This window comes from Ambystoma mexicanum, chromosome 1q (genome assembly GCF_040938575.1).
Source record: "Ambystoma mexicanum isolate Mex_15411 chromosome 1q, UKY_AmexF1_1, whole genome shotgun sequence".
NCBI lineage: Eukaryota > Metazoa > Chordata > Amphibia > Caudata > Ambystomatidae > Ambystoma > Ambystoma mexicanum.
Genome location: NC_090922.1, coordinates 761,934,797 through 762,006,885, shown reverse-complemented (window position 1 = coordinate 762,006,885; position 72,089 = coordinate 761,934,797).

Here is a 72,089-nt window from a genome sequence, read left to right as displayed (position 1 = left end):
TTCTTTCTAAAAAATGCACATGTGATTTAATGTTGTACAATGGATCAATGTCTAAGAAGATACAACAAATCCATTTTTTTTAATAACTATCCATATTTGTTCTCTCCATTCCCACCCTGATTTACCATCTCCACCCTCATTCTCCTCATGATACTCTGAAATAAATCTTACTTTTTGTGGAGTGATATAAAAGTCATAAAAATTTAAATAGTTACATATTCGTGAAAAGCCAATTCTATGCTTGATACAAGTCAATAAACCCATTCTGCATTTCCCCAAGGAGAAGAGTTTAAGAGGACGTTAAACAGGCGAAATTGTGTGATCATTCGAAGGCTTAGAGCATTCCAAAATAGTTCAGTGCTAAAGAGGTGGTGTAAGGAGAAGTGCAAAACGTATGTAGTAACACATTAGGACAAATAAATGCTGTGCCCTGCAGAAGGCACATCAAAAAAGGTATGTGCAATCAAGTAAAGGGAACAGATGTGGGCAGATGCCATGATGAGAAAACAGTGTCAACATGTTACAAGACCAAACATTAAAAAAGACATGTGATCAACAGTTCAAGTAGCAGTGATAATTCAAAAGTGCTCTTGAGAATATGAGTCTTAAGCCATTTCCTTAAATGTCAGTGCTTCCCGTTCAAAACTGAGGATGAACAGCACACCATTCTCTAGCAGAACCTCTGCAGCGTCCATAGGTTTGGCATCAAAGATCTCCTTTACCAATGATCAGTCATTTAGCACTTAAGAAATGAAGGCATGTAGTAATTGATAGGCATGGTAGGACTTTCAGGGCTGGAGTGATATGATTTCCCTGGGAGACATCCTAAACTCCACCATGCCGATTTAATTGTGGATTAGTTGGATTTGGTGGATAAGGCATTTAGGCAGGCCTAGATAGAGAAACCTACAATAGCCCATCCTCCAAGGACCGTAGGTCTGGCCAATTATGATTTGTGTAATATTGAGGATGGGGGATACACGCTTGAACATATATAAGTAGAAGTGCACATTTCATGTAAGATCTTGAATTTAATTGGGGAACGTAAACTACTAAGCCCAACAGTAACCCCACATTTTTTGTTCAGGGGTGGGGTGGGTGTGGTCCCCATTTTAGGAGGCCAGCAGAATGGAAGAGCATTGGTTAATGAAGAATCCATGTAGTTTATTTCCATCTTAGAATCATTCAGACAAAGGGCCTCATTACGACCCTGGCGGAGTGGGTTTACGCCAGCGTTATTCGCGGCGGACCCGTCCGCCCTACTACGAGTTTCCGTAGCGCCATGGAGCGTTTTCCGCCTGGTTTTTCCGGGTGGAGAAATCCATGGCGCTACGGGACCTTGTCGTTAATTACGCCACCGTATTTTGAGGTGGCGTAATTAACGCCTTCCCCACTCCCATTATACCCTATGGGGCAAAAATGGGAATGGGGAAGGGTAAAATGGGGAATGGGGATTTACCGCCCCGCCAAGGTCGGAATGGGGCGCAAAATCCGCCAACCCCCATGGCGCTATCGGCAGCTTTCCGCCGTGCTCCATGGTGCATTTTGCACCGCGATTTCCGCCAGGGTCGTAATGAGGGCCAAAGACTGTTATCTATTATCCAGTATTGGGAGGGGGTGAACATGATGCCAGCACGTGATTTTTGGTATTAAAATGCTATGGAAAGAGGACATGATCTTGTCGGACACCACAGTTCTGAACACAGGTCTTGGAGAGGAATGGACATAACATCACTTGTCACAAAAGTGAGGTTTCCATGAATGCCAACGGACTAAATGATAAGAAAGAACGAAATACGATTTTACACTACATGTAACAAACAAAATTGCAGATTATTTTGTACAGGCAACAATTGGTGGGAAGCTGCCATTGTGTCCTGGTAAGATGTAGTTTGGTGGAGGTTGCTAAAATATCATCTGCTTCTATTGTACAGAGAGATGTGGTAATGTTGATGAGCTAGACATCAGAATGTCAAGGTACTCATGATTGCAGTTACTAAAAATAGGGAGGAGAGCACTGATGCTGTTGAAGAATGGAAATCAACTACAGCAAATAACTATGGCTATATCCGTGATGATCTTGATCCTTTCAATGAATTGACTGCTGATTTTCCTTGCACCATATTTGATGGATGGAGATTTAAATCTGGTGATGGACAGTCATAAGGGTAGTTCAAGTATTAAAATATGGGGCAAACTGAGATCAGAATTGACTTTAAAATACAAGCAGAAAACTTTACAGCTAAATGAAATGTGGCGACTGCAACATCCAGAGCTGTAACAGTAAACATATAGGTCAAAACAACATGTCTCTGCCTCCAAAGATTTCTGTTTTTATCATTAGAATTTACATATGGAAAGATGGAAATAGAAGCTCACATCATCTCTGATCATATGACCATCACACTTCTTATCTTGAATTTAGTAGGAAAGGACCAAATAGTTTTAGTTGGAAGAGAAGTGTGCCAGCAATACATGTTATTTGATAGATGCTTGAGTAGTAGCAAAATTAAAGAAGGTTGGCAATAGTTTTGATTGACGAAGAAAATACATTAACTTTAGTAATTATTTCATTAGGGAAGACATTGGTAAAAATAATGTTCTTACAAGCTATTTAGAGTTGCTTAAAAAGAAGCATGAAGGTGCAAACACAATATTAACCTGGTAGAAAACCTGGCCACCCTCAAAGCCACATTGTATATAGAAACATCTTCCCAGCACCCATCCTCAAGACCTTCCCTGAAGAAGCTCTCCTTCCCTACCTGGAGATCATCAACAGCTCCTTAAGTCAAGGCACCTTCCCATCAACCCAGAAGACAGGACACATCCTCCCTACCTACTAAAGAAACCCACTGTGGATCACAACAACCTAGGTAACTATCGCCCCATCACCAATCTTTGCATCCTAGGTAAGATCTCCTCCAAACCTACCAATCTGGGTCCAGACCCAGAAGCAGCATGAAGACGGCAACCATACAGTTGGTCGACAATGCCCTCAACTTTCTTAACAATGGCCTCCCATGCCTCCTGGTTGTACTTGATATCTCGGAATCTTTCAACACAGTAGAGCACCAGGTGCACACAGACACCCTACATCTGCACAGTGTCCTTGTCCTATGATGGTTCAAGTTCTACCTCGCCAACCACCAGCAGTTTGTTCAGATGGACTCCTCTTGATCGCCAATGCTACCCGTCACCTTTGGCTTCCCACAGGGTTCCATTCTTTCCCCACTGATCTTTAATCTTTACCTGGAGCCACTCGGAGTCCTCCTAGCCACACACAACACCCACATCCACCAATATACCAGTGACACACAGCTATACCTCAAGATCGCCTCCATCAAGAACATACATGGGCTCAAAACCTGCCTCTCACTGGTCCAGTCTTGGATGTCCAATGCATACTTGAAGCTCAACCCCTCCAACACCGTATTCCTACTCCTCAACAACAACATCGAACACCCAGACATACACACCTGGCTATTAACTGTGCAGTAGCATTTTTTGGGTGTATATATTCGCAGGAAGGGATTACCATAATAAACAGTCTTGGACCCAAATGAATGGAAAGACTCAAAGAATATGGCAAAGTACTACTTTATTATCAGTTAAATAAAGTAGGGCACTCTGGCAAAATAAAGTTTGTAGTCCACACACTCACAATACAGATTGGTTATACAAAGGGTTAATACCACAAAGTATGTCAGCTATGACGTCATCCTATGTGGCAAACATTTAAACCTATGTGGTTTAGGGATTGGTTAGGGGAACACATCTACTTATAGAGTCTATAAGTGTTAGTTACTTTATTGGCTGCTCCTCTCTGGTAGGTAAGCCTTGAACTTCCTTCCAGCTACATATAATACAGATTATAACAGTATAACAGTACCGGATTGGCTCATGCGACATTGTGTACTCATCGTTGCATAGGCCCTCATGATAGTTTGGCATCCTCTCCCAAACTTGGACACTTGTCTCACTAGCAGCACATAAGCAAAACGAAACACATGTGCAGAGAACAACGTCAGACTACTACCCACTTGCCAAATTAGTCCACCATCTCTCATCAGCCAAGCTTTCAGCCACTGCCTCTTCATTTTAGTTGACCTTGCTGACTGTTCTCTTCTCTGGAACATTTAAGGGAGAGTAGGTACACCAATATCTTCATCTGGAGCTTAATGAAGAGGCCTTGTTTTCGAGTTCTGAATAATGTGTGACGAGACCATGATGTTGTCCATTTTGACCTTTTATTTAGTGTTAATTAAGTTGGGTGTCATTACTGCTCTTGGCCTCTGGAGACTTGGTTGCTCTACCTCACATTGGCTTTTCTGCATCTTTGATTGGCAATACTTGGCACTTGCAAATGTTTGCTCATTTACTTACTTTAAGAGAAATATCCTGCGTACATTGCTTATCCTGGTTACCTCCCCTGTACCCTTCAGAAGCTCCTCACTGTGGCATCCTTGATCTCTGGTCAGCAGCTATTCTTTGTTCATGCATGAATTTGTATTTCTTGCCTCCGTTAGCTATGCAGCTCCGGTCTCTCTCCTTCAAAGTCTTTGCTTACTATCACTGAAAGCTGGCACCCATCTTTTCAACATGGCCACATCACCTGTGTTATGTTTTCTACTGTAGAAAGCTTCTACAAGGCTCATCTACCATGTACTTCTGTATATATTCATTCACTACTCATCTCGTTACTTAGCTTCTTTGTATATATGGCCTCTTCTTATTTGTACGTATGTTTACTCTTGTGCCTTCAGTTACATCTTCATTCTTAAGTATTCCTATATTGTTTCAGTGCATCATTGTATCTTCTGCTTATGACATCACTTTGCACCTGTCAGATGTTCTTTACAACTCCTCGATATCCAGTGGTGCCTGAAAGTCTCCTGCTATCACCTCAGTACGAGGGTACATTCAATATTGTTGAATGTACCATCATACTTATGTCTCATAATGTCTCTCATACACTCGATGCAGTATTGGGATGTTACCTGGTGTCTTGCACACTGTCTTCCTGTTATTCATCCAGAGGTGAGGGGGTGGAGTCTATCAGTGACATACATTTGTGCTCCTCTACATAACCATGAACCCTGATGGCATCACACCCGAGCTCACCTCCTGCACCAAGTCCCTCAGGTTCAACATCGAAAAAATACCTCTCCTTCAAGACACACATAGTTAAGATAACTCAAACAGTTTGGTTTCAGCTCTCCCAAATGTGGAAAGTCAAGCCCTTTCTCTCTCTGCATAGCTTTAGATCCACTGTTCAAGCACTAGTCCTATCCCACCTGGATGGAGGCAATGCCCTCCTTGAAGACCTTTCATTGTCCTCCTGTATGCCCCTGAGTAGTGTCCTACACATGCCTGTATGCCTCATCAAGGTTCTGTGCAGAAACAACCACATCATCACGGCCCTCATGGACCTTCACTCGCTTCCACTGCATGCAGAAATCACCTTCAAGTCTTGCTGCATCATCTATAAAATAGTCACCCGCAAGTCAACCAGCTACTTCATGGAGAAACTCAGCATCTGAACATGTGCAGACTTGAAATCCATCACTGCAAAAAGGAAAGGACCAGAAAACAAGCCTTCTCTGCCTATGCCCCAAGACTATGCAACCTCTTCCCCATCTGCATCAGACTCGCCCAGACGCTCCTACAATCCAAAAATGAACTTAAGACCCACCATTTCGAGGAGTGTATCCTCCTCAACACCTAGGCCATCACGTCACCCCACACCACCTGACTTGCTAAATGCCACCTGCCCCTCTACTCCCCACCACCCTGTACAGCTGCACCCTCCTCTGTATCCTACCCCTGCTGTATATCTGTTCTGTTATTACCTTGAAATGCTCTCCGTTATGCATCTGTATTGTTGTATATCTCGGTAAATCACTCTGTTGTCCATGTGTTTTGTTGTATAACTCTGTAAAGTGCTCCGTTGCCCCTCGAAGCTAGGTTCATGCTCAATAAATACCATAATAATAATAATTTTAAAAAAGTAGAGAAAGTAGCAATTTGATTTGAAAAGGTACTAATCCAGGTACAGGAATGGATGGAGGGGCTCAGGCCAATGTAGGAAACGTTCAAGGAAAAGAAAAATACAACTAATATGTTTAAGAAGAATTATGAGGCTTCATAACTCATATTTTAAAGAGTTTAGTCAGTTGAAGGCTTTGATTTCTAGTTTTATGATGTTTCAGCTTTTTATTGACATGTATGAGTCTTTAGGTAGTCTCAGAGGTCCAGAGTAGCCATGGCTCGGGGAATGTGTTTGCTTGTGCAGATGGGTTTATCAACTGTCTTTAACAGGATCCTAATTTACATCTTAAGAGAAGTCCTATTCCACTGGCCCATTACGTTGGGAACTTTAAAAGAAGCACAAATCATATTTAAACAGTTTGGATGTTTGTCGTTGTTTCTATATTATTTTATTTGTGTATTATGAAGATTGCCAGGTTTTAACTAGATTGTAGTTGTGTTTCAGGAAGGTTTAACTTACACTCTCGTATTTTTGCTGTTATGAAATTAGCTATATACTATGTTTCACCGATTTATTACCTTGAAAATAGTTTATAACAAACTATTTAAAAAAGCATGCACATAATGTTGGCAAACGCAAGGCATTCATAGTCGGTAGATGGAGCAGCAGTGCATATTTTGAAACCCCAACAAGCACAAGATAAACTTACATAATAGGAATGACAAAACGTGGTCAACTAAACAATGACTTTAAAAAATGAAATGCATAGCAACATCAAGAGGAGAAACAAATGCAACATCTGTATAAAACACAAAAGAAATGAGGTGATATTGTCCAAAACCAGTGGATCTGGCTTAATTCAGTGCCACTAGCAGCATTATGCACCATTCTCAATCCATCAAAAGCCAGATGCTGCCTCATGTGGCCAAATGCTGCCATGAGCTAGAATGTTCATCCCTTAATGCCAATATATTACTATACCAGAACACAGTGACAAATGCCCACATACAAAGAGCATATGGTACAATCTAGGCGGATTTTCCTCATATGAATAACACATCCACATAAAGATGTAATTTCTATTTCTATTATGTTTTTAATTGGATAAGGGGAGGAGTGATTCAACAACAAACTCTCGACACGAGCACAAGCAGCTTATTGGGCCATCCTATGGATAGGTGCCTAGTGCTGGTAGATGAGAAGTAGGAACAGAGACAAGCAGTAATAGGGAGGCATTGAGACATTAAGAGAGTAGTGCACTGACAAACGATTGCAGACATATAAATTGCAGGATTAAAATAAAATTGTTTATGTTTACATATGTAACATGATTATCTAATGTGCAATATACAACTGTGTATATATAAAATGGAAGGGTGGGGATATTGGAAGGAGGGTGATACAATCAGGGAGCTCAGGTTCTTCTTCAAGGAAAGGACGTACCTTCACCCAGTAGGCTTACAGCCAGATAAGGTCAGGATGGTATTGATGTCAGGGGGTTGAGAGTTCCACTTGTGCTGTGGAGGGAGTAGGGTGAGGGTACAGACGTGAGAGGTAGCTCAAGGAAATGGATGTTGCAGAGTGTTTGAGATTTCAAAGTTTCCTCTGCAGACTCCCTCCTTTGGAATAGCCTGCCCTCCACCTGCGTGTGTAGCAGTATCTCCTCCAATTCCGGAAGCTCCTTAAGACTTCCTCTTTTCCTCCTCCTTCTGTCCATCTCTCCTCTGCTAATCTCACAGTTGCTGAATCGGTGTCCTTGACCCTTATGCATCTTCGGGGCCTTGACCTCCCAGACCAGTTCTTCCCAGCTCTTGTCTTTCCACAGCACTTTGTATCTGTATTCCCTCCACTCTATTGCTACTCTGTACTACTATTGCAACCGACTGTTAAACCATACCTATGTTAAGCTTAAGCCCGCTGTAACACCACCACGATGCCTCAGGGCAGTTCTGTGCACTTTATAAATGCAAATAAATACATAAATAAACTCTGGAGACTCGCACTTACTCCTCTCGTGGCCAAGGCCGTGTAGCACTCAACATACTATCGCTTCGTCCATGGCTCACCCACGGGCTCGGACTCCCCAGAACTTCCCTCCCCTTCCCTCTTACTTCTGCAATTGCACATTCTGAAAACTCACAAGGCATAGTAGGTTTGTCCCCCTCTCTCTCCCCCATCTGCTCTTAAATATTGTGTTGTAATTGTTGTAATGTACTTCCCACTCTCCCTCCCTCCCTGCCCTGTGGGTGCTTTGAAACAGTATAGAAATTATTATGTGCACCAGCTCAATAGCAGTACATCTGAAGAAGATCTGTGTAGATTGGCAGAATACAAAGCAGTATTGGCAGCTGTCAGTGGCACTTATTTTACAGAGATGGAGGCCGGGCCAAGAAGAAAAATAAAAATAATTGGTAGAAGCTGACGGTTAGACAGAACATCTTCAGATATGTGAGAACTGAGACGAGGAAGAGTAGGAGTGGGCTAATGAAGATTATGGGTAATGGATTAAGACATAATCAAAGTAGCACTGTGCAGCTGCATTTGTAGATACAGATCCAGGGAGCGTAGAGCCGGGGAAATGGCCCGGCATTGTGAATTAAGCATGAACACTTGAGGAGCCTTACTAGTTGTTTGAGATGAGGCATGCATTACTAGAATGTACTATACATATGTAAGGGAGTAAGGGTCATTTTGCCCCCCGTACATTCGGCACAAAAGAAACCTAATGCTTGTGCAATAGTGGTGAGACATCCTCCATTGCCCTTCCCTGACAACAGCAGAAGAGGGGCTATTGCAAGACACATTTGGACTCCATTTTGTGCACACACAGGATCAATTTTTGGACTTTGCAGTGCCGCACACAGTGAACACTGACAGACCCCACCTCCTCTCCTGTGTCTGTGCCGCCCAAGCTCTTTTCTCACAGATGCTCTGGTGTGAATTGTTACAAGTCAAAAGTGTATTCTTTTCCTTCCTCTGACATCATTTCCCTGTGTATGACTGGGGCGAATCTCGACTTGAGGCCCATCCGTCTCCACAAACCTGCTCCTGCTCCTCTCACCCCCACCTTTGGAAGTTATTCCTTGCACAACCTTTTGCCCCTCCTTTCGCCCTTTGATGTAGCAGAAGTGTAACCCTTCCCCACTGACTACCCTAGAGTTGCCTCCAATATAACTGGTCTCATGTCATCATATATTCCGACCAATACCAACTCCTATCAATCCATTCCCTCAAGCTCTGGGGCGTCATGACAAATAAATCCTAGATCAAGCCCCCTGATGAGTTCTAGTATACGGTTTATGTTTTGCATTATTTACTGCATGTCAGGAGATATTGTGTAGGTTAGTTTAGACAGGACTTTCGTGGACCCAGCCTGACCTTCACCTCGCAAGGATGAGCCCAGCTGGCCCACTTGACTCCTACTGGACCTCCAAGCTGCCAGCCAATTGTGTGAAGCCGGTTCCTATACTACTGTAATGTATCCATGTCTTTCACCAATCCCAATGTAACTGAATGTACCTACAGGGAAATGTCACTAGCGATGTTTCTAAAGCTTATAATGTACTCTTTTTGTGTTGTCTGGGAGCGCGCTCTCGAGGCAGCAGAGACCTCTGCATGCAGTATTTCCTATAAATCTTTGTTTTACTCACAACCTTTCTCCTGGTCTCATTCCCTACTGGGGTGTGTCCTTTTATTATGAGTTTATAATTGTCTTTTTTGGGAATGACTGCCTTTACATGTCACACAACAGTGACTGAAGGTCTCATTTATCAACCTGTTTTTGCAATATTTTCCTCTAAGGCAAACACTTTAAAAGATAACTGTCTTGTCATTTTTTTAAAGAAGGTGTGTTTCTGCTAGTTTGCATTATTTAACATGTTTTTCTGCTCGATTTAGCCCTTTTTCTCACCAGTTTGCTTTACACTCATAGCACTTTTTGACTCAAACATTCTTCAACGTGAAAGTTCTCAACATCACTCTTTTCCGTGGAGTGGCGGTGCATTGTCTTGTGGCGCCCTACAAATCAGCAAAATCAATAAAATAAAACAAAACTGAACAACATCAATATCACCCTAGAAATTGATTAAACACCCATTTCACTGGACTTACCCAAGAAAGCAAAAACTACTGCTGCTCCTTCATTATCCCCAGTATTAAGATGGCCTGAGCCTGTGCATGCCCTTTTTGTGATTTGATTCTTGCCCAATAAAATGGTTAGGTGGTTCACCCACAATTAGTTGGCCCTGTCGGATTGTATAGACTAGACATAAAATAAACATTTTCCCTTTTCACATAACATGTTTCTGACATCCAGTTTGATTCACAGAACTGTGAAAAAGGACATGTGTGTCCACGCTCAATTTTCAAAGCGTTGCCTTGCTTTTGTACTTACAGACAGTGTGCTTCAAGGACTGCACAATCAACATTTCACACACAACCATGGTGAAACATCGAGTAACCAAGAAAGTGAAAGGCTGTGGCAGGAGGAGAAGTGGGGAGTAGGCGGGGGTGGGAAATTGGCTGGGGATCGGAGGGGTGTGGGGCCAGGGGCACGGGTAGCAGGGCAGGAGTGGAGTGTCAGGAGTTCCAGGGGTGTTATTGTATTCCAAGCTAGGACACATCTCAGCAGCTGAACTGGTCTTAATTTTAATTCTAGGTACATTTGGAATGGGCTGCATCTCTCCCCCATCTTCAACTGCCCAACCATCCTAACATAAACATTCTAATACGATGTAATTCTGATGATGAAACAAGGGTTGAGTTCTGCCTGGAACTCATGTGATGTCACAGGCAAAGGATGACCCTGAACTTGGCGCAAGGTCAACTGTAAACAATATAACAGGTGTCCCCTATATAATCAACAACAGAACGGGAGTTCTAGGGGATGGGGGTGCCCTCTACACAGGTGGGCAGGGGCAGTAGGAGGTGGAACTGAGAGAGCGACAACCATGTAAGGACTCCATTATAGAAAGAACAACACATAATGGGAGCTTGATAATGCTCAGCGTCATAAAGAGCATATTCAATCTCCTCAGACACAACAAATGTGCATATGCATAATGAGTGTGTCTGGACGAGTGGGAAGCCCTCAAATGATGGTCTCAGCATGGCACAACCGGTTTCACAAAGCAGAAACAAAACAGAAAACAATTTCTCCGGTAGCACTTCTGCCTGTACGAAAATTGCTTGCAAATCTGCAGAAACACGTCTCAGCTCCAAAAAGACCTTCAAAACACTCTGCATGACACCTTTATGGACACAGAAGGATTGGTGGTGTTAGGGAAACAATGATGTGGTATATCTGTTCTGGTGCTATATTACCCTAACTGTGAAGATCCCACCTTCGTCTGCACCCTGTTGCAAAAATGTCAACGTTTTCCAGCATAGGAATGTAATCTTGGATGGGAATTTAATCTGTTCCTGGATCCCATTCTGCATGACTTTGAATCTGTGTGCTCCTGCCGCCCTGTATCTTGGGGTAGGCACCATGTATCTGCCCATTGCTGGTCTTTAGCATTTGTGTGCTGCTGCCCCGCTGCTACATGAGGTAAGCACCATGTATTTGCCCACTGATATTGACTTTGCATTTGTGTGCTGATGCCACCCTGCAACATCAGGTAAGCACCATGTATTTGCCCACTGATTTTGACTTTGCATTTGTGTGCTGCTGCCACCCTGCAACATGGGGTAAGCACCATGTATTTACCCATTAATTTTGACTTTGCATCTGTGCACTACTGCCGCCCTGCAACATGGGGTCCGGCTCATTGGATGTGATCATTATGTACTTCTCCTTTGCACTTGGAGGATGATGTATCACCTTCTGCAAGTTTTAGGATGTAAATCACCTCACACGTTTCCTCTTCTGTAACCTGAAGCACTTACTGTAACCGTATTCTTAAGTAAAAGTGCCTAGATACCTCTGGGTTTTGTGTGCTATATAAGTGTCAAAATAAAATAAATAAAATAAATTCTTGACATTAATGTGACAGGAAGTACATTTTTGAAGGCAAGCGATGCGTTCAAAACAATGATGTCAGACGTCAGTCTAGTGGAATTATGGAGGGGGGAACGCCAAAAGAAAGGGAATATTTAATCTACAATTCAACAGCAGACAACATGTCCTTTCTGGGTAAATTCTTCATCTCAATGCAAAGTTCCTTAGAACCGTAGTCTCATCTACAATAGACCCAATTGCTTTCTCTGATCGCACCACGGTTGAAAAAGATTGTATCCTGTGAGAGGTCATTAAGAGGAACACCCACTTTAAGCTGAACACTTTCTGGTGAAATAATGGATGACTTTAATAGAATGTTAGCAGAAAGTGTCAAACACTTCATAAGTTTGAATACAGGAAAAGTCTCAGACATTAGTATTGTGCGGCATTCACTAAAGGGTATGATGACATTGTTTGCCACACACCTTTTGAAAACTAGAGAAAACGCACTGAGGGAAGGACTTCAGAGCCACTAAAACAGGAGTATGCACAATATCCAACAAACGCAAAGCTGTGACTAGTACAGCAGCAGAAATGTAGAGTAAATAATCCCGACAATGCAAGAGAAGCGCATGCACTGTTTTAGCAGTCGCAAACTTATTGAGAATCAGAAATATAGGGAGCATAGACTCAGCTAACAGAATTGCAAGTTATATATTTCAAGCATAAGACACAGAGCCAGAAATCTGGTGACTGGAACAAGTCAGATTGCATCAGAATTCAAAGAAAATTAGGAGACAGTAAATCTTGACAAAAGGATAACTGACTTTCTTCTAGACAAATTGGTTATAACTACACTCGATGGATAAAAATTGGAAAGGATCAATGCAAAGATAACAGAAACAGAGATTGTTTTAGATATAGAAGGCCTTGGCAAAGGAAAATCCTCTTGCTTTTGTGATTATACGGTAGAGTAATACCACAAAATGAAGGGAAAACCATTACATAAACTTCCTGTGAAGAAATTGCTACTGCCCAGCAATGGAACAGGGGGTGCAATGCTTTCTGAACTTGATGCTCTAAACAGCACTACCACTCGTGCAGCACTAATACAATCATAAAGAAGAAATGAATTGGATGCCTCCTTCACCCGCCTCTTCAGGTAGATTGGGCCAAGGGCAGGCTATACTCTATGGCGATGTGTGAAACGGTACGGAGGCATCCAAACACTGAGAGCACTGTGATAACTAAATGAAACGAATGTCCGCACTGGGTTCTTATAAAATATAAATAATTTACTGAAAAACACAGACAAGTGGTCAAATACACAAAACAACAACATCCCTATAAATCAAATACACAGACCAAGGAACGCAAATATATATGTAGTGATGGCTCTCGGTATGAATCACAGGAGGGAGGAAGAACAAGAAATAATCCAGAAATTCTAAAGTATTAATATTCTTTGGGTACAGAATGATGCCCTAACTGTCTTTAGGACCCAAGGTATAAAGGCCAGGTGGGATAAAAATAGAAAATACATGTTAGGTAGAGGCCTCTAGTCCATTCAAACACTACCTTAATCTTTTGTAGTGGCTCAGCAGTGTTAGGTAAGGTAAGGTGGAGTATGGTGAAGTGGTCTTTTATAGCGCCATTCTGCTAATAATATTGGCTCCGCTCTGCATGGCTTTTGATGGCTGTGCAAGAGAAGAGGGCCAGGGGTGGTGTTAGTGGCTTAGTGAGAAAGTGTGGGCGGAAGGTTCTGGTGTTGATGAGAACAGGTCAGAAGCATCTGTCATCTGTGTGCTGATATGGCTTCTATTATGTTTAGAATGGGAGGTAACTTTGGGTGTTTAAGTTGTAAGGCCCAGGACGGTGCTCGGGGATGCATAGGAGCAGAGTGTGGGATGTATTGACCCACTTTGGCTCTGCTATGCTGCATCAGTCTATTAAGATGGGGCCAGAAACAGCAAAATGGCCGCAAAACCCTTGTGCATTCCAACACCCCTGAAAATCGCGCTTTTCAACACACAAAAAGATGGATCCCCAATCTGCCATGCATGCTGTCGGTGGTGGAACAGAGCTCTCACTACTGAAATGTGTCACTGGGCTCCACAACAATTGAAACTGGAGTGCAGAAGGAAGAAGCAGTGTTTTGCTAAATGAAACTCCAAGATTGCTTTAAATCTCTTTTTCTTTGTTGCTGAAACTTCAGAATGCCGGTACAAAACACCTTTAATAAAAAAATAAAAATTCTTACTGGGTGCTACAATTCACTTAGTTATGGAATCTTTGTGAACTTACAAGGTCCTGAAAGGCTGAAAGCATAGAGATATTTTCACAGCAAAAGTGGCCTGTCTGTGGATCTGTCCAAAATCTCTGTGCAGCAGAGGGCTGCTGTGATGACAGCTGTCAGGTGCCTGCCTGATTAAACTTTAACATGTATAAACTGAAAATCAAATGTTTGCAATCCAAGAGGCCTGTACTGATAGTAACCCATATTGTAATTGTTTTGATCCCATGGTTAAAATCTTGAATGAGAATTCTAGCTGTTATTTGATATAACAAGTGTGTTTTGTGCTAAGGAAAAGGCCACAGAATTTAACAATTAATATAAACCTGGCTGAAGCTGCAGAACTTGAATAACAGGTTTTTCTCACAGAAGGAAGGTCTTTCCCACCAGCAGGAAATTATGCAGAGGCGTTAATTACAGGGTAGGAAAGAACCTGGTCTACAGAGGCAAAAAGAACAATGACAAGTTACAGAGCAGGAATTTCAAAGTGTGAAGACAGTCGTAAATGGCCTCTGCAAGGAACGCACTTGAGGGATGGCTCCTGGGCTTCCAGGGAGAGACCAAGGCATGGAGCCAAACAACCATTTGTTGCTTAACAAGGAACACATTTAAAAAGACTGATAACTTTCTATTTAAAATTGTGAAAAATATAAAAATAATAGAGTTATTAATTTAATTTCTGGCTGCACGGGTGAAAAGGCGCCAGAACTGTGTGACATGGTCTGGACAGCAATGGCAAGAAATGTGATTTTACGCAAAATGTATTTCCGCAATAATTGTGAAATTTGATATGCTTATTCCCATGTTAAACATGCAAACTTGTAGAAATGTGCTTAATAATTGGACATTGTGTTTATAGTGAAAAGGGCAAAATTCTGTGAAAAGCGGAGACAAGCTCCCACAGCTACGGGGTTCTGAGGAATAGCTGCTAGGTAAAATATGTAATCTGTATATGTGATTTTTATAGAGGTTGCACATGTGGAAATATGTATTTTGCCAAAAGTAGATTTTGTGTTCCAGGGGCAAGGGGGGATTCTCAGCCTCATACAATCACAACATAAAGATGACACTCTGTTTTGTTCCACTTATCAAGGCAGAGAGTAGACTCTAACCCAATCACCGTTAAAAGGTGCAAGCTAAGGCTAAACTGGCCCACACACCCCCTTTACGATGTCATTTCATAGCATAAATAGAGACAGCTCAACACTCATAAGGACAGAAAGATTCACTTACTATCCTGATGCTGGCGGAGCACCCTGCTGCTGAACTCTACATCTTCCTTGCTCCAGACTCCAGAAACTTGGCAAAAGCAAAGGGCCTATTGCATAGCTGAACCATTCTCAGCTAGGCCTCAAATTCCAGAACAGAACCCCACAAGCCTAAGGGGAAGCTTCATAATACAGCTGGGCTCTGCTGTTACTGCTTGCCTGCTGAAGTGAAATATCCTTAGAACTAAGAAGGGCAGATCCGATCCAGTCCTGTGCCGTGCTGTGACCAGAGCATCTTGCTGACCCTGCCCAGTCCAATGTGCCAAGCTGTCTTTCCTAAACCAGATCCAATTCCCTGACCAGAACTGACGGTTCCATTTAAAAACATATCCAGTGAGTATAAATAGGAAGAATTGTGTCACTAGAATATGTACTTTGCATAGTCTTAGTCCTATCTTAGACCCATCCTATCTTGTATTCAGACCCTGTATTGTTAGGAGTATCTTTGCATTGTCTGAACCCTCTCTCCAAACCATCCTATCTTGTATTCAAAACCTGTATTGTTAGGAATATCTTTGCATTGTCAAATTTCAACCTCTGCTTGTAGCTAACATCCATAGCTTTCCATCTCACCCAAAAGCGCACTCCAGATCAACGCAATTCTCCCATTATCGCGAATATCGTGCAGTGAAAAGTTTGCTGCAAATTTTCGTTTTGGGAAATGTTTACATGTGTAAAACAGCTTTTAATTGCTTCCGACTTGAATTTTAAGATTTCAATGTTTTCTTGGGTTTAAATCATTGTTTGTGTTTGTGTGCAACTATCCAAAGCGGCTCCCATAGGAATTTATAACAATTTTAGGAATTTTGACCATATTTGGTGTTTTTGCCTAGTCCATTCTAAAGATAACTTTAAAAGCCATTTTGACAGCTTGACAGTCAATTTCGTTTTCTCTAGTGTTTGAAAGGGGGGAAGTGGGATCGATATTCTGTTTGAATTCTGCCATTCTGAAATACCTGCTCTCTCCTCCTATCTCTTTACATTACCTATTGGGGGTTGAGGGATGTGCAGGGGGAACCTATAACCACAGTGCTATCGGATCTGATTCCACACAAAAGTATTATTTTCTGTGCTGAATTGTTTTGCTCACTACTTACTCCTTGTGTATTAAAGAGATTATTCAGTGTTACTGCACCCCATTGGTGATTGTTGTGTGCCTCTTAAGACATATTGTGATTACATTTTAAATACATAAATATATATTCACCTTTGCAAACCAGCCTGATTCCTGGTTCAGTGTGACCGGGGGGGTTCCAGGAGAAGGGCGTGATATGAGTGGTATATCGTTCAGAATAATGAACTTTTAGAGAAAAATAAATAAGGATTTCAGTTGTGCACTACATGCTAGGCGTTGACTTGGGTGTGTGCCAGATTAAAATCACTTACAGTTTGGGGGCTCGTCACAAGATGAGATAAGTCAGAAGGAAATTAATATTTCCGGAATGGCGACCATAGTGGAAATTAATATTGCAAGGGAACACATACTGCACAAATTGTTTGTCAGGGGTGAATGGGTAGAGCAGGATGAGAAATTCTGGCTGCAGGAAATCAAACAACAAGTCACTGCCACAGAATTAAATACAAGGCAGTTCCAGGGTCCATTACACCAGGCACTTAGTGAATTGTATATGGCCCCAAAAGTAAAAGAAGAGCAATGTAAAATTGCCAAAATAGCAGCTTACCTGTACCTCCATATTAGAGTAATACAGGAAAAATATGCCGAAAGCCTAGATCTGGCAAAGAAGCAAGTACAATCCCTAGAGAAAACACAAAATGATCTGGACTCTGCAGAGCAAAGGCTACAAAAGAGCCAATAATCTGAGAGAGAAACCAGACAGTACCTGACAAAAGTAAAGGAAGATCTGGATCTCCTACAGCAAGAGAAGGCAGAGCAAGATACCAAATTACTGACACTGCAAAAAGAGTGTCAAGAAAGGTTGGATTCTCTACAACAGAGCCAACAAAAGCTGGAGCAGCAATTAAATTATAATAAAGTCTGAATTAATAGTGAAGGATCTCCACATTTAAACCATTTTGATCAGGAGCGGCAGAAATTATATGCCATTAGGAAACAAAGGGACGACCTGGCTGAGCAGAGAGAAACTCTATGTCAAGAGAGGGATGCCCTAGGCCAGGAAGTCAGCCAATTAAAAACCAAACTAGAAGAAAATAACCTGGTCCTTCAGGGACTGGTGAATTCAAAATGGACTATGAAAAGCTATTAGAGCATACCAGGAGGGTGGAAGATGCTCTGGCAAAGAATATTCAGGCCAGTAAGGACCAAACTCAGGAGGTGAGTCTCCTGCAGCAAAAATTGGCCTAATGCTCCCAATGCAGGCAGGAAGCACAGAGAGACAATGAGGCTCTCTGTGAAAAACATGACAGGCTCCATAGACAGATAGCCATGCAGGAACAACTCATAGAGACCAGTAAGGCCTTAATAGAGAAACAAAAGGGTCAGATTTTGGCAGGTTATCAGGGAGTAGGAGCTGAAAGAGATGAGGTCAGATGGGAGAGGGAAACCCCGGAGCATAACCTCAGGAACCCCGGCATCAGGGACTTTAATCCCTTTAATTCCATGGACTCTGCCACCCCCATGTCCACTGGCTCATATGAACTAATGGCCACGGGATGATAGACTTCAACACAATGGGAAATATGGGTCTAATAGGTCAACGCTTACCAGAAATGGATGGGTGGGCATCTATGTAGAGGTTCCCAAGTGCTAGGCCATCCTCTCTGATCAGGGAGACTGCAGTGAGGGGATAACCAGAGAACTGTATCCTCAGAAATACCACATACCTAGGGATCAGTTGGTCAAATTTGGTGGGGAATTCCATGAGGCTAGGCCCACTAAGAGCATCCTAAAAACCTCTTCCCAGCTAGGACAATGGCGGGGGTACTCAACCAATCCTGGGAGCAAGGGAGAGTCAGAAGACTCTTCCGAGCGCCACAGGTCCCAAGAGACTAGGCCCCCACATTCTGCCAGCCATTCCCAAGCTCGCAGAATCCAGGAGAGTCCAGAAGATCAGACAGCCACCTCTGGTAGCAGTGCCTCTGAGTCGGAGGGTGAGTGGACTAGGGTGACCAGAACTAAAAAAGTTAACAAAGTCAAGAGAGCTTTACTCAAGGATCCTCTAGAGCAAATAGAAGCTATTAGGAGCGTCATTACGCCCTACCACAAAAATGCCAAATATTCGGTTTGGGTGCACCTTGAATTATTTGAGCATATGATGGGGACTTTCCACCTGAAGGACAGCCAAAGCTGTATTCAGTATATAAAGTGGACATTTTCACCTGAGTACTCCAGCTTCTTTGCGGGCCTGGAGGATCAGAACCATTCCAGATGGTCCACCTATAGGGCGGCCATCCTGAAACATTTTTCTATTCATAGAAACCCTCAAGAGGCCCGCAAGGCAGCCTACATCCTACAATGTGGGGAAGACCAGGCCCTACAAGAATTTGTCCAGGAATTGAAATGTGCCTTTGCGCAGACCACTAGAAGGTTGCGCACTGACAGTAAGGAATTTGTGAACACCTTAATTCATGCTCTCCCTAAATACATTATGACCTAGCTAGTGAGGGACTTTCATGAGAAAAGATCACTAGACTGGGTCATTGAACAAGCAACCCGCATCTATGAGGTGCAGAAGCCACTAGAAAGTAAAAATATTAGCAAAAGCCCAAAACCAACCAACACCCCTGATGCTGCTAAGGTGGCAGAGGTGAAGGTTGCCCCCATTTTAGATCTGGAGATCGAGGGGCCTAAAAACCTTCCCGCGCAGAATCCAACCAACCCCAGACCCAGAAGGCCCTCCGGCCAATCCCAACCAGGGAGTCACCAATGGGACCTCTAACTCCCCTGACTACATCAGCCCAGGCTACAGGGGAAACAGACCAATCCTGGGCTATGTGTGGACTCCCCCAGCCCAAGGGGGGGGGATCCAACCAGACAGCTGGAAACCCAGGATACTTCCCTCCTCACTTTCCACTGGAGGGCGGTAATCCCCCAAATGCCGGACCAAATTTCTTTCCCTGGTACCCGCCAAACTTCAACCGCCAAAACAACCCTTCTTTCTTTCCCCACTTTCCTGTGCCCAGACAGCCCAATCCGGGAGAGGGGAGGCCAAAGGTGGAGGGGTACCCAACTATCCTAACCATGGGTATTATGCGAGAAGAGATAGTTAACCTTCCCTACCCTACCTTCCCCTACCAGCCAGAGCAGGTGTCTCAACTGGAGCGCCAGGTCCAGGTCATGGCACAGGATCTGGGTCGCATGCTGACGGCTCAACGGAACCCTCAGATGAGCATGGCAGCTAAGAACTCCTCAAATCCCGGTTCTGGTGCTCCAGAATAATGATGGGGGAAGAACTTTGACAACCCAGTGGTTCCTAGGGAGGAGGCACAGGGGTAAGAGGGTGTAAAGCCCTAGAGGAAGCTTCCTTCACCACTTGTGTAAAGCACCTGGAAAGCCAGGAACCGGAACCAAAATCTCCTGCCCCGAAAGTCTGCAACCCAAGGAACAGAGGGTGGGTAGGCGAAATAAAGAGCCTAAAAAGGCCCATTTTGTGGAGGAGGTGCAAATCTTCCAGTTTGAAAGAGAGGGGTCCTCAGAGGATTCTGGGAAAAAGATCTTCTCCTTCAGGGATGGGGGAACTCCTCCCAAAGAAAAATGAGTCCCAAAAGATCCAAATCCAGACTGTGTAGATGTGGGGACCGAGTTAAAACCACCCATCATCAAACCCCGGAATGACCAGCACGAAAATCCCTTTGTTCAAACCCATTCTGATGACTGCCTCCAAAAAAGGGGGGGGCAGCCCAGAATCAGAACCAGGGGAGTCCAAAACTTCCACCATATCTAGCTGTCACATCTTGCTCACAGTTTCCCAAGATCCCAAACAGAATCCTGCCCAAATCACCTCTCTGTCATTATCCAAAGCAATTAAATTAACCCACCAATTGGCCAAAAATGTGCATTATCTTTGCCCCCTTGAGGAAAAGGAGGGAAGATTTCATGCCCCGGTCCAAATACAGGGGCAATGTTCAATTTTGGCACTGGTGTACGCTGGATCCCAAGCCACCCTTCTGTCAAAAAAGGGCCTTTGATCAGCTGAATTCGGGAAGGGGGAGAAATACCAAATCCCTCTCACCTCTCTTCCTGGACAACTTCAGAACTTCGATGGGAAGGAAATTCCTGTCGAGGGGACTGCGGTTTTAGACATTAAAATTGGGCGACACAAGGTGAAGCACCCGGTCATAGTTGTGACTCCAGAGGGCGCACCATGTTTACTAGGGAATGACATCCTGCCAAGATTGTCTCCCCTCATAGATTGTGTAAACAAGGTCCAATGAAAATGAAAGAGAGTATCAACCATGTTAGTTTAAATGGCACATGCCACATGGTTGAACAAAAACCTGACCAAATTGTATTTCATTTCCAGAATAATCAAATCCCAGACGTGACAGTAATTGCTGTAGGAAAACAAACTGGTGATAGGGAGTCCTCTCTATTTCTGAAAATCAACCTTACTTCCAGTCTAAGGTGGCATTCCACACTGGAAGGAAACACTCTGAAATTCTATACAAATTCACAATCAGAAAATCCCATTCCTATAGTCCACAAAGATGATAAATCAGCTCAAAGCTTGGCTGGTATTCAGAAAATTGGAGAGCAGATGTTCATCCCTATTCAGTTAAATGAGGGGAAGGACTCTGTTCTCGCCCGAGTTTGTGTGTACAACGGTAAGAGCTTCACCAGCAAGGCCATGTTCCGCAAACTCCCAAAATGTCCAGCCATTCCCACATTTAAACTATTAGACAAATGGGAAATGGACCTGGAAACACCCAATTCCAAACATCTCCTGCCTAGCAGGTGTATGCTCAAAATTTCCATAGGAAACAAGAGCATAGTCCATAATTGTTGGGTTGCGCGAGATGTCCCTGCTGCATTTTATTTAGGCAGTGACATTTTCAATCGCTTTGCCATTAGTTTGGACCTAATAAACTTCAAAGCTTGGTCCCGATTAGCGTGTAATCCCATGGACTTTGATGACCCAGAGAAAGCATTTCGGTCACCTCAACTGCTGCCATATGCAGTTGAAATTCAGATTGGAGAGGAAGTCACCATCCCAGAACGGACCCAACAATTCTCACTGGAAGTAAAAATTAAAAAAGGACATAAACTGAAAAATCCTGACGCCTATGTCCATCTCAATGCTCATTTCCAACATCAAGGGTTGGGGGTAAACTCAACACCACTAGTCAACATAGAAAACAACACCATTCCAATAGAGGTGGATAACAGCGACCTAAAGAGTATCACTCTGGGTGCAGGCACCATTATTGGAATGGCGGTTGATGACCGCCATTTTTCCATAGATTTAGGTAACAAACTGTGAGGACCAATCCCCAAGGACTATTTTGACAGTGATAGCGATGATGACACAACACCAGACAGGATCTTCAACCGGCATGGGGGGAATGACCTGGTGTACTTCCTGCCCTTATGGTAAGGGAGATGTGACCTGTGACTTTAGGAGGGATGGGGTGATTTTTCAAGTCCACAAGGACTTCCCCACCTGAAGCCATTAGTCCAAATCAGCACTTTGACCAGGTACTTCCCCACCCAGCTGGCGTGGCAGATGGTTGAAGAGAGAGACAACCTAGCTGATGCCTGTGAGACTCTGGAGCAAAAGCAAAAATTGAAACAAGTTGTATTAGATTTTCAAGATCTCTTTGCGGTGGACTCATATGACTGTGGTCGCACCAACATCCACACAACAACAATTCCCACGGACCCTGGCATGACTCCAGTGTTTGTGAAGCAATATCACTTCAATGGAGTCCTTTACTGAAATAATTAAGAACCTTGAGTCCCGTGGGATAATTCGTCCAGTCCACAGCACCTTTAATAATCCAGAGCTGGGGATTTTGAAACCAAACTGCCAGTGGAGACTCTGTGCTGACCTAAGGGAGCTCAACAAACGGGTCCATACTTGCCGATGGCCTCTTCCCTACATTGACCAAGGGCTGGCCCAGATCCAGGGGTCGAAGATATTCACTGCCATTGACCTGACCAATAGGTACTGGACTGTGCCTGTCAGTAGGGAGGACCAATACAAGCTTTTGGCCTTTACCTTTGAGGGGCAGCAGTACACTTGGACCCAGACTCCCTTCGGATACATCAACTCCGGCAATGTATTTAACATTTTTCTACATAAGGCCATGCCCGACCTGAGTGAAAGGGGTAACCTGGCCTATGTAGATGATGTTCTAGTCAAAAGCTCAACTGTGGAGGAACACATAGCAGATATCCATTATGTCCTGACACAGTTGAGGGCTGCCGGAGCAAAACTCTATTTCCAAAAGGCACAGTGGTGCAGAACCCGTGTCAATTTCTTGTGGCATGAGATAACTCCTCAGGGTCTCTGTCCCCAGGAAAAGAAAGTAGAAGCCCTCCAGAAAATAAAAGACCCCACCACTCTGCGGGAACTAAGGAGCCTCCTTGAACTAACTAATTACAGCAGAAAGTTCATTGGGGATTACGCAGAGATCACAAGACCCATGATTCATCTTTTGAAGGGGGCGGTCAAGTAGGAGTGGGGTCCAGAACAAGCTGAGGCAGTAAGACAACTCAGAAGAAGCCTTGCCTAGCTTACCCTGTCAAAAACAAGGAGTTCTTCTTGGAGACAGGGTTCTCAAATACATGCTTGACTGCAGTATTATATCAAAAGCATGACAAGGTCAATAAAGTAATCTCCTATGCGAGTAAGACTTTATCCTCTGTGGAGGAAAAATTCAACGATTGTGAGAAGGCACCCCTGGCAACAGTGTGGGCATTGAAGAATTACCACCCATTTATCTAAGGGGAACAAATCATAGTGGAGACTCCACACCAGCCTCTGCAATATCTTCAAAGTGACATAATCCGGGCCGGAAATGTGAGTAATTCCTGAATTACTTCCTGGATTCTGTAAATGCAAGGCTTTCCTGTGGAGGTCAGATATGGCCAAAACAAGAAGAATCCCATCGCACAAGGTCTGGCTGAGTTGCATGATTGTGCCAGAGAAAACTGTCTCGAGGATGAAAGTCTTAAAATCAAAGACAACATGGAGGCCAACCTTAATTCCCCACGCAAAGTCTATGAAGAAGACAAGTGTGAGGGAATGCCCACTGTCTATGTGGATGGGTGCTCCTACTATGTTGACAATAACGGGGAAAAGGAACTTGTGGCCGGCGTAGGGAATGCATGGGTTAATGATGGCCAGAATCCTCCGCTGGGTACAAAATTGGTCCCCGAAGTAACCAAGTGGCAGAGCTGATGGCTCTGCATCAAGCCATCCTCACTGCTGTCCAACACCAACTCCACAAACTGGTCATAATCACAGACTCAGATTATGTACGGAACGGGTTCGTGGAGCACCTTGTTAACTGGAGAACCAGAGGCATGCTGTGTGCTACTAATAAACCTTTAAAACACGGAAAATGTATACAAAATATTGATGATCTGGTCACCTCGAATGGGATGACCAACTACTGGAAAAAGATCCTGGGTCATTCTAAAGTAGAGGGACCAGACAAAACTGGAAATGACCTAGCTGATCAGCTGGCCAAAACCTGAGCCATACAAGGGGATCTACTTGAGATTGAGTCCCTGTTGGGTGAAATCCAGGTCACTGCTATCACTAGGTCCCACACAAATGCTCACAATCAATTCTCAACTGCACAATAGAGTAAGGAGAACCCCCAGATGCTGATTTGATTACGGCTCAAAAAGTTTATCTACACATTGAGGACCCTGAGAACTTTCCCCTGACGGATACCGATTACATAGGGAAAGAGAACCTCGGAGTGTTGATGAAATATCTAAACATTTTCTGAATCCAAGACGGGTTGTTGGTGAGGAGATCCATAGCTGGCCATGACCAGTGGGTGGTCCCTACCTCATTCCGAAGCCTGATGCTAAGTCACACCCATGATGCGGCCATAGCCGGTCATCGGGGGTTTCATACGACATTAGAAATCTTGCAATAGGTTGCATACTGGCCACACATGGGGCAGGACCTCGACCAATACTTGAAGGGGTGTCTTGTGTGTGCACAATTTCAGCCAACCTCCCTCACACACCGTGCTCCCCTCCAAAAGAGGGGGATGACACTGCCTTGGTCATATTTACAAGTCAATTTTATCGGACCCATGATTCACTCCTCTAGGGGGAGCAAGTACATGTTAACCGTCATATGCTTGTTCACTAAATGGGTGGAATGTCTCCCGGACCCAAATTTCAAGGCAGAAACAGCAGCTGCCCTGATATTCAACCATATCTTCTCGCGTTTTGGACTATCCCAAAGGATTGAGTCAGACCGAGGTAGTCACTTCACTAGCGAAGTGATGACAAAGATGTGGGAGATACTTGGGGTAAAAAGGAAACTCTGCCATACAGCCAAATGCTCAGAGTCAAACACATTATCAGTGACCCAATGGACTACAACAATGAACTTCAAAAGATGGGTGAAAAATTCATAAAGTGAGGGTACAAACAGGAGGAGATTGCAGGAGCAATACAAAAAGTGGAACAAAAAATAGAGACAAACTGCTAACAGCTGCAAGAAAAACCAAAAACTGAACTGTTGCTAGTGTTCGTCACAAGATTCTCTACACAAAGCAGCCGCATAAAATCAATAATCAGAAAACACTGGCAAATACTGTCCTGTGACCAAAGGACCAAGGAACTTTTTAAGGAACAACCCACATTTGCCTATCAACGTAGTAAAACCTTAAGAGACAGTTTGGTACAGACACGTCAACCCAGGAAACAACTGACACTAAACGCATCGGAACTTTTCCATGTTTACAGTGCAGCAATTGCAGTTATGTGCATAAAGGAAACTCCATTAACCATCCGCACACTGGCAAAAAGATTATGTTGAAATCGTTCGCTACCTGTGATACACCAACATTATCTATGCGATTAAGTCTCCTTGTGGACAGTACTACCTCGGACAGTCACAATGAAGAGCGAAACTCCATTGGAACGAACACCGCTCCTGTATACGCAACAAAAACCTGAATTCAGCCATTGCGAAACATTGCCTCAATAAGAGACACAATTTTGCGCAAATCCATTTCTTGATACTGGAGGTAGTTCAGAAAAATTAGCCACATGAAAATATTCAAAACAAACTTGACAGAAGAGAATGCTTTTGGATCGAACATTTGGGAAGTTTGTCTCTGCGAGGATTGAATGAAGATATCAATTGGGCATGCTTCTTATAACACATCACACATCCACATAAATGGTTCCAGATATGGTTGTTTATTATGTACATGATTGAAGTAACCCGATTTATTACTTATCAAATGGTGTAGCACATGTCAGTAGATATCATATATATCTGCTTAGGTACCTTTGTTTGACAATAGTGAATTTGTGAGTTGTTATCCCATCGCACAGGGTGCAAGGTGTGAAAGGTATATGAATGCTAGAACAACCATTTTGGAACATTGCACACAAACATATACATATATACACATCTGTATACTTATATCAACAACCTGATGGATTCACCTGTTTACTGGTTTCCACAGATACTTACATATTTGCATACTCACATTAATAACCTAATGCATCCACTTACATACTTGTTCCAACACAAGCAGTTTTAGACAGGTTCTCACTCAAAGATGAAGTCGAGGTCTCTAATTCCTGTGCACATTGATGTAAAGTTCACACAATGCATGTAAGCACAATGTGCATACACCCACAGAGGCATTCATTACTCGAGAGATCTATTGCCACCACTATCACACATAAACAGTTTAGTATGAACCTTGTCTGTGCCCAGTGAGTTGCCTTTGAACTATATGTAGCACATAAAACTCCTATACTTGTGACACGAACACTGCTCGTTACCGGGCTTGTGTACTACATTTATATGTATGTGCTCTTTTTTGAAAATCACAAGGTGATTTTGTACCTTGAGCTTCTCCACATATAATTCCCTTCGAGAGAGCGATACCACTCCAAGAGTCTGCAAAATCTTAAGTTCCTGTTCAGAACTGTGCCCGTCCCATCTCCCAGTTACCATGGGGATGCGGGACGTGAGGCGTTGGAACGCTGGGCACACCCCATGCGACTCCGTTACGCCACGCAGGGTTGCCAAGTGAACGGTGAACAACAAAACTGCCTCCATTATCGCGGCTAACTAATCCTGACTATGCATACGGCTACGTTCATCAAAACGCATTGGTAAGCCCCAAACCGCTCTTGCACTATACTTTCTACAATGAGTACTTCTATGACGATACTAAGACTAGATTACATTGTTTTTACAGTATAGCAAGTGTGTTGAGGAATTCATACCGGTAAGCTTTAACCCTCAACCCTTAACCCTTGCACCAATGGCACTCGATTTATCTGACAAACATTGTGCACTCTGAGATCACACTAAGCCTGCATCACTCATTTCTTTACAGCACAGCTATTGGAGATACATATTCTCGCATGTAAGCAGTGCAAAAACTCCACGGAGAATTACCAAAGGTAATTGCATGAAACCAGAGTAAAGCTTCATATACTGCTTAGTACAAAGCCAATTTATTTGGCATTTCATGTATGTTATCAACCGATTTGTTTCAATCATTATTTCATTTCCTCTCTTTTTTTATTATCTTTTCCGGTATTCACAACTGAAAATTACGTTTACAATGGGTATGCACACACATGTTTACCTTCACTTTTACATTTACCTTTACTTTTACTCCATCATAAATGGCTTGATCTATTCATGCGTATCTGTGAACCTTTACGACTTATAGGCATTATGTGCCCATTTGATGCAAGACATTCCTGATACGTTCTTCTACGTGTGATTTATGTTACTCCTGGTACTTTCACCTTTGTATATACTTTGAATATGTAAGTGTGGTAAACGCCCTGATGAAGGTGTTTCACTCCGAAATGCATTGGCATTAAACTAACTACACACCTACCATACCAGTTTGCTTCTTGTTTCTGTGCCTAATAATCTGCCAACTGCAAACCCTTGATTCATCATATTTGAACCACAGCTAAATAATAGCTTAAAGTATTGCGAATTTCTTGAAGAATTATTCTGGAATTCAACAAACCTTAACAAAACCACCAAAGCTCAATGTAAGCCTCATTGAGAGTGCCAGACTTAGCTGGATAATCTTATCCAACTTTATTTTGTACATTGTGTGAACACAGGGTCCGGGGTTCAGAGGACCCTACACAGTCTGGCAGCTCCAGAAGTGCAACTACTTACAAATCAATTGAGTAATCCTATGTTTAACTTAAGGTCGTGCCCACCTCTCTCTCTCCTTCCTTATACAGTCAAAAGAAAACTACACATTGCCTACCGGCCATCCTCTAGTGGTGGGGTTCAGAGATATAACAAAACTATTGTGAGCATATTAAAAAAGTTTGTGGCAGATTCTGGGCCAAGTTGGGACATTCGATTACCCCTTATCCTGATGGCCACCAGATCTACCCCTTTTTCTGCCACAAAAATGTCTCCATTTGAGCTGATGAATGGACGAAGGATGGCGCTACCCCAGCATCTGCACTATAGAACCCAAGAGCAGACCTTGATAAATGCCTCCACAACTCATGAATGAGTATGTTGAGAATCTGAGAAAACACCTTCAACATGCTTTTGCCTATGCTCAGCGGAATCTAGAAAGATCTGCAGACAGTATGAAGACCCACTATGATCTTAAGACAACTAGAAAAGAATATCAAGTAGGAGACCGGGTCTACTTGTACAATTTCCAAAGGAACCAAGCCAAAGAGCGTAAATTCCTCCCAAGTTGGCGGGGTCCTTTTTAAATTGTGGACAGAATCTCACCAGTCACCTACAGAATCTGCATCCCCAAGGGCAGTTTGGCAGAAGGGGAAGACAAGTGGGTCCACATAAACCGGCTGAAGAGTTGCCATCCCAGGCATACTTTGCGGCAAATAGAGGAGCCAACCGGAAACCCAGAGGGGGAAATTCCGGCAACCTAGAAGAATCCACCTGTTAAAACCATTAGTAAATACAGGCGGGGAATATTGTAAATTGTATTCAATGTATGCATCTGCCCCACTCGGGGAGTAGTAGGGAAATTTCCATAACCATGCTCTGTTCTGTCTCCTAGCATTGGAACTAAGAAATTCTAATTACCAAGGAGGACCACTCAGGGACCGGGAGGAAAGATCCTAGGAGCCTGGAGTGCCGTTCCATACTCCCAACCAGAACCGGCAAGGAGAGCGTGTCCATCCAGCACTGACGGGAGAAGCAGACAACTTTCTCCACATGGACCAACAAAAAAAAAAACATCCCAATCTCCCGACTTACCCTTGACGGGTGGTCAAACTCAAGTCATGAGGGGGGACTCTGTGGGATGTATTGACCCACTTTTGCTCTGCTATGCTCCATCACTCTATTATGATGGGGCCAGAAACAGCAAAATGGCCAAACAACCCATGTACGTGCCAAAACTCCTGAAAATCGCGCTTTTCAACACACAAGAAGATGCCTCCCCAATCTGCCACGTATGCTGTTGGTAGTGGAACAGAGCTCTCACTACTGAATTGTGTCACTGGGCTCCACAACAATTGAAAGCGGAGTGCAGAAGGAAAAATCAGTGTTTTGCTAAATGAAACTCCAAGATTGCTTTAAATCTCTTTTTCTTTGTTGCTGAAACTTCAGAATGCCGGTACAAAACACCTTTCCAAAAAAATTCAAAATTCTTACTGGGTGCTACAATTCACTTAGTTATGAAATCATTGTGAACTTACAAGGTCTTTAAAGGCTGAAAGCATAGAGATATTTTCACAGCAAAAGTGGACTGTCTGTGGATCTGTCCAAAATCTCTATGCAGCAGAGGGCTGCTGTGATGACAGCTGTCAGGGGTTTGCCTGATTAAACTTTAACATGTATAAACTGAAAATCAAATGTTTGCAATCCAAGAGGCCTGTACTGATAGTAACCCATATTGTAATTGTTTTGATCCCATGGTTTAAAATCTTGAATGAGAATTCTAGCTGTTATTTGATATAACTAGTTTGTTTTGTGCTAAGGAAAAGGCCACAGAATTTAATAATTAATTTAAACCTGGCAGAAGCTGCAGAACTTGAATAACAGGTTTTTCTCAGAGAAGGAAGGTCTTTCCCCAGTAGGAAATCATGCAGAGGCGTTAATTACAGGGTAGGAAAGAACCTGGTCTACAGAGGCAAAAGGAACAATGACAAGCTACAGTGCAGGAATTTCAAAGTGTGAAGACAGTCGTAAATGGCCTCTGCAAGGAACGCACTTGAGGGATGGCTCCTGGGCTTCCAGGGAGAGACCAAGGGATGGAGCCAAACAACCATTTGTTGCTTAACAAGGACAAACAACACATTTAAAAAGACTGATAACTTTCTATTTAAAATTGTGAAAAATATAAAAATAACAGAGTTGTTAATTTAATTTGTGGTTGCACGGGTGAAGAGGTGCCAGAACTGTGTAACATGTTCTGGACAGCAATGGCAAGAAATGTGATTTTACGCAAAATGTATTTCCGCTAGAATTGTGAAATATTATATGCTTATTCCACGCACACTTGTAGAAATTTGCTTAAAAATTGGACACTGTGTTCATAGAGAAAAGGGCAAAATTCTGTGCAAAGCGGAGACAAGATCCCACAGATAAGGGGTTTTGAGGAATAGCTGCTAGCTAAAATATGTAATCTGTATATGTAATTTCTATAGAGGTTGCACATGTGGAAATATGTATTTTGCCAAAAGTAGATTTTGTGTTCCAGGGGCAAGGGGTGGATTCTCAGCCTCATAAAATCACACCATAAAGATGACACTCTGTTTCACTCCTCCTATCAAGGCAGAGAGTAGACTCTAACCCAATCACTGTTCAAAGCGGCAAGCTTAGTCTAAACCGGCCCACACACACCCTTTATGATGTCATTTCATAGCATAAATAGAGAGAGCTCACCACTCATAAGGACAGCCAGATTCACTTACTATCCTGATGCTGGCAGAGCACCCTGCTGCTGAATTCTAGATCTTCCTTGCTCCAGACTCCAGAAACTTGGCAAAAGCAAAGGGCCTATTGCATAGCTGAACCATTCTCAGCTAGGCCTCAAATTCCAGAACAGAACCCCACAAGCCTAAGGGGAAGCATCATAATACAGACAGGCTGTGCTGTTACTGCTTGCCTGCTGAAGTGAAATATCCTCAGAACCAAGAAGGGCAGATCCGATCCAGTCCTGTGCCATGCTGTGACCAGAGCGCCTTGCTGACCCTGCCCAGTAGAAATGTGCCAAGCTGTCTTTCCTAAACCAGATCCAATTCCCTGACCAGAACTGGCGGTCCCATTTAAAAACTTATCCAATGAGTACAAATAGGAAGAATTGTGTCACTAGCATATGTACTTTGCATAGTCTTAGTCCTATCTTAGACTAGTCCTATCTTGTATTCAGACCCTATATTGTTAGGAGAATCTTTGCATTGTCAAATTTCAACTTCTGCTTGTAGATAACATCCACAGCTTTCCATCTCACCCAAAACCGCACTCCAAATCAACGCGATTCTCCCGTTATCGCGAATATCACACAGTGAAAAGTTTGCTGCAAATTTTCGTTTTTGGGAAAGTTTTACACATGTAAAACAGCTTTAATTGCTTCTGACTTGAATTTTAAGATTTCAATGTTTCTTGGGATTAAATCATTGCTTGTGTTTGTGTGCAACTATCCAAAGTGGCTCCCATTAGAATTTGTAATAATTTTAGCAATTTTCACCATATTTGGTGTTTTTGCCTAGTCCATTCGAAAGATAACTTTAAAAGCCATTCTGACAGCTTGACAGTCAATTCCGTTTTCTCTTGTGTTTGAAAGGGGGAAAGTGAGATCGATATTCTGTTTGAATTCTGCCATTCCTGAATACCTGCTCTCTGCTCCTATCTCTTTACATTACCTATAGGGGGTTGAGAGGTCTCCAGGGGGAACCTATAACCCCAGTGCTATCTGATCTTAATCCACACAAAAGTATTATTTTCTGTGCTGAATTGTTTTGCTCACTACTTACTCCTTGTGTATTAAAGAGATTATTCAGTGTTACCACACCCCATTGGTGATTGTTGTGTACCTATTAAGACATATTGTGATTAAATTTTAAGTACATAAATAAATATTTACCTTTGCAAACCAGCCCAATTCCTGGTTCAGTGTGACCGGGGGGTTCCAGAAGAAGGGCGTGATACGAGTGGTATATCGTTCAGAAAAATGAACTGTTAGACAAAAATAAATAAGGATTTCAGTTGTGCACTACATGCTAGGCGTTTACTTGGGTGTGTGCTGGATTGAAATCACTTATAGGAGTGGGGTGTTGACGGGGAAATGGTAGGCTAGTAGTTTCCATTTAGTGTGTTAGACCTGGTGAGCCGTCTGATGGGATGTAATGTGAAAGGTGAAAGATTATAGCAGCAAGTAATTAGTGAGAGGGGAGTATATGAGATGGAGTAGAGTGGTTAGTGATCAGTGGTTTCATCAGGTGTATTTGTAACAAGCTTGCCTTTGTTTTAGGAGACAGTGGTCTGTTATAGACAGGGTGAAGGGGAGGCACTGGGAATCTGAGTTTCCTTAAACTGGTGGTACAGCATGCTAGTCTCCTTTGTCGGAAGGTAGCTTGTTTAGCCAACTATGAGCCTATATGACTCTTGATTCCAGGTAGGCTAGTGTATGTTCATTGCTGTAAATCGAGCTGGCTTAGAAGATGTGCGCTTCTAATGGATAGAATAGGTTGTACTGGAACCTGGGAGGACACACAAATGAGGATTAATAGGGAATGCTGCTTGCTTTTTGCTTTAAAACAATTAAAAGGACATGGCCTACATTTTTTGGGACTGCCAGGAGCTGCAGCACTCCTGGTATGAAGTTGGTTAGCGAATAACATGAGTGATTGATGCTCATATTTGGAATGGAAAGACACAGATACACTTCGGCCATTGAGTTATCCCAGCTAAAACCCAAGATTTAAACTTGCCTTAAAAATATGATAACCCTCTTGCCACTTTGGACACCATCATTCGGGGTGGCCAGTAGCCTGTATGGTTTGTCTAATATATGGTCAGATCTGTATGGGAACCAATCACATGCGGCGTGCCCCATGGATCGTGTTTGTCTTCCACCATGTATTACATTTTTACTAAGCCCCTGTTTGATAATTTAGACTATCTTGGCGTCCCCTACACTAACTATGCAGATGACACCCAGATTCTCATCCCACTTTCTGGGGATTACAAACTGGATTTGGCTTGGTGAATAAGATATACCTCATCATCCAGGCATGGATAGTACGTCATGGTCTATGCCTGAATGATGACAAAACGGAACTCATCATACTGGGGACTACACACAACATCAAGAAACTTAGTCAAGGCTACTCATCCTTTGTCATAGACGGCCACATCATTAAAGTGGCTAAGGAGGTAAAAACACTTGATTTTTACCTCGACTCTAGCCTAACCTTAGCAAAACAAGTGGACACTATGGCTTCTTCCACAGCCTACACTTGTAAGCTAATCCGATCAGCTAAACCTTACCTGTCCTCAAACAGTTGCACCACGCTGGCATGAGCACTCGTGTTATACAAACTGGATTATTGCAACGCTATCTATCTAGGTGCTAATAAATACATCACGCAGAAAATCCAAATCCTACAAAATAATGCCCTTAGAGCGGCACTAGGAATCTCAAAAAGAGAACATATCACAACTTTCAGCAAGCAATCCAACTGGCTACCCACAACTGACAAAATTAAACTTAAAACTGCTCCCCTTACATTTAAATGCCTTAATAATCTAGGACCTAGCTACCTCACTGAAAGGTGCAAATGAAGAACTACATTAAGACCCATGAGAACAGCCTACATGAACTGCCTTGCTGTCCCCCATTCAAAATAACTACAACTGGAGGGAACAGCTTCCCTATCAAAGCTGCACAATTGTGGAACTCCCTCCCACCCACCTTTAGGCTTGACCAAACCTATCCACACTTTAGGGTAAACTGCATCAAGTGGCTCATGTCCTGTCCTAACCTTTCTTGTCCGCAGGAGCTGTTGAACCCCACAGATCCCTCAAGACTGTTTGATCAAAAACTGTGTAAATTACCAGCTGAAGAACTAACACTCCCAAGGGAAAGGGGAAGTGGAGAAAATACAAAACAACAGACTTCAACTTCTGAATGGCTGCAAATCTGCAGAAGGGAAGGAAAAAGGTTAATCAGAAAACAACATAAACTTCAAAGTCTATTATCCAAAACTACTTCATAGGATTAGTACCTGTTAACCCTCCATTAACAATTTGGAGGATGTTATTTGTGCTCGAAGTAACTTTTAGTTATTCTGATGAGTTCTTAGGGTATCCTGCAATTAGACTTGGATTCTTTTAAAGGGAAGTTAAGTTCCAAATTGCAGAAAAACACCTTATCCTCTCAAAAGGTGACTACATGACATTCCAACTCCATCATGTTCCTGTCTTGCGTGTAAGTGAAAGCACTGTCAGCAAAACCCAGATCTCAATTTATGAATAAACAGATCAACACCTGGAATCAACACTGTTTATAGCATCTTTCACTTCCCTTTGAAAGTATTGCAGCAGAGTTCCAAATTGCAGAAAAACACCTTATCTTCTCAAAAGGTGACTACATGAAATTCCAACTCCATCATGTTCCTTTCTTGCGTGTAAGTGAAAGCACAGCCAGCAAAACCCACATCTCAACTCATGAATTAACAGATCAACACCTGGAATCAACTCTGGACATAGCGTCTTTCACTTCCCTTTGAAAGTATTGCAGCAGAGTTCTTAAAGTATCAATTAACCTGTTGCTCTTCTATTGTCTTTCTTTCTTTTAAAAAACATGCAGGTAAGAATGTCTTCTTTCATTCACAGTTTTTTAACCACACATTTCCACACTATTGTAAGCCAACATGACTTCTACTTTCAAGGATTCTTTGCATGCAGACCACATGTCAGGCTCAGTATTCATACAACATGTATTTTACAGAATGTCTTTCTTAGTAAGTAGAGTTGATTTCCAGCAAACTAACACTTGGCAATGTATTTAAGAACTAAACTCTCTGCAGCAACCTAAATACCTAACTCACTAGATACCTAATGAAGATAAGAAACTTGATGGTAAGGTAATCCTCTTTCCACTTGAAACAAATGCTGCACTCCCGCCAGATTAACAGCTTTGCCTGTCCCATGTAGTCCTTCATCAACTGGAAAGCAGATTTCAAGGGTCTCTCTACCGAATCTTCTCATAAAAACTTCAAATTGGGCCTAATACCAGGAACTTAACAAAAGCAGGTCCTTCCTTCTAGGGAATGAACAATGAAAGGCAGTTTAGAATGTTAGTGCTGCTCTGAGGCCCTTCACTCCACCAATCAGTGAGCAGCTTCACTTCCTCCATGATTACTTGGGGAACTCTCACTCTGTAAAAGGGAGGTTAAGTACAACAACCAATTATGAATTCCCTTCCCACAATTAAACAATGTTTTTACCTAACCCAGACATACTACCTATCTTACTTCTCACATACATTCAGACCTGACAGCTCAAAATGAATGAGCCATAGTATTCTATGTTCTGCTATACTATGCTTTGCTATGTAATGTATTACTTGCTGTATTGCCTTTGTTCTGTACCTCGGTGACTGTGTAACCTTGTAACTTGTAAGCCTAAAGCATTCTTGTCCTCGCGGCCTGATACCTTCGGGTCTGGCGCGCGCTACAAATAAAGAAACAAACAAACAAATGAAATTAAGGCTTAAGTATCCCCTGAAGTTTTGTCAAATTTCCTGAATAAAAAATCTTGGACAGGGATTGGACTGGCCAGTAATAATGCAAGCAGACTTTCTGCTAAAAGACCACCTGCCTATGGTAAACAAGTACAACAAAAAAGGGATTTAAGACATTGGCCCTCATTCCGCGGTTGGTGCTAGTCATGGCGCTATGAGCACCATGACTAGCACCAATACCGGTACCGCCACCGACTTGGTGGTATGGGGACTTATCGGTCTATTCCTGAAGGGGCCCCTGAGGGACCCTCGGATGTGGAAACAAGGCACAATCACCACACACGAATGGATACGCCAGACACGAGGTTGTATTCCCAAAATCTAGGGGTTATTGCAACAAAAATAGTCCCAGTTGGCCAAATGGTCCCACGCCCCGCGACGTGTGTCTAACAGACCTCGGGGGACGCAAGTGAGAGAAAAACGTACATCAGTTACATATATATAAAATGAGCATTTTACAATCAGTAATGACACATTTGATGCCACCCCTAATTCATTCCCTTTGATTTGGAGGGGATGCTTTTTTTTTTTAAACATATTTTTATTGAGAGAGTGGGACGGCAGCAAGACACAACATAGACATATCAAAACATAGCTTAATTATCTTACATCTTTCAAGTTAAGGGAGGAAGGGAAGAGGAAGATACCATAGTTTTCGGACATGAGAGCAACCAGTACAAGAGCAGAAGACATTGCAAATCAAGGCGAGGACCCGGGTGTTGCATCAAGGTCTGAGTCCAGGTCACACAGGTAAAAGCGTAACAATGACCAAATATCTTTGGGGCGACATGGTGACGGAACCGACAGTACAAATAGTTCCACATCTTCATTTACCATACAAAGGTCTTTTAAGAAAGTGGCTCTGGTTGGGGCGATGGAGGACTTCCAACATTTAAGAATGCAGCGTTTGGCAATAATGCATGAGATGTTAAATAATCGCCTTGTAGTTTCCTTTACCTTGCCTATATCGCCCAACAGGTATTTCAGGGGGGGGAGAGTCGCCGGAATGGCCGTGATGTCTTCAAGGAGCCTCGCGACTTCCCTCCAGAACTCCACAATTAGCAGACATGACCAGTACATATGATAAGGCCCCGCTTTGGGGGTGTCACATTTGGGGCAGGCACCTGTGCAATTTTCCACAAATGTAGCTAATCTGTCAGGCGAATAGTGTAATTGGTTTAAAACTTTGAACTGAATCAGCCGTAGTCCAGATTTAATTGGCACTGATCGAGTAAGTTGACAATACCGGGCCCAGCGGACCTCATCTATCTGAGTGCCAACGTCTCGCTCCCAGACTTCTCACATCATGTTGCGCGATGGGGAATGGGTCTGCACCAATGAATATAGCATAGAGACCCCCTTGCCGTGACCGTCCACAGACACTATTGACCGAATGCATGCATGGGACTGGGGTTCCTGCGGAAATGTCGGCCACTTTGCCGAAAAAGCAGCCCTCATCCTGTAATATTGAAGGCGTTTAAGCTGGCCCCTCCCCACCGCTTCAATAAAGCCCGTGAGATCACAGAACTCACCATCTGGGAACATGTTGTGTAGCGTGAAAAGCTTGTTAGGGTCCCAGGATTGCTGGAGGGCTTGATCAAATGTGGGGGAAATGCTGGAGAAATCCCATAGGGGGACTTCCAGGTCGTAGGGGGATTCCAGCCCTAGTCTCTTGTAAATTCTGGCCCAAGCATGAGTGGTCGTGTATACCGGATCGAACGGGCATATGTCCCCATAGCTTGGATTAAGAAGGACTGAGCGTATGTTGTTTGGGCGAACAGAGTGCTTTTCAATCAATATGTGGGGGGCAGTGTCCTCTGGGTCAATCCAATGCTTTGCAAATTGAGCTTGCGCACATAAGTAATAAAGCTTGAAGTCTGGTGCTGCGATGCCTCCCTGCACGAAAGGCTCAACCATCTTATCCCAACCCATCCTGGCAGTCTTCCCATTCCAGATAAACGAGGAGGCGAGTGATTTAAGTTTCGAGAAGAAGGGTTTACCAGGCCAAAGTGGGATGTTATTGAAGTAATATAGGAGCTTGGGGAGGACCACCATTTTGAGTAGCGCAACTCTGCCATACAGGGATAGTGGAAGGCTAGCCCACATCTGAAATTTGGTCGAAAGGGTTGACAACAGTTCCCCATGATTGGGCGTATATAGCAGGTTTTTATCTCTGGCAACCATTATCCCTAGGTAGCGCACCTTGGTGGGGGCAGGTCTAAATCCCTCTATTTCAGCTAGGTCTGCAGACACGGGAGTCGGATCAACAGTGGCCCGCGTAGCAAGCCGGCCAACTGCACACCACGCGGCCGTTGGCAAGGACCACCACGTTCACCGCGCCCAGTATGCGGCGGCCATATATACCGACGTGGCACCCTCACATTAGCCGGCAGCGATGGTCCGATCACCTCCAAGAGTTTGGTCAAAGTGCGGTCTCTCTGACTCGATCCGGCCCCTCCCCCCGCGGCTCCAGGGGAAGATCATCCGGAACTCGCGGGCGGCCAACGTCCCAGCCTCCATCCGCAGGATCTTCAGGACGGTGTATCTTCAACGCAGTCCGGCATAGCGGCCCAAATTTTTCCCAGTATGTGGCCACAGTCTTACGCCACAGATCGACACATTTCGTTTGTTCCGCGGGCAGCCCTGAGAGAGGATGCGTATCTTGAAGGATTTATAGAAGCAGGAGCTCTGGAACTAGGCGGCCATCTTAGATGTGCGCAACAGCGCCCCCCCGCTTTTGGAGGGGATGATTGACCATCGTGACGAATATGACACCTTGGACCACCATATTTAGTAACAGTTTGCAATCTCGAATTTACAGACACCATTCTTTATTTGCGAGAACACATCGCTTCTGTTTTCATGGGCAAGCTTTGCGTAGGAGACTAGCACATACCAGGTCTCGCTATCTCTTAGTTTCAATTCATGCTCTAGTTGTCAGCTTGCTCTCTGGGGCTTCACTGTGCTCAGAAAGGGGGGCCATAAAGAAGAACAAAATTCAACTCTTTAAATGTTAGTTTCGTACATTGCGATTCTTTTAGGAGACTCGCTGGCATTTGTGTACTGATTAAAATGCCTTGCTCCCTGCCTTCAAGGATATGTGAGGGAGGGAACCGGGCATTTCTGTCTGGCTTTCCAGTGTAATGTTTCAACATGTCTTTTAGTAGCCTTGGACCATTGAAGCAAAATAATATCTACAGCAAAGCAGTTTTACATGAGGCAAAAGTGGCAACGTTAGAGAGAGCAGAGAGAAAACAAAATGGCGATTCTGGTCATCTTAAAATGGCCGTACTCTAATTGAGCTAATATCTACTTAATGACTCATGAGCCTATATTCTTGACACTTTAAATGAGGCGGTTGGTCTTCAGACAACCAATTATGCATTGCCCTCCACTCGAGGGGTGATTAGCTTTTCTAGAGTGACATTCCGACCATTGCAGGACCGGTAAATCCCCATTTGAAAAGCCATTCCCCATTCCCATTTGAGTCCCCATAGGGCTCAAATGAGAAGGGGGAAGGCGTCAACAACGGTACCGCAAATTGCGGTACCGTTATTGACCCCGGTTTCCCTTTGCGAGTCCCGTCCATAACGCCTGGTAAAACCAGGCGTTAAGGGAGGGACCCGCAAAGGGACCTCAGAATAGGGCGCAAAGGGATTACCGGCACCGGTGTCATTACCGGTGCCCGGTATCCCTTTGCGCCCAGGTCGTAATGACCCCCATAATCTCTGATCCTTATCCTATTATAATTTAGTTGAATATCTAGCAGAGAAGTAATCTACCATTCAACAAAACAAAAACTGGCTAAAATCCTATAGATCTATCTTAGTGCACAGGGACGGTGAAATTATGCTGAAGATTCTGGCTGATAGACAATAATAAGAAATCTGGAGTCTTATACATAGAAATGATGGAATCCAGGTTTCCGCCCAATTACTACCAATACCGAAGGAGATATGGATCTCTCGATTTACAAAAGAGCAGAAGGATCTTTTAAGTACTGTTGATTGAGCATTGGACATAACCAGAGATGATATATGTGAATGTATAAGCAGCCTAAATATTTCCAGAGCGGCTGTTCCAGACGGCCTATCAAAACTAACTCCCAATTTGTGGTCTGATGTAATATACTGTTTATTTAAATAATTGATATATCAAAATCAAGTGCCTCATCATGGAAAACATTGTGCATCATACCAATATTTAAAAAGGGAGATAGAAATCCCCAGGCAAAATATAGGCCATTGCATTAGTAGATACCATGGAAAAAAACGGTGCTTCTATTATGCTAGAAAATCTGGAAACATGGGCATATAGGAGTAATCGGATTGACAAAATGCAATCAGGATTTCAGAAAAAGTTAGGGACAACTTTGAATGGGCTGATTATGAAAAATACTTCAACAAGAAGCGTGGTATCAAAAACATATCATGTATGCTTCCTTCATAGACCTATCAGCATCATTTGACAAAGTTAATAGAAATAAATGATGGTCAAAATGGAGAACCTGGGAACTACCACCATCTCTTTTTGTCCCTATTGTAGATCTGTATACTGATACGTCAATGCAGGTGCGTTTGAATTCAGATGGTCCATTATCCAATAGAGTCTGCAACCTGATTGGTTTGCTGCAAGGATGTGTTCTTGACCCCTTACTATTCAGTTTGTATATATTGCATATTGGTGGCACCTTAAATAATGAGAGATCGTTTCCACCAAAGTTGGGCGAGGCACGCATCCATAGGTTACTATATGCGGATGACCTTGTCCTCTTTGACTACACTCCAAAAGGGTTGACTCTCTCAATGTTTGCTGTAAAATAATACATGGCACTGATCGATATGGTTATTAATGAGGAGAAATCTAAAATTATGATTTTTACTAATAAGCGCAAAATAGATTCCTATCACTATGTGTGGAAATGGTAAAGCAAAGCTTAAATATACAAAGGGCCACAGAGTTCAAGTATTTACGCCTCCCTATAATGGCGAAACAAACGGAGACAACTATTGAACATAGAGCTAATTGTTAGATGAGCATTCCAAGGTTAAATCAACTATGCCATAATATTAGGATAAAAAATTGGTCAATCACGTAATGGTCCGAAAGCATCAGGACAAGTGTGTGATGATGCTCAATGTCATAAAAGTGATTGTTAATGACAATGTTCAAACAATCAAGCGCTGTGATTATATATGGCTTTTTTAAAGCCCAGTCATGCTACAATGCCGCTGCATTCCATTCGAGACCCATTGTGGTATTGTGGCATGACAGGGCCTTAAAAAGCCAGTTAATATAAGGTTTGAGCAAATTTGGTTGATTGATATTACCGTGGTGAAATGGCATGATACAAGAAGGAGAGACTTCATTGATGTAGGTTTCATGATATTAACACCTTGCAGATGTTTCAGTGTACAGTTACCAGGCCATCTAGTGACTGATTTAGTGAATGGTGGTATTTTGTTCATTACAGAGGTTTAAGCACTTTTCTTCCTAATCAGGACAGTAACATATGCCTTGAAAACGACCTATGTGTAGGTTGAAACACGTATTGGCTGTATTGCTTATGCATTTATTGTCAGGCTCTATTGTTTATGCATATATTCTCAAAAGAAAGTAATTCTTTTATTTAACAAAAACTCATGATTTTTAATTTCCATATGTAATCACACTCTTTGGAGCGCTTGGTTGTTTGGATATTATCAATTAACAATTATTACACGTAGGCTACATTTAAAGACAATGGCCCTCATTACGACCCTGGCGGAAATGGGTTTACGCCGGCGTAAACCATGGCGCCCCTTTCCGCCTGAGTACGAGTTCCCTTAGCGCCATGGTGATTTTAACGCCTGCTTTTAGCAGGCGTTAAAATCCATGGCGCTAAGGGACCTTGTTGTTAATTACGCCACCGTAATTTACGGTGGCGTAATTAACGCCTTCCCCACTCCCATTATACCCTATGGGGCAAAAATGGGAATGGGGAAGGGTAAATGGGGATTGGAGACTTACCGCCCCGCCAAGGTCGGAATGGGGCGGTAAGTCCGCCAACCACCATGGCGGAGTTGGCAGCTTAGCGCCATGGACCATGGTGCAAATAGCACCATGGTTCTCCGCCAAGGTCGTAATGAGGGCCAATACCTTTCCATGATTAGTTGATCAGGATCGACAAAACATATGGAAATGTCTCTTTGCTTCCCATGGTAAACTCTTACAAATAAAAAGTACTTCCAACCATGTTGAATGGAGCTGAGGTCCTAAACATCTCGGAGAGTATGTGGTGGATGAAATTGGAGGGACTGCTATGGAGGCGGGTTTTAGGTCTCCCACAGTCCATGGCAATCTCCTTGATTCAATACAAACTTGGTCTCTCATCTTTGGCAGTCATTGTAACTTGGAAAATCTTGTCGATATATTTAAAAATGTGCGATCCACCAAAATATTCTCTTTATGAGCACAGTAACTGTGCATTATGCAATTCTTCATCGGAACCAAAGATTGTTGGGGTTCGGAATGTCTGAATAGTTTAAGAGCAGTGGATATATCAATTGATTTATGTAAAAAAGATCCAAATCACACAAAGAAGAGATCATTTTTAATTGATTGGATATGAACAAAAAATGAGATGGGGGAGCTTACAATGATAGACCAAACATTCATTGAAGAAAGGAACGTGGGCTCTCTACCGGGCTACCTTTTGAAATCCCTAACCGGTCTTGGAGTCGAAGGTTCATGAAATTCTGCTTCAATCTATACCTCACTTTAGAAGTTATAGAACCCAGGATAGGGGTGTAAAGAGCAAAAAAAGGATGTCATTATTTGATATTGGTGAAATTGAATCCCTTAAACATCTGCTCATACACTGTCCATCTTTATCGCAGTTCAGAGATATGCATTTCAGTAACGTTGCTCAGAGCATTAATGGCAGGTCAGGGGATATATTTAGGGTAAGGATACTGTCAAGCTTTACACTAGCATTCCTACTAGCTGCTATTCGATTTATATAAGTGATTTTTAAAGACAATGAATTAAATAACTGTATTTTATGCATGAGACAGATGTATATGAAGTGTTTTTAATCAAGTATATATTTACTCCATTGTAAAACGAAAGGTGCATTCTGGTGAAAACGTGTGTAAGGTTTTACCTGCTATAAGTAACATGATAGCGGGGGAAAGAGACTGTGTGCAGCCAGACTTCTCCACTCTCACTTTCCCACTTGTATCTGACAGCTATGCCTCTATTAATTTCCTCGATCTGCCTAACCTCAAAATAGACAGAGGGAAGACATGTCACGGACGAAGGCAATTACAACTAAGAGACTAAATGAGAGACCATCTCTAACAATTAAAAATGTTGCAAGTTGTGGTTTGAAATATATGGGAAGTACCGTGTTAACGTTGTACATATATCAATGCAAACTGTAAACATTAAAAAAGAAATGTACAGGTGCTGCAGGAATAACTCCAGTGTGCCAAATGGCAGAATTGTAGTTTTAGAGCATGAAAGAGCCTGTTGGGTGTCCTGACCCACGTTTAAGCTATCATGCCACAACATTTGGTGCTGTGGGCTTAGAAAATTCAAGATGGCGGAAAACCCACATGTGCGCCGAAATCCAGGAAAGCTGCGCAGTTTGTGCGCACACCGAAATGGTTGCCTCACTTGCCACCCACCAGTGCGAGAATGAAAGGCCGGGTTGCCATGAGGGAAATGGGTTGCCAAAGGAAAAACAGTAGCGCCGGTTAGCTTCAAAGCGCTTTAAAACCACCATTGGACTACCCGCACAGTAGTCTGAAACCATTGGGAATGGCAATGCTGATTGCCAAATGCAACCTAGAATTGTTGGGAATTCATTTTCTTAAATCCCAAAAATGGGTGCAGTACCAGTACTCACCACTATCCAAAAGCCGGCAGTTTAAAACCACCCTGTGTTTCTCTGAAGGCAAGCCAAAGTGCCTATTTCAAACATTGCAATATGTGCAAAATATTCACTGAACACCAGCAGACATTTGGTAGAATGGAGTTTTGTGTGCCTACAAAATCTGGGAAATGAAGAGCCCAGAACAATGCTTATAACAAAACTGGCTGAGCTATGGAGTCAGCAGTTTAAGTTGCACTGGATTTAAAGACACTAAAATCGAAAATGTTTAGATTAAATGAGTGACCTATGTTTGGTGTCACATGCCTTTGTAACTGTTGAAATGTCATAGTTTTGCACTTAGAATCAGCATTCTAGCTGCATATGTGAAAATGTTTAGTTTTATTTGAATGCAGAAACTGGGGAACAGAAATGACAGCTTAAAGAGATTCCAATTTGCCTGGCAACTACCCCCATCAGGAGTGAAACTTGAGTCACAGCTGTGTTCCCAGGCCTAGCTGCCCTTTTGCTGCTCACACTAAGGATATGCCATCTATCTGATAATTGAATTACCTGTGCTCTGCAGGAAAGTGAACAAAGCCCTGTCCTGGCTCAGGCAAAGGTTTTATTGGCAGGAGTCGTAAATGGTCGTAAAAAGTGGCTTCCTCCTGAGGAAAGGGGAGGGGCACTGCCTGTGAGAGCAAGCTGGCTTGGCAGAACTGGAAAAACCAGTATTTCTACCTTGTGCTGAGAGGAAACCACACCCCTTTGGAGCCAGAACATAACTCTAAAAAGATGAATAACTCATAGAGCGGACATGTGAAAATTTTATAAATGATACCATAATTCTTGTGATTTTTCTGCCCACAGTTTAAGAGGTTTTTAGAACCGGTGGTATGTTCAGGGGGGTGTTAGCGGAAAAGTGGATATTACTCTAACTGTATGCATGTTAAAAGTCTGAAACTTCATCAGTTAATGTCCATACTCCCTGCGCACATGTATGTAAAGTTGGGTCAATGTCAGAAATTGAAAAATCAGTTAAAAAGTCAATTATGTGCCATTTCTGAATGCAAGCTCTTAGAAACAGCAGATTTGGACAGAGACATGGCTAAATTCAGCCACACCATGTATATGTAATTTCAAGCAACTGTGTAACTGTGAAATATGTCTTTTATTATCAAATATAGAATGTGTGCAATCTGACAGAGGAGTGTCCTATCTGCAAGCCATAAAATGACATCCCTCTGACTCACAGTTCATTCCCCAATCAAATAAGAAATGGAAGTTTGACCAATTAGAAGCTGAGAGAGAGGTAGGGTCAGTGATGCTAGAACACACCCACATTCTAAACACATAAAAGCAGACAGACAGGACAGATAGGGACCTTCAAATCCATCTGCCGCTGGAAGCTCTGCCGGAAAAATCCATACTTTACCTCCATCAAACCTCCAGAGAGCCAAACTAGAGACTTCAATCTATCCAGAACTAGAGACCCAGACCAGAGAACCAGAGAGAGCTGACCCAGATCACTGTGAAGTGCAGAGACCAGAGGCGAGTTTAAAACCTGACCAGATCCATGGCGAGGCCCATTTCACTCAAGAATATAGTGTGAGTACCTAGAAAACTGTGCAGAACCAATCTCCTAGTTAAAATAATATAATTCAATCTATTTAATCTAAGTAGAACTGCCTCCTAACTGTCACCTGTCATTTGTAAAGCTGTCACTTGTCATTTCCTAGTTGCAAGCTGCACTTGTCTTTTTGAACTTTAAAATTTCAAATCTGAAAAATGACCTTCACAAAATCGCTCATATCTCCGCAACCGTTTGTGCTAGAGACTTGCAATAACTTTTATCTGAAAGCTTAGAATCGTGGCTTTCCTATGAACCTAGAATCGCATTCCTACCCCTTATAGTTTTACCGCAATCGCGGAACACGCATTCGCGAATTTTACCGCGATTTGCAAATTTCTTCACATGTAAAAACTGCTGCTGCTTGCCTTCCATTTGCCAGAAATTCGTTTAACCTGCTAACTATCCCTGCCTCATTGCTAGTGTGAGCCTGGACTAATATTAACTAGATACCACTCACCCTGAACCTCTGAAAGGGAATTAAAAGCATTTCCAGCATATTTCTCATCCATTGCTAGCACATATCAAAGCATTTTGCCTGTGTTTTCAAAACTCCTATCTGTTTTCTGTAGTGTAAGCTTGCTGGGGTGAACTGATTTACATTGATTGCATTTCTGAGAACTGTGTGTTTTCCTTCCATTTCCTTGCCTTGCATCAAGGGGGGGAGGGGATTGCCAGAGAAAAGTGATTACATTGTTTGGTTGAAATCATATTGAGTATTTTCTGTACTGCATTCATTGAATATTGCATCCACCTGAGCTTACATAAAGCATCCTCTACCACATTATACTTTTGTTCCTATTTACCAGTGTGCTACCTTATCCATTTCATGTCAACTCATTAGTGATTATAAGAAGTGTGCTAGTGCCAGATTCTCCGTTGTTAATCTTTATCATATCAGATTAAGTGTGATATTCAATTATTAATTTATTATAAAGTGTGATATATATATCTATATTGTTTAAAGTTTCAAATAAACCTTTTAACTTGCAAAACAGAACTACTTCTTGGCTCAGTGGGGTCAGGGGGATTCCAAGAGAGGGGTGTTATATAGGGGTAGTCATCCAGAACGCATGAACTGGACATAAAGATATATCAATAAGGGTTTTCATTCAGTATTACAGACTAGGCGTTGACTTAGCTGTAGTGTTGAATTGAATCCTCTTACAAGCCTCAGGGCATGTACTGCTGGCAGTGTACCTGAAGCTGACATTCCAGTGCTGCAGTACCTTTTCTGCCCAGGGGAAGAGCCCAGGAGGGGCATGGGGTGTGGTCCTGGCTCTACCTGGGGCCCAGTGTGCCCCCCATGCCTCCGGCAGGACTGGTGCTCAGTCAGGACTGGCGCAGACTGAGTGCCACCACTGATAGTTAACAAACAAAAAACGGACGACTAGTTGAGTGAGTTTGTCTGTAGCTGTGCATGTATGTATGCATGTGTATGTTTACAAAGAGTGTATGCGTGTGTGCCTGGCGATGTGCTTGTATCATCCCTGCGAGGCATATAGAGGTCGTCATATATGTGCCAATAACAGACACTTTAAATCACATGCATTACGCTGCTGTCACAACTTATCTAAACCATTGATGGTCACTTTAAATGATAGCGCTCCAGCCTTCATGCATGTGATTCGAAGTGACTGTTACTGGCAGAGATGAGTTGTGGGGGCAGCGTAATTCATGTGACTTAAAGTGACCATGCCTGGCATAGATAGGTTGAAAAGGAACTTCTCTGTAATTAGTCAGACACCACCTTCGAGCAGAAAACTGAAAGGAAGAGGCAGCGCGTTAATTATCATTAGTCAAGTTGTTTGCCCTAGGCCCAGTCTTTCCAGACCAGCGCTGGATCCTTTCTTGGAAACATTCTGAAAAAATAATAAGCAAAGCCAGAACCTTTATATGCCATGGATCTGCCCCTATCCTGCCTGTGCCAGGACCTTCGACCTCTGCTCAAGGAATCTTCAGAAGATGTACACGGAGTAGATGTGGACGTGTGAGGGGGCAATCAGTTGTCCTCTCTCATTGCACCTGCACCTTAATATATGACTTTGTCAAGGCGGAGAATGCTCTACCAGTGGAGGGCCGTGTCCATTATTCCAATGAATCACAATGTAGCAGAGTTGTGGGTGCCAGCTGCTTTTTCCAAAGGGGTACACAATTGAGAATGTAAGGAATCCGCAGAATCTGATTTCTGGGCTCCTTTGAATCTGAGATGTCCAGACATTCAGTGGACTCTTGTGAAGGTGTGTGACAGTAGCTGAAGAAAACGGGCATTGTCTGGATTCTTTTGAGGAGGGACATGCACATTTTCTTCTTAATTCTTTTGGTCAAGAAGCACTCATCTCATGTAGTGCAGGGTTTTTTAGATGTAGTCTTCACAGGATGGTATGTCAATGATTTTCCCAATGGTTTGGCTTAAGTCTGTGCATCTAGATGAAGCTTATCCTGGACATCAAATCTTCCAATTAAGCCAAGCCATTAGCAGAAGTGATTACACTAAAAAAGCCTTTTTGACTGAGAAATGCAAGTGCCACCTCACCAAATGGCTCAGGTGGAGGACCTAAAGGGAACACAGGCATAATCATAGTCCTGAGCTTCATGGCAGTGGTTTCCTAACCAGGCTAGCAAGATCAAAATCCCTGAGAAATCTATGAGAAAAGGTCTTAGAGGGCTCTCTGAATTAACTTAAAGCAACCCAGCTCAGGTATAATGAAGAAAGAGCCGACGTTAAGCTCCTCCTGGAGACATTGTGGAAGGAAGACAGCTTCACAAAACCCAGTCTAAATTTGCTGCACAGACATCCAGACTGGCAGTGTTTCCTGTGATGGTCACAGGCCCTATTAGCATAACCATTATGAGCGACTTGACTGACACAGTCAAATCCCAGATCTGACCCCTTTGGTGTAAAAGCTTCTGTTGTTTTTACAATGGTGGCCTCTTCTATGGTGTTCTTTTTTACAGAACAAGTGAGTTTATGCACAACCCTATTTCGGACAATGGCCAGCGTATAACACTTATTTTCACGAAGCAGGACTAGACACATTGGACGGTTTCAACCTTTGGTGAAGGTACACTTTCCTCAGCAGTTGCGAGCAAATCAGTCTGAAGCACTGTCATGATATCCATGTCTTTGTGACTCAATTCAAGAGTCAGGTGAGGTCTGCATTTTTAATCCATGTCCATAACACTCAATCGGAGGAGACTGCTGCAGGAGGACACTGCTGCAGGAGGACAAGGCTTCATCCATTGGGTAGGTGGAGTGCAGGTGACATGATAGGTGTGTCACTCCTAGTGTGTGGGGTTGGGGTTTGACAGAGGTTGTGTCTGTGTTGCCTTCAATTGGTAGATTCTCCCTTTGTGTTGCAATGGACTTTCCTTCACTTGTGATTCTTGGTTGACATCTACTGCAATACTTAACCAATTTGAAATTAACTTCATTCACCTGCTTCCGATTTCAGGCAGAATCTTCAAAAAATCTCTTCACCTTGGAAGCAAGACGACGTGGAGCAACTTGGGTCTGCGCTTAGAAACCTCTGGGTATTAAGCGCATTATAAATAATCAATTACAATAGTGGCAATGCTACTGTATATGTATGTCCACATGCTTGAAGGTTGATGTGGATCGTCAACATACTGAACCTTTTGGCTTCAATAATGACCAAGACTGTGGAGACCATTGAAGAGAATGTAACAAGAGTTATGTGGTTGGCCTATTCAGCTGTTCATATCTCTTATTGGGCAGAGATGTATCTGTCAACTCTGGCATCAGTCCATATCAGATGTGCATATGATGAAAAGGTGGATCACTTAACATGAACCTGGCCTGCGTTTCTATTTCAGTCCGTAGTTCAGAGCAGGGGGAACCCTAAATCTAGGAAGAGATTCTGTTAGTGGTAGCCTTCGGTTGGTACTTAAATAGGAGAGAAAGTCATGAATCTATGCTCTAAAGATAAACTTGCTCCTTGGATCAGGCTTTTCTTGAGGCATATCCTATCTTGTCGTATCATAACCAGAGGATGGCTAGGAATCGACAGAAAGAGGGGAAGATATGGGCGAAGAGGGAACTGCAGCGGCGGGCCTAGATATAACTGCCGCAGTGTCATTGTTTTTAGACAACATGACAGAAGATCCCTCACTGCCAGAATCCACAGCAGGAGCATCATTGTGAAAACTTTCACGGATTGATTTCGCTGTCTTTTTCTCAATCCTGGTCAATGCAGAGACTAGGCTACCACATCCTTGTGTACGGCATGGAAGTTGTGGTGGTACCCGAAACAGGATCAGGGGGCCATGCATGCTGGCAAACCCTTGACACAGGAAGTAGCTGCAACCTCAAGCAATGTGCAGCAGCTCGCTGCCAATCTGCCTAGGTAAGTGGCACTCTCTCTTGCATCACCTTGGTATTAGCTCCAGAGGGGGTCACAGAGTGCACGTTCTTTTGAAACAGAATTTGACAACCAATAGGCCTGGCCTGGCAAAGATCATTGAGTATTTGCCTGTGGGACAGACACCGAACAGGAGGGGCTCTGAGTGCGAGGTATCTTTATTGACACACCTCAGTGGGGGAAAAGTGGTTGAGGGGCATCTTTTAAGTGTCTGTTGAGGAGGGATCTGATCTTAAAATAAGGAAGGACTTGGACAAAGAAAGGTATGAAGTGGTAATGGGCCACTGAGGAGGGTTATGATCTGTTTAAGGACACCTTCTTCTACCGGTACCCCTACATATTATCCCCACCAAAAATATCACCGTACATATGGTCGTCTGTCTCGTCATAGGCAATATTTTTGGGGGGGATAATTTGTGGGAGCAGGGGTTGCGAGGGTGTCCCCGCACATTTAAAAATAGTGCAGGGGTTGCGGGGGTGTCTCCCACAGGGTCTATGGCTCAATATTGCTGCAAAAATATGGCAATATTTTTGTATCACGATATTTTTGCAGGGATATTTACACATGGAACCCTTCTACCGTAGCCTTCCAGCCACATGTGCTCACCAGGAAGTTACTCAATGTCCCTCTCATCTTCCTGTTTTGAGAGCGAGACACAGGAAGTCATGCTTTTCCTTATGCGGCACGCAGTTCTGCTTTTCCCTTTCACAGCGTGCTAGTCTCCTCCATCCCGCACGCACAAGTCTCCCTTCGCATGTGCTTATTCCACACCTATCATTCAATAAACGCAAAAGTGCCTATTTCAAAGCCTGTACAAACAACGTTATTGGAGGTGCTCTTTTCCTCTTCTGCACCAACTTCCTCATACGTTTTGGGGGACTGAGGTGCAAACCAAAGCAAGTCTTTTTATTGAAGAGGAAGGCAATGAACGTTCTTCTTCTGATCCGTTGGCGATGCCTTAAAAGCAAACAGTGCTCCGAGGACATGACGCACACTGGAGCCTGCAATGTCATTGTTTGTGTGAGTTGCACGATAGGTCTCTGTGGACTACACGCGGATTTTTCCAGGAAGAGTTTGATGTCTGACAACGCATCACTGTAGTTCAGTATATTTGTATGACATGGCTGTATGAGACTGAATACCTGTCGCCTCCTCCAAACGCAGTCTTTTTTTAATTTAAAATAATTTTGAAACATGGTGGTTTGTAGGTGATGCGTATTCAGAGCTACAGTAAATATTCCTACGTAAGTAAGGTTTGAAACCTATTGTTCCTTCACTCTCTTAGGACTTGTTAACATCATGATGATGATAATAATAATAATAATAATAATAATTCTAGTTTGTACATGCTGTAATGATGGGTTTCACCTTTGTACTGACTGATGGCGCTCCTTGGGAGGATGCAGGGCAGAATCTGCCCAACCGGAAACAGTCACATGACATTATGCTATTCTCAAGGGAGAACATGGCACTTGAGCCATCCTCATCATTTAATTTCAGTCATTTAATTTCAATCAAAATGAATGACCATGGAAGTTGCCACCTTGCACAAATGAACATGCCACGAAAAGAACGGCAGGGCCTATTGGGCCACTGGGGGACACCACTGCCAATTCCCCACAGGCTGAACAATCACAATTCTGCTCACAGTGGAACTGTCATGATTATATTATCTCTTCTGGAAGCTTCTGTCCCACAACATATCCGGCACAGTTTTCTGTGGCTGATTTCCTTCTGATAGGGGGAATCGCAGAGATGTTTTAAACATTTTAGGAGCTCCAGTAAATTAATTCTGACATGAATATCATATCTGCGAAACTGTCTCCTTTTCCCACAGTGATATGAGTTTCACAAACTGCTGTTGGTGACTTTCAGCCCAGATGGGCCTTCTGGCCATTGGGTGTTAATTGAATTTAGCAACATCCATACATAAGACAACCATTGTAAACCTTCTGCTAGGCCTCAATACCTGACATGCCAACGGCATGTTAGCAGAAATAAAGCTTCGCTCAGCCGATTTGGTAACAAGAAAGTGTGAACTTGTTTTTCGCTGACAAATCAGCTTTGAAAGTGGCAACAGTCTGCAAACCGGAGGGACAATTTATCACTACTTGGGTAAGGAGTCTTGAAAAAGGATTGTATAGAACCAAAGTTATACTAAACTTCATATTGGCATTTTTTAAAATGAAACCAGGAAACCCTTTGCATGTAATCATGTCGTTTTCAATGTAATTGTTCATGCACTAGGCCTGGCAGCAGTTAGATTGATAAACAAATACAGCCTAGCTGTGGTTTGATATGGTGCTCTATTGGGTTAAACAAGTGTACTGGCCAAAACCTTTTGGTGTCTTTTTGGGTTGTAGTGACTCATTCAACTGTCATGGGTCTTTTGTGTATCATCTGTTTGGGACTCAGTTTCCCCAAAATAAACCTTTGGGTTCCAGCCCTAAACCCCCCCTTTCCTCTCTCTCAAAAAGTGTTTCACTTTTCCAGGAAGACAGGATATATATCCACAGAGGGTTAACTCAAACCCTTCCAAGACATCAGAGAGGCCATGCCAAGGTGGTAATTAATACAGACTTTTAGATGCAGGGAACACAGGGCAAAGGGTGGAGTTACAGTAGCCGGGAGCATAGTTTCAGCCCAAAGAAGGGTTAAACATATTGGCTTTTCTTCCCAAGCAATCTGGAGCTGGCATCTCCAGGCAAAGATGCTGATCACAGCAGTCAGGATTGGGCCTTTACAGGAGGCTTGAAATGGACCAATCTAATGTGACAGATTGACTGTATAAGGGGGTGACACTACCCCTGTAACGGCATCATCTTTGGACATCAGAAGAAGAAGGCTTCACCTGCAACATATTTGGGTACGGTTTGCCAAAAGTCTACTGCTGTTGAGGTGAAAATAAAGACTCCAAAGAAGGAGCAAGACCCTGCCCTCACACATTTAAGATTGTCATTCGTGGTGACCTGCTGTTTGACAAGGACTGCCAGCTGCCTGTGTACTGGTAACCAGGACTCTACCCAATGGAAGTGGCAGCCCTTGGAAGGCTCTCTGCAAATGACTCGGCTGACTTCAAAGGGTTAAGTACAGGCTCAGCTCACTGTGTCCTTAGATCCCCTGGACTGGGTCTGACAGCACCCAGGGATAAAAGGACATCTCTGGGCTCTGGTTCCTGCCTTGAACTGCTTGCAAGCTACCTAACCAAGGACATGATCTTACTGTTCCAAGCTTTTTCATGCCAAATGCCATTGCAGCTGGTTGAACCACACCATGTGGTGATCCTAGTCGTATTGATCATAAAGCCGATACCAAATCGCCACCTCAGAGAGCTCCAAGAATCCTGGATCAATGCAGGTTAGCTCAAATAACAAACCCGAAAGGTACCTGTAGTGGTTATTTCCTCCTGGGCTTGTTTTAAGTGCAATAGTGAGATTTGTACCTTTCTAATAGACTTTGAACTTGAACACTGCTACAGAGACTATTGTCAGTCCACCTGTGTTTTCAGCAGCAGAGTACCTTTTTATTTAAAAGTCTGGATATTCTATATCTTCCTTTACAGGGGTGGGTTAATAGTGTTTTATTTGTGATTTTGCGTTTTTACTTTTTTTTAAAATGTATTTTTATTAAAATCTAGGTGAACAGACAGCAGGGCAGTTACAATTCAACAAAACTAAGATCCTCATACAGATGCAGCAAAAACGAATGCACTGGTACGCCCAGTGAGATATCACATATTTCATCATATAGCATACCCCTTCAAAATGTCCTACATCAGTTTGAGGCTGTAGCATTACTCAGCAGATAATGACAAATGTCCTGCCACGCATTTTTCGGGTTGACACTGATGGCAACAATTAAGCAATAGGCCCCGAGCGGCGGGACATTACCGACTCAGGTAATGCCCCGGGGCCCATAGTTATAGGCCCGAGCGAAGCAAGGGCCTTAATGAAGGCCCCAGGGCATTACCAGAGTCGGTAATGACCCCGCCGCGAGGGGCATATAGCTATTAGTACCCTGGCCCGCAAAAACTGCGTGACCGGGTCACTAAAAGCTTTATTTTTTTCCTGAAACGCTGAAGCGTTTCCAGCGTGTCCGCTCCCGAAAAAAAAGAAAGTAAGTGGGGTTGGGAGGGCGGAAGGGAGGGGAAAGGAAAAAAAAAAAATGTACCTGGGTCCCCGGCGCGGGACGATGGAAGTCTCCATCCGAGTCTTCACAGGGCTGGAGGCTTTCATCGTCCCCCGCCAGGGACCACGGCATAGAAGGTAAGTGGGGTGGGGAGGGTAGGGAGGTGGGAGGAGGGAGGAAAGGGAAAAAAAAGCCTTACCTCTGTCCCTGGTGGGGGGGGGGCAAAGGTAGCCTCTCAGCCTTGGGGAGGTACGGAGTGGGGATGGCTCCGCTTTGAGCCTCTTCATTGGCAGAGGGGCTGCCACGCCCCCCGCCGGGGACAAAGCCCGTGGAATCGCGATGGAGGGATTTCTGGCCTGGTAACGACTCCGCGGGAGCCAATCAGAATGGCTCTTTCATTCTGATTGCGCCCTCCCCGGGTACTAATGACAAATACAGTTCTGTGGTATCATTTGCCCACATGACGTCATGCAACTAGTTTTCATGGAAGGGGGCCCATTCCAGGACCATCATAGCAAGATGGCTCTCTTTGCAAGTAGCAGCCCCAAATTCAAAAACTGCTGCTTAATCACTGCCATCTTGCCCGTGTAGCCCAACAAACAATCCTGTGCCTCAATGTTAAGCTGTTGATCCATTATGTCTGACAGAGTTTGCTAGACTGATGCCCAGTAACCCCGCAATCTAGGGCACCCCAAAACATGAAAAAGCGTGGCATTTACCACATGACATCTGAGCCAGTCCTTAATGCTTGAGGAGCCAAATCTGTTAATTGTAGCAGGTAGATAATAGAGTTTGTTAAGCATCTTAAAATGAATTAGGCTGAATAGCGAATTGAGTGAAACCCCCTTAGTCAAGTTGCATATGTTCTACCATTGTGAATCACTAACTTTTACCTGTAGATCTGCACACCACCTACACCTAGACTTTGGTCCGCCATGGTGTCCATGGTCTGCGCCAGTGAGTAGAGTTTGGAGACATCCTTCTTGACACCTGCATCAAGCAGAATGTATGTTAAACAAGAATGTGAGGCAGTGGTCAAAGTGTATGAAAAGGAGTAGTGGATCTATGTTCCCTGCTAACCTGACCTTGCAAGTTAAGAAAGTTGCAACCAATAAAGCTCCCCCCTGGCGCCTGCTCTTTATATAATGTTGTTCTCGAGTTGTAATGTTGTTGTCTTCATGAGCACTTCTCAAATCCTTGTGTGGCTGCTACACAGATATTAGTAAATATCATTTGAGATGAGAAATAGAATTTGCTCAAATGCGCCAACTTTGAAAATTAAATTCGTTTAGGTGAGTCTGCCAACGCTGTATTTACCAAATCATAAATCCAGTTCTTAATTTAATGAAAAAAATGAAGCTTCATTCCATATCAAAATGTTGTATTTCAAAACATGTATTAGTTCTTTTTAAATCCAAGTGTTTAGCTTCACACATTGAATTTTTTTATTATTTATGAGTTCAGGTGTTATCATCACACCTCTTTGTTCGATGAACAAGTATTTCAAACAATATATCAGTTGTTCCCACTCAAGTGTCAGTTTATCCGACTCTCGACACGTGTTTCCCCATTGTTTACTTACAATGGTTCATCAGGAGAGAGAATTATTTCCTTTTGTTTCCCTGAGTAACACATTCTGAATGACTCGAAATTGTCCAAGTTCGTTTTTCCTGACCCTGCACCCCACAAACCCCATTTCCACGCTCCCTACTATGTACAATCCAAACCCCCAAACAGACACACCTGCTGTTTAAGTGGGGAATGTTCAGGGCAGTGCACTGAAGTTCAAGTTTCAATTTCTTCCTACACTTTTATTTTAAAATGAAACCATTCTGGAATGGTTTATTTAAAAAAATAAAATTATAGGAACAGTAAACATTACAAAAAAAGTAGAGGAGCATCGCTCCCAACCGTACCCACCCACTTCGACCACTGGTGTGAGAGAGGCTCTGCTGGAAACAAGCTGATCTCATACGAAGGCAGTAAAACATCTGTAAAGAATCATCGCCTATGTGGACCTTAATAATATTCCACTCTACGAATTGTTCATCAACATACAATTCACCAGTAGTAAGAATATGCGCACTGCACCACCTTCTTTCAATGTTTCTGTCAGATGTGGGCAACTGCACCGATAATCCCCACAATTATGCTTCCCTATCAGATGCCCAGCGCGGCATTCAATCTCTGCCAAGACGCCCATGCGGCCCCCACTGGATCCAGGGGATGAGAGGGCTGATATGAATCGCCAACAAGCAGTGCCACCAAAGGTGCAGTGCCCATATGCAACCTCTCCAATGGAGCATGTGGGGAGTCCAATAGTGCACCCACAAAAAACGTCGCCAAAGTGCACCTGTGCCATCAAGTAGTGCAATTCCCAGTCTGGTGCTGCCGATCACCAACAGCATACGGCCTAGCGAGATGTGACCCCTTCACGCAAACCTGACCATTGACCCACAAAAAACGACGAACACATCCTGGCTAGGTCTGTAAAAAAAGAAAAAACACCCGGCCCACAGTGGAATATTCCATAATAGGTACAGCAATTTAGGCAGAATTATCATCTTGATCAGGGATAAACTCCCTGCTAATGACATAGGTATATGACACCAATTCTTTAATTTATATATCACGACTAAGAGGTATGATGTGGTTGAGGGCAAACGTCAGCTCCACCGACCTAGCAACCAATGCAGACAATCTCAGATCACAGGTATAAGAGTTATTTATTTATTAATATTTCAGACTTATTGCCATTTAGGTGTAAACCAGAGTGCCTGCTAAAGTCCTTTACTACTTCGATTAATGTAGTCAAATGGATTTCCGGATTTTGAACATATAAGAGACTATCCTCAGCATAGAGAGATATCATTTCAGGTTTCCCTCCTAATCATATGCCCACTCTGGCATGCGTATCCTTATCCTGTCCACCAGAGGCTCCACAATAAAAGCAAAGAGAAGGGCGTTCAGGAACAGCCTTACCTGGTGCCACCCTCTAATTTCACTACTGGTGATAACATCCCATTTGTGCGCATCTTAGCATATTGGGGAAGCGACAGAAGGCTGACCCAGGAAATAAACTGGGTTCCAAACCCATATTTGGATAACACCTCGTACAGGAAAGGCCAGGACAGTGTGTCAAAAGCCTCTCTCATATCCAGCATTACAGCCACTGCGCCTACCTCAGACGGGTCAGCGCCATCGCACAAGAAAGTCTCCTGAGGTTCAGGGCTGTCGAGCGACCTGGAATGAAGCCTGACTGGTCTGGATGGACCATGTAGGGCCTCATAGGAGACAACCTGGTTGCAAGGACTTTACAAATATCTCATCATCAGTATTTATAAGGGACAGCCGCCATTACAGCCCACAATCCTCACATGCTTTGTTGGGTTTCTAAGTTAGAATAATTATCACTTAGCGGGAAGTGTCAGATAACACTCCCTGTGACAATGCTTCTATCCACAACCTTAATAGATAAGGGGCAAGAATATCTTTAAGCTCCTTATAGAACTCCGCACAGGACCGAGTGGATCCCAGAGCTTGCCATTCAGCAAATCTGTTATGGTCACCGTCATTGTCAATTCTAGAGTCTCTCTCGCCTCGTTGGATAACAAAGTAGTCGTTATAGCATTTAGAAAATGCTCCGTTTCGAGGTGGGAGGTACGGCCCTTAGGTTGATAGAGGTTGAATAAAACTGATAAAATGCTATTTAACTCATCATCCGTATGGGCCATAATGTCGTGATGCCGCTTGATGAACGGTATGTGCCCACCGCCACCATCCCCCCTCACCGGGCATGCAAGGACCCTGCTGAGTCGGTCAACTTCACCATCCCCCGAGCAAGTACAGGTCTATCAAAATACTTCGCCTCCCTCTGTGGTGCCTCATAAAAAGGCATCCAGCTCAGTTTTAATTGCATAGCTCAAAATGGGTTAGGGGCTAAGCACATACTGCTGCTGCAGGGCCGAGAGTTTGGCCTTCTTGAAGACCAGCAAACCCTGCACACACCTAAGGACGCCAAACTCAATGGATATGGCTGCCCCGTGTATAAATGCCTGCCAAAGAGTTGCTACCGAGTCAACTGTCTCCACATTAATGTCAAAATACGAGGAGACCTGATCAAGCAGGATCTGCAAGAATACTGAGTTCAGCAGCGATGCTGGTTTAAATCGCCACGGCAGTCGATGTCCAACACCAGGCTGAAGCTCCACAGCCAATTGTATGGGAGCACGGTCAGACAAAGCACGTGGCAGAATCTCACAGTATACCACTTTGGTCAAAAAAGAGCTAGACACTAGCCGATAATCTGTACGTGATTGCATATCCTGCACAGACAAATGAAATGAATACTTCCGGCTGGTACTATGCAGGGTGCACCAGGTGTCAAAAATATTCATGGGAGTCATGTTTAAGCAGATATGCCCGGCAGCCTTGGTGGGCCACCTCACAGCAGTGCCCGTACGATCAAGTGTAGGATTAAGGACTGTATTGGAGTTACCCCCACAGAGTATTTTGTCCATTTCTTTCTCCCCTTCCATCAGCACTATGTCCTGCACTTGCTCCTCCTCCCTTTGCTCCTCCTCCCTTTCCCTCAGCACTATTCCCCTTTCCTCTCCCTTACACTTGCGGGATCTCAATGTCACTGGGCCTAGTAAGATCATTGTATTGTCCCCCCTTGTTTCCCCTCCCCTGCCTCATCACCCTTTGAAATATTTGTGTATGGGCGCGCTATAAATAAAAATCATATCATATCATATCATGGGATACATGGTGCAGAACTGAAATACCCCATCATAAAAATAAGGACCATCAACATTAGGGCTGTATACATTAAGCAGTGATACCTCGTGTTGTTGCAATATACCATGAACCACTTAATAACACCCCTCATCGTCAATCCTGGTGTCTAAAAGTGTAAAATGAAGAGATTGGTGTATAAGAGTAATTACCCCCCTGACACGTGAGGAGTAGGCCGTATAATAGCGTTGGGACCCCCATTCTGGTGCAAAGTCTGTGGCCTGTTTCCCCAGTACATGTGTCTCTTGAAAAAATAAAAAGTTTTCACTCTTCCAAGTAACATAACATAGGGTCTCAATACGTGTCTGCTGGTAACCCTGCCGGTGCTACCGATGGGTTGCCGCCAGACCCGTAAAAATGTACCAGAGCCTGACTTCCCGGTGCCACCAGCTCAGGTGCTGGTATATTTGTTAATCCCCATTCCCATAGAGTCCCATAGGACTCTATGGGAGTGGGGACACAGAAGCACTGGCACCGTTGCTAACGATGCCGGTGCTTCTGGGAAGGGTTTGCCTACCATGACCGCTTCGCCCGGCAGCGTCATATTAGTCAGGCACAGCGGCTCTGGAAGGCAAACACGAAGTTTGTCGGTCTGGAAACAAGGGTGCCGGTGAGCTTACCAGCAACCTTGTTTCCAGACCAGCAACAATGTAATGATGCCCATAGGTTGCAATTTTGCAAGCCTTAATCAAGTTGCCCAATCCACAGATGCTCCAACTAAGAAGGGCCACCGGTTGGGTCATTGTATGGGGCGCTGCCATGGGGTCCAAGGAAAACAAGCCCAACAGACTAACGACATCTATGTCTGCATCTGTCCCATGTCTACCATCACCAAGTGCATTTTCAACTGCCCCAACAGCCTGGTTCCCATTCCCACCACCTTCACCCTCACCACCCCCCTCAAACAATGGCAGTGTTCTACCCCCAACAAAACTACATGCATAATCAGTTGAACTTGTAAATGGGGACAATTGCAGCGCAGTATGGTCCCCAACTTAGTCAATGTCAGATCACTAAACCAGAACCTGGTTGTAGACCCAGGCTTGATATTCAACCTCTTGCAATGAGCACATACATTGATAAGTATACAGTGGAAATAAGCGCCACCCAATATCCAACCAAGACTCATGGCAGCCCAGAGGCTTCACCCCCTAAACCCTGCCCAAGAGGGATCTTGGACACAATGAAAGTGATGGCTTTCTCTGGCATCGTGAAAAATTGGACTTATTATTAAACTGAAGTTTAAGTCGTGCCGGAAAAAGCATTGCATAGGGGATATCTCGGTCACAGAGCATTTTTTTTCCTAACCCCCAGAAAGGTGCGTCTCTCCTGCTGGACCGCCACGCGGTGAAGTCCGGGTAGATGTGAATCGATTGGGAGTCTAGAAGCAATTCCTTCTTTTCTCTGGTTCGACAAAGTATTAAGTCGCAGTAGTAACCTGGGGTAGTCGCCAGTTTTAGGTTTTGCCATAAAATCCCTGTGGGCGCATTCCCCTGTGAAATGCAGCGACAAGGTCGGGTTATCCAACATGTTTTGTAGCAGATCTTCAACCGCCACCTCCATGTTCCAGTGTAGGGCCTCCACCGGGACCCCAATTATACAAATGTCGTTTCTACGAGACCTGCACCCCAGGTCATCGCACTTCCCCTTCATCAACTTCATGTTTTTAATAGAGGATTACCAGTGGATTGTAGCGCAGAGAAATGGCTTATATGGCTCTCCACCTCCATCATTTGCGTCATCTCTCTCTCCAGCTGAGTGCAAAGGGTAGTAACATTGGTACTGGTATTGTCCAGTTATTTGTTCATGGAAGCAAACCATGCTGCATTGTGCCCAGGATTTGCTGCATATCAAGTGGGGCGGTGAGCACAGTGGCCTGGGAGTCATCAGGTGAGGGCACGATGGCCGCTGTGGCATTAGATGGTCCAATGGTGGATTTTGTGAACTAATCCATGCTCCCACCCTTTTTGTTGCCAGCATCCTTCATCATCCCATGGAACATCCAGTGATGCAGATGCCTCCCCAACAATCCGGGGACAACAGCAGCAGAACACGTAGACATGGCAAATCAGCACACTCTTACCTCCTCACCACAACCCCCTAGAAAGCCTCAGCCATGACCATTAGAATACACACCAGGGGACAACCTTTGATGTCAGTGTTTACCATCTGCACAGGTCACCAATGGGTGGGGCAACTCACTGCCGTCAAGGCCCACAGGTGCTGTCCCCAAGCCTGTGACACAAGTAGAGGGCGCCAATCAGGCCACAATCCAGTCGATAGGAGAAAATCAAAGCAGCACCGCCAGCCGGAGCATAGACCACAGGATTGTCACTAGCAGCAGTGCCAGCACTTCAGTGGCCCCACAGCCGTCGAATCATGAGAGATGAGAGATATGGCAGCCCAGTGGGAGTCAGGGCTCATCTGCACCACTCACAGCCAGCTAATGTAACAATAATGGTGGGTCCAAGGTGCAAGCACTCACTATGCAGGACTAGAGGCCGAGGCCGGCCTACAAGACACCACATTGTCTCAATGATCTCACTGCCACAGCTGGGGCAGCAAAATCAACTGCTTCAACAGTTCCTGGGCCATTGATCAATGCCCAGGGCAGTGCCGTAAATGTCAGCCTGCAGCAGCGCCTCATCTGCCGGACAGCGGCAACAATCAGTTGCCAAACCCCCGCCCCGGACTGGGGCTGGAGGGCTGATGCCAGGTCTCACTCTTTGCGGCCCCCGCACTACGGACACATCAGGATGCAGTGGCAGCAGGAATTTTTCACCATCCCGCAGGATCCTGAAAAGGCAGAGGGGCCGCCCGGCTGCTCCGTAGTGTCAGCAGCACGTTTCTCACTCCTTTCCTCTGCAGGCCACTGCCCACGGTTCTCGCAATCGCCACTTGGGATCACAGTTGGAATCGGGACGCGCACACAAGGCAAATTCAGGCACACGGCAGACGCCAGCAGGGCTCAGACAAAGCACCGGTTCCGGCCACCTACAACGGAAAGCTCTTGCACTGCACGGACCTCAGGCGGCATCCGCCATGATGGCTCTGATGCACCTTGCATTTATACTTTGATTAAAAGCTGCTTTTTTAATAGAGCCATGATTGGCCATTTCCTTTATTTTAGTATCATAGTAACATCTTTGTCTGGATGCTATATTGATAGGTCACACCCTTCTGAAGTTTATAGCCTGCCCTCAGCTCGTGTTACTATAAGAGCATAAGAAGGAATATGAGTCGTGTTTTGCATGTTTCATCTTTATGATGGAGATCATTGCTGGTAGAGTAGCAGTGTGGGGCTGAGAAGGAGTTTTATCCACTGTTTATCCACTTCTTCCTGCAGAGCAGCAGTCTTTTCGTCACACCTGCCCAGAAAATGTATTGTTAGGCAATATTTGAGTAAAGCACGTTTGTGAGGGGGAGCAGAGGATCCCTGCAACCACAGGGAAAATGAAATGCAAGGCTGTTCCTTATCATTTCTCTTACCCCTTGAAAGTAAGTAAGTATCGTCCACAAGCAGACAGGAACCCATAGGGAGAAGCTTTTCGGCGGCAACTTGCCGAAGGTTTCTGCAGGCTCCCGTTCAATCACTGTTCTGCATCTGTGAGGTGCAAATCTGCAGACGAAAGCTTACATGCTGAAGCGGTGGCACTCATCCAAAGGGCTGGATTTCTTGGGGAAAGAGAATGCGGCGCATAGTGTTCATGTTGGATGCCCAGTCTTGCGTATTTCTCCCTTAAATTCACTGCTTACTACAATAGCCGACTAATTGGCATGGGGCCCAGTGATGAAGCTGCAGAAGAATGAATGGAGAGAAGCATAGCATTTCAGGGGTGGCAATCCAATGTATCTCACCCTCAACAACTCAAACGACCTCCTTGACTGTTGGCCGTTCTCTTTCCTCATGTTCCTTTCATTTTTCTGTGGAATGCTTAATGCACAAAAGTCCTCTTTATTGCCCATTCTCACCTATCCTGTTAACTGGCATTGCAACATTCAGACAGATTCTGACATTAAGGCAAAGACAATACAGACCTGAGATAAAATGCTGAAATTTGTGCTGGACAACGATGCCTCTTTTAAAGCTCAATGAATGCTTTTAATTGATAAGCGTTTCACCAATGATAGACTATGGCACACGGGTGACTTAGGGGATTTAAGGAAATGGGAAGGCTACGGAGCAGAGGGAGCATAGAAGGGACTGATAGTGTGTGTGTGTGTGTGTGTGTGTGTGTGTGTGTGGGTGTGTGTGCGAGCGCGTGTGAAGGTCAGGGTAGGGGATTGTTTTTGTGTGCTTGGACATACTGAGGTAAAGCTGTACACTCCTTCTCCTGTGCCACCCTAAAACTCGAAAGCATTGGCCATGAATAATTATTACTTCCTCTTTTGTTGCCTTCATCAAATTAAACTCATGTTGGGGAACAGAGACTTTTGCCAACCAACCTGCGTTCCCAACCTACACCATCCTCATGCTTCCTGAAACTGATCAATGCAAACATTATGTCACAACATAGAGGTTCCTATTATGCAAGCTCTTTTATTGTCTAACGTAACATAAAAACAAATATCTATGTCATTACTGCGACTCCCAATACCACATATATATCTGGAGGACGACTGCCTGCAGCCCCCATAGTTATATTATATACCATAACCCTCTCCCACATATATTTGTGGTGTAAAGGGGATCAGAAAAAAACCCTCAAAAGTCAGCATTTTCGGCAGTCACAGTTCAGAGGGTGCAGTAATGGTATTATTTCAAGAACAATAGCAACACAATCAAATTCACATCATTCGAAGCTTCACCAATCAGTGCTTGATAATCTTTTTTTTTAAGTGCCCCTCCCCCAAATATCCATTGTTTCACTGCTCCAGGGTCCAAACGAAGTATTACTGCATCTCTGCTTAATTTGGGGGCAGTTGGTGAAACGGAATACTTTGTACTTGACGGCAATTTCTTTTCTTTTATACTTAAACTAAATCATTCAGAGGTTATGGACTTGCCTCCCCCAACCCCCAGGCACTTTTAATCTTTGAAACCAGAAGTCTCCTGGGAGACACGTGCCACAACATGAACATGTATACATGAACATACTTGCCAGACCTACATATTTAGGCAGTACGCTGCTGCTTTTTAAGTAGTCATACCTCCTACTGATTTTAGTTTCAGAGTCTACTGCTTTTTTGGCATGTACAAGGATAACCCAGAAGTGGTCACCTTTTCACTGCAAGCTCTTCTTTGAATGGAACGTGGAGTATGTGTGTAAATACTAAGTTGTAAGCAGACAAAAGAAGGTGATAGAAGAATGACATAGTACCTCCATGCCCCTCTTCCTCGTTCCAGTACTTACTTTTGAGGCACCAGACTCCATTACACAAACGCTTTTATTTGCCGACTCCACCCCCTTTGCTCTGGGAACCAGAATGCACCAGGTAAAATTGTCATGCTCTCTGGCAGTAACCCGGGTACACTGCAGGGCTGCACAATGCTACAACTCTCCACTCGCTGCAAGGCGTCTGAAGAGCAGTGTTTGGTGGATCCCTGGAAAACATTCTTATCAGATGGGTGTTAGAAATGGCTTCAGGTTAAGAGACGCTTGGCTGTCCTCCTGGGTGAGGGGACATAGTTGAACATTTTTAAATAACAATCGTGCTTCCCCTGCGGGGCAGGGTTTGCATTAGAGCACAAAAATACGAAGATGTATGGACGAGGTAAGTAGCCCCTGGCTGCCCTATTGGACATGATTATGGAGTGTTTTGATGGGGCCGACACCTGAAGGCCATCCTTCAGACATACAGCATTAAACACACCATAGGGCATACCACCCACACGCTTGTTGTGTAGAAGCAGCCTGCAGCACTCTACACAGGAAAGATACAAAATTCATAAATACATTTTTCTGATTTTTATAAACATGCAAGACTGGGCAGACTAATCTCCACCACGAACGGAGGTGAGCTGCAGGAAAGATAAGGAGGTTAAGAAATGAAGGATTGGGAAATCCTAGCAGAACAAATAGGATTGTAAAACTTCACACAAAAGTAGAAGCTGGTCTATCTTACAAATAATTAAAGGACGATTATTGTGCATTGACGTTCATGGGGAAGGTGGAGATGTTCAGTGTGAAGACACACAGATGGTCTGTAATCAATTATCTTACTTTCCAGGTTCTTTGGGGCTAGACTGTGAAGGCACTTGAATACCAAGCGAAGAGATCCTGGGATGCGTTGGGAGCCAGTGCAATTTCGAGTTAATAAGGGAATCAAAAATCATGACATGATGAGCTTTAGGAAGCATGGGAAGTGTCCAATGAAGCAGTCTCAGCTTAGGATAGGACGGGTGCGTTCAATGAAGCAGGCAACATTTGTAGAAAGCAGATATATTGACCTCCCCAACTTGAGAAGACATCCGAAATCTGCATGCCAAATCATACCCACAATATTTACTCTATTTGCATAGTTCTTCGGAACGCCAAACAGCAAAGTAGGAGGAGGGAAGAAGAATCCGGATTATTGAAAGTTCTTCTGAAACAATCCATAATTCTAACTCATCCATACAGGCTTTAAAAGGGAGAAAAGCTTCAGTTCGATTTTTTTTAAAACTCAATCCATAACATTTAATTCAGAAGGGCTACTCAGCGTATGACTGACATGACAGTTTGAATTCAGCAAAGAGGGCAAGAAGGGGGTGAATATAAATATTGAACAATATAGTAAATTGCAGAGAGCCTCATTGAATTCCATAATTAATCTACCTGGAGGATAAGAAAAGGACCAAAGGGAACTTTTTGTGTTCTATTAGACATAAAAGTTTGAAACCACATGATAGTCTAATCCGAAGCTCACGTCATGATGTACCATATCAAGTGCAGCTGAGAGATCAAGTATTAATAGCAAAGCGAGATTCCCCAAGATCAGCATCGACAAGATGTCGACTCCAAACCACGGCTAGAACAAACTAAGTGCCATGCTTTAAGGACAAAAACCTGATTGGTCCAGATGGCTAATGCCACAAGCTAGGGTGGATGTTTCAGTCTCAATCGGCAAGCGTTGTGATGGATACGAAGGTGCACTCATCGGCCGGCACTCACTTGGAGAACATTCATAAACCAGCCTAGTCTACTTCATCAACGTTTCATACTTTTGCTTCAAAGCTATTGTGCAGGCCTGTCCAGTAATACGTAAGCAGCTTTGAACTGGCAGGAAAAGAAGACTCCATGCTGTGTCACGTAAAATGATGATTGCACCAAGTTGCAATGGCAGAGGCTTGAGATTTTATTAACAAATTTGAAGGTGAATATTATACCTCTTAGATAATCCTCTCACTCAGTTTCATAGTCACAGACGGATTTGACAAACTGGTCTTTTTCTGATATTACAGTGCCGAGGAGGAGGGTTTCCAGTCACACAGGTGCAAGAAGTCAGAGGAAATGCATGCACTCAGAAGAGAGAGAAGAGAGGATATTATTTTGGGAGAGGACACTCTTTAATAAAGACCATCACATTCTGATTGGTGCGGCGGGAAATGATGCACTATGGGATTTGGAGATTTGTAATGTTTGTTCTTGCTGCCAATTCCTATTTTGCTAGAAAAAAGATTGCATAATACTTGTTTCTTATGTCTGTTAGTAAAATGTCAACACTGAGTTATCATAACTCAGAGCAATTGGTATTACCATAGCTGATACTTTCTCTTACATGTCCATCCTATTGGTTCTTATGCAGTACTCCAGGATATTCCTACCGATGTCTGGCAGCATGCCACCTAAAGCCCTGCAAAATGTTCATCACATTGGTGTGCCATGCCAATATCTTTTATGACAGACTAACCATTTTTCTGTTCCTGTAAAGCCTCCACGTGTATGAAAGTTGAGATACGCTGCTGAAGGTTTGCCTCCATCCCATTCCCCTTCTCACTTTCTATGTGTCATTTTTGAACTGTCAGAAAATGAGATATGAGGGACAGTATGGACCATGATTGTTTTATTGGTAGATAATGGAGACAGCGAAAAGCAAATCTGAAGAACAGTTCACTCCTTTCCACCTCCACCAATGGACATAATATGTACATTGTTAGCTCACACATGCAAAGCCCTTCAGATTACATCAGTACATTGTGAAATCCAACAGTATGTTACAGTGCAACACATACTTTACGTCATAGGGACAACTGGGTCGCACCTGTATATGGATATATGTGCAGTCCTGACCTCTCCCCCGACACAATATATACCATAAAACAGAACTGAGATCAGAAATGAAAAGGTATTTTAAAACAGTTAACAACCTGGGGCTAAACGAGTGTATATTACCAAAAAGCAAAAAATGCAACATACAAATTTGACAGTACGTCTAGAATAAGAAAAATAAAACCAATATTAAAATGTGGTTGGAACAATGAATTAACACAATATGTTTTACTTTTCATACACAATATAAATGACAAAATAAGAGTGCAGATATTAATTAAAAAAATCTAACAAACATAAAATAATAGCAAAATGTAGAAGTGACACCTGTCTGTCTAACTTAGAACACATTATTAAGTTTAGACGGGTCTATACATTAATATAAGATCGCTTGGAGAGATATCTCAGTTGTAATACAAAATAGTATATACAACAGTCATTGTGATAGTCCAATGGCTTATGCTCTACATGTTTCAGTTCTTAAATCTAAATAATTGGTGAACCTTCCTCAGGATTAAAGTAGGTCACACTTGTTCCAAGGGTCAAATTGAAAGAACCCCTTGTATGTTCCCAAAAATAGAACCTAATGTCAATTCAGCCTCCAGTTGTTCCAGTTGTTCCACTGTTGGATACCTAAACAAAAGACGGGGTGGAGGGGAAGCCATTAGTGCTACTAGTCTTAAAGAAAGGAAGGCAGAAACACTAATCCTCCCTACATCACGAGGAAGCACAGTGAAATGCACCCCTTCTCCTCTGACTTTAGCAACTATAATTTATGTACGTCAACTTCTGTCTCAGTCCTTACAACACAGTGGACGTCAGCGCACCAGTCAGTTTACAGCCAAACCATAGCCCTCTTGCTATGTCTCTTGTGTGCACCATTCCACCTCTCTGAACCATTCTGCTCTTGACTCACATTCCACCCTATAAAATGTTGATGGACCAACTAATTACTGGATTTATTATATTTGAATCAATTCTGAAAATCTAGGCACACCCTAACGTCCCAAACATGCACTCTTCAAACTAATCCAATGTCACTCCATATCTCAAACATTGTTCTCCATTCTCTGCTAATCCCTTTCCCAATACACATGTTATTGACCCCTCACTCTTCTTATCACTCCCAATCTGAAACCACCACCATTCTACTAAACATGGACTTGGGGCTTAAAACTGTGGTGGTCTGCCTCGCACACCTGGTAGAGGTGAGTGGAGCAAGAGAATTCCTGAGTAATGAGTGACACGGTAGAGCCTGGCCAAATATGAACCGAGACAGAAAAAGAATGGAGGTCTAAATGTTGGAACCCAAGACCCCCTACCTGGTATTGTGCATCAGTACCAAAATAATGCCCTAATTGGATTCCTAGCACTCCCCACAACACAACCCCCCTTATCCCACATCCCGCCTCTTGCCACAACACAAAGCCTATAGCCGACTCCCAGCCACTCAGTGGCGGCTCCTTATTTAGGGCGTGGGGGCACCCCCCCCTCCTGGAGTGCAGAGAGAAAAGGAATTATTGTAATCTGTTTGTTGTGTGATTTGTTGAACGTATCGTCGTGATGGCAACGTGATCCATAAATAAATATCTCCTCTCACTCTGCTCGCATGGCTGGATGTGCCTCGTCTTGCCACAGCAGGGGCGCGTCCCATTTAACACAGTTTTCTTTTCTAATAGTGCATGGAGCTTGTCGTAGCTCCACGCACTTTACGGTAGCAGACTAGTAGCATTTGAATGTGGAGGCTGGCGGGGCACAAGAGCAGTGGCCCCGGCCCCACCAGTATAAGTATATATTCTGTGCGCAAACAGCGCAGTGAAATACTGCATAGCAACAGTGACAGAATATACAGTTTCCATTGGCTGTTTGTCAGCCATTGAAAATAATGATGGTCACGTGTGGGGTGGGTGATGGGCAGGCACACTGCCGCCTTCTCAATTAGTTGTTGCCTAGCCTAGGGTTTGGTCGACTCATCCTACTCCTCGAGCAGTCTCTGCCTGAGCAGTGCATGCCACGGCCTAGTTGGCCTTACCTTCTTGAGTTTGGATTCTATGTGTGGCCCGCCCTGGCCCACCCCGAGTTGAATACGAAAATGAACTTGATGGCGTCCGACTACAACACGTAAGTTCTGTGTCTGGGGGGGATGAGCAGGCTGCCAAAGTGGCACTATTAGTGTCGGTGGGTCATGGGTGAGCATTGATGTAGGCCAGGCCAGGGCGAGACTGAAACATTAGCAGTGTTGGGTGGTATCGGTAGCCACATTCATTGGTTTTGCTTTTTTTGCAAATATTTTTTTTTGTCATTGCAGTGATAACGCACTACAAACACGTTTTACTCGAATTGTGCATGTTTGGCTTCTTTCATGCAGTGCATATGTATAGAGAGAGAGTCGTGCCGTGGCCCAGCGCGTTATCACGATTCATCCATAGCATTTTGCTTTGGCACTGTAACAGTGCACTATTAGCTGCTTACGAATTACCGATCAGCTACATTTCCGAAAGCTAAGGTGCTGCCCACCTAACTTCTTCAATTCATTACTTAGGCAAAACTCATGGTCACCGTCGATAGATTTAGAAGGCACTTGCAGCCTACACAGCACAAAGCGTTTGACATTCTAGAACAATGTTAAGCACCTATTCAAACCTGCTTGGCAGGCAGGACTGTAGCTTCAAGAACGTGCTGGTGAAAGCAGAGTCATCAGGCTTTTTTGCAGCAGCAGTAAGTGCAAACAGTGACTGAGACCCCCCAATTAGTGTTGGGCGCAGTGGCTTGCAGTCTTTGAATTGCCACAGCATGTGTGCAACAGTGTGACCTCCCTCTGCACTGTAGGGGTATGAACAGTTACACTTTATTTAAGTTGATTATCAGCAGAGAGAACATAAAACAGACCTACATTAAAAACGTTCCTTTCATTTGTATTTTGATTTTTAAATTTGATTTTGCATGGTTGCATATCGCAAAAGGGCCAGTTGCTAGTAGGCAGCCGAACCTGCACTTTCCATTGTGTGAATGGTGATCTGCTCGAACCAACAACATTTACAAAGCGACTTTAAATAAGTGGAGTTCCAGATTCCTTGGCACCGTGCAGTCAACACTAAGTGAGGTACGGATGGGCCATCTTGGATTGTAGTGCAGTACCTTTGCAAAGCTGCCCAGGCAGTTTTGGTGCTTCCCGAGTGAGTCACCTGGAGCAGAAAACATTGCAGACTCACAATGGAGTCCTGGTGAATTCCCAATACCGAGCAGGCTATCTATTTTTCGCAGGGCTTGAGCTCTCGCACATGTGGCTGCTTATTTATTCGAAAGTGCATGAAAGGGTGGACATGTTTTCTTCTGGTGGTATGACCCCTTAGCAAAGGTCCTGCAGCTTCTGCATTGGTAGCAAACGGTTCTAATAAAAGGGAGTACACAGACAGCATTGGAGTTGTTTTGCTAGTGCAACGCTGCAGTTTCCTATAATATAAAGATTAAGAAGACAGCTTGCTGTGGTACTGGTCTGAGGACAACGATAGTTAGACACTACCCAATGCAATGATGTGAGTGCTCGACCGGCTTGCATGAGCACTGCATTATGGGCATGAACCGTTAGACACCACTATGGCCTGAGGGAACTTCCAGAGTACTGGTCTGTGGGCACTCACAAATAGATGCTGCCATCTACAACAATAGGAACCCTAAGGAAGCTTGAATACCACAGGCGCATGTCCACGCATGCCATCTCTGTGCTTCAGTAACCAATGAGTTCTGAAGTAGTGCAGCTAGGTTTAGAACTCAGTGCACCACTCGAACAATGGATTGGATAGTTAATTTGGTGATTGCAGCACTGAGGTGGAGGTGGTATGCGCACTGAAAGATGTATGGTGCCAGAGCGACGACCTTAAGAGAAGCTGATTGTCACTGTGGTATGTGGAGTTAAGGCCTCTGGAGCGAAGACTTATAACATAGCTGTGAAGATTAGGAGAAAGGAAGTTTCAACAGTGGTAGCAGAATGAGCAAAACAGTTCAGGGACCCCTGCACCAGGCACCGTTTGCCACGTGTCTTCTTTTATTGCTCTCTTCTCTGTTGTGTTGGGCTCACCATTCCTCGTGAGCATGCGTCTGCGTTAGCAAGGGAGTGGCATATGCAGAGGACACTGCGTAAAGGGTGTGGTAATACTGCGCTGGAGTATATGGTCTGAAATGTATATATTTAGAACCTGTTACGCAATCTCATTTGCAGTTCGCTTGGTTGGCTCTAGCACCATGGCTATAAAATTACCCACATTTCAGGCCTTTGCCATATATACGCCATCACAAGGAAGGGGTACCAGTAATGGTAAATGGGCATGCATTTTTATGTCCTCTTCCAAAATGAAAAAGATGAAATGAAAATTCAGGGTTAAGATCGCACTTTGGGCTTGTTTTTATGGGAGTGGTTTGACATTAATGAGCCGATTGCATGATCACAGACCAACACAATTAAACCTTGTGCAATACAATGCTTTCCAGGAACTTCGCATTCTCATTGCACTTGCCTTAATTTTTAAAGCAGTATTAATAACATTTGTGATCTCATTAGTGTGCATCAGATAACTACACATGATAGCGTGCATGCTTAACATTATCATTTACAGTAAAAAAGCACCATTGCAGAATTGCATTTTAAATGATGTGATAATGAAGTGTTATTTACCAAAGCGCTTTACATATGTTAATGTTAATGTTAAAGGACATTTGTACCGCGCACTATCACCACCGGAGTGGTCCCCTGGCACTCTGGCGGCTCTGAAAGAGGGAGGGAGAGGTGGGTTAGTGGGTGAAGGCTGGAAAAGTGCAAGATTGCAGTGATGTGCTGTTGGTAGCCTCAACCCGGTGGTTCCGTCGGCTGGGCCTGGGGTGTATGCGGCCGGTAGTCGTCGTGTGCTGATGTGCGAGTCTATGTGTGTTTTTGTTTTGTTGTTGCAGTGTAGTGAAGTTCGTGCGGTTTGTTGTGCTGGAGGTTTGTGGTTGTGTTTGGTTTGGAGTTTGAGAGGTGTATGCAGAGAAGGAAATTGTTAGTGGTATTGGTTAGTTGGTATCTCTACCCTGGATTGACCAGTTGGGCTCGTGTAATCATACACGACGGGGTGCTTGCGCACCCTGTGCCTCAGAAGGTGCCCGTTTTGCATTCGAGGCCCCTTGAGCATTTAGCTGTCCCTTCCGTCCGCTCCCTCAATAACTTTGCATGCTCCTCACCCCCATCCACATGACCAGCGCACCTGCTAGTGTCCATACTTCAGATTGTGTGGTGATTGGTGGTATCTTGTCCGTTCCACAACCCTGTGGTACCTAGTTGTAGCTGTACGGGCGGTGGGGGATGGTAAGGATTGGCTGGAGTTGTTGCCTCTGTCTCCCTGGGTCTCGCAGGTGGACCTCTGTGTCCAGCGTCAGCCCTACTGGTGCTCAGAGTACTTCTGTCGGTTCTAGGGGCTTGTAAATGTCCTTTCCTGTTGAGTCATTTGTCTTACTGTTGTTTCCAATAAAGGAGGCATGATATTATTTCCCGTTCGACAAACCCTCCTTTTGGCCTACGCCAAGCGCTAAACTACTTCTAGTCACTTTATTAATAACTCCACGTCTCAACATCCATACACCCTGAATCACTATCGGAGATATGTATTGCCATTAGATCGGTTACTAGAATTTATTTCAGCACATATTCATTGGAGTTCTTGTCTGGGGCGTATACCTTGAGTCCTAATGTACCCATCGCCTGTGCGCAACATCCTCCTAACATCGAACAT